General features: G+C 38.4%; 1 protein-coding gene and 3 long non-coding RNA genes across 5 annotated transcripts in view; all 4 read left to right on the top strand.

The window, feature by feature from the left end:
- The first annotated feature begins 25,417 nt into the window (after window positions 1–25,417).
- LOC128011119 (uncharacterized) lies at window positions 25,418–53,492 on the top strand. Its single transcript, XR_008182470.1, has 3 exons — window positions 25,418–25,570; window positions 52,983–53,069; window positions 53,202–53,492. It is a non-coding gene; the product is annotated as an uncharacterized LOC128011119 (long non-coding RNA).
- Window positions 53,493–55,143: 1,651 nt separating this feature from the next.
- Window positions 55,144–56,404, top strand: LOC128011147 (uncharacterized). Its single transcript, XR_008182481.1, has 3 exons — window positions 55,144–55,388; window positions 55,511–56,148; window positions 56,340–56,404. It is a non-coding gene; the product is annotated as an uncharacterized LOC128011147 (long non-coding RNA).
- An 819-nt stretch (window positions 56,405–57,223) lies between these two features.
- LOC128011146 (uncharacterized) lies at window positions 57,224–60,398 on the top strand. Of its 2 annotated transcripts, XR_008182480.1 has the most exons (6): window positions 57,224–57,390; window positions 57,468–58,031; window positions 58,106–58,217; window positions 59,459–59,610; window positions 59,732–59,794; window positions 60,313–60,398. It is a non-coding gene; the product is annotated as an uncharacterized LOC128011146 (long non-coding RNA). The 2 variants fall into 2 exon arrangements; XR_008182479.1 differs by having other exon boundaries at window positions 57,468–58,217.
- Window positions 60,399–70,743: 10,345 nt separating this feature from the next.
- LOC128011686 (uncharacterized) overlaps window positions 70,744–71,569 on the top strand; it is a 3,274-nt gene continuing 2,448 nt past the window's right edge. The window contains exon 1 of the mRNA XM_052594363.1: window positions 70,744–71,569. This exon is cut by the window's right edge and continues 2,448 nt beyond it. Within this exon, the coding sequence (XP_052450323.1) occupies window positions 70,745–71,569 (825 nt within the window). The 5' untranslated portion in view covers window position 70,744.

Raw genomic sequence — 71,569 nt, 5'->3', positions numbered from 1 at the left:
GATACAGAAAGCATTTAATACAGAGTGAATTTTCCATTCATCGTTTTATCTCTTCTTCATCCTCAGAGAGTGAATGGAGGCACTGAACTCTGGTCTGGATCTGGTCTGTTCTCCTCAACAGAGAGAGGAACATCCACAGAGTCACCGTCCATTTCTGTGTAACCACTGGCTGTACATTTAAGAAAAGATGATAATTACAACTTAAATCTCGTGTTAATGAATTAATACCACGTTCTCCAAAGAAGAAAAAGAAAACTTACCCCCACAGGGAAAAACAGAAGTCATAATCTTCCAAACAGCAGACAGACAGAAGACACAAGATAAAGACACGCGTGTGACTGCAGAACCTGTAATATTACAGTTGTGTTAGAACTCTGCGTGTGCCGCCCTCTAGTGTGTGTTCCACATACTGTACACAGTTTTCAAATGAAAGCTTATAATAACGTGTTACAAAAACAACTAAAGTATTTCTCTATCTATTGAATTGACAGAACCGTGTTATTAATAATGATGTTATTAAAATGATCCTAAATAACTGTGATTGGTTTTTCGTGTATGAGTAGCGTTGATTCATTTAAACAGTCATAAAATCAGAATTCCGCGAAACAAGAGCAAATATCTGAACTCTATCACTTAACAACCACGAACATCTGATTATTAATAGCCTTTTATTATTATTCCTATAAGCATATACAAAACTGAAAACAGGCTAGACAACATAACACAAGTTAAGAACAAGTTAGCCTAAAAGTTTTAATAAAAATAAAAAAAGAAGCAAGAAATAAATAATTTAATGACTCACTTGTTGTATTTGAGTTTTGCATGTTAGAAGTGATTGGAGAAATTAAATCCCGTGCCTCGATTATATTAAGTCTGTGAGCAGACAGTAGTAAAGTAGACAGACAGTAGCTAGCAACTGGAAATTGCCACTGTTTGGCACTGTACAGACCCTGGATAAGGATCCTTATCCAGCACTGTTTGGCACTGTACAGACCCTGGATAAGGATCCTTATCCAGCACTGTTTGGCACTGTACAGACCCTGGATAAGGATCCTTATCCAGCATCTGTACAGTGCCAAACAGTGGCGTGATTTGCATCGTACAAAAATTCTGAAAGCTAAGGTTAAGTAGCTACTCTGCCCACATAGGCCTACCGCATCTGTTAGCTACTCAACCACACACAGATGAAAGCTCAGTAAGTGTTAAATAAACCCCCTAAGGCAGGACTAAGCTATAAAATATAGCTAGATTTTATTTTCTTGTACTTTAGGGTATTTTATATTCTTAACAGTGTTTGAAAGGTAACGCATTGCACCCACACATTTTCTGCAATGATTTCTGTAAAACAAAGATTACAAACACATTTATTGTTTGTTTGTTTGTTTGTCTGTCTATCCACTGTACTCCTGTGCATTCATATATTAAAGTCCCCGTGAGAAGAACACATAGGATCACGGGTTTCTATGTCGGTTAAGATGCAGGTATCTTTAAAAAATAAAATATCGAATCTTCTTAGTAAACACTTAGTAAACGCCACTCTTGTCTTTTAAGTCAAAAGGCACTAGATATGTGTATGTGACATTACTAATTAAATGGAAATTAATATAGTTAAATTTATGAAATAAATTAGAAATATATTAGTTTTATTACAAACTAAATTGAATGATGCTTCTCTTTTCAGTCTTGTTTGTTGGGCTTGAGAGAAAGACAACATATATTTGAACATTATTATTATTTATTATGAGAGTAATTGACACCGACTAAAACTTTAATGTTTCACCAAATTCAGCTCAGATCTTCAGACTCGGGTTACCAAGCTTTTGGGAAACTCAGGCCAGAATTGCTGTTGTTGCCTTTCCTAACTATCTTATAAACAGCGTTACAGTAATATTTAGTTGCAGATACAATAAACAACATATATTAATTGTATTGTTCTACTTTTTTATTTCAAATTAACAGTTTATGAAAGTTTTAATAAAATAGTTTATTGACTCACTTGTTGTTTTGGAGCTTTGCATGTTGGGTGAGATTCCAGCCCTGGACTTGGAGGAATAGTCTACTTCTCCTAGAGCACCCGATTCGAACGTTTGGTGAAGAAATTGAGATTGAGGCAGAGATAAGTCAGAATCAAGAAGACAGTGAAGATTATGAGCATGAGGCAGATGTAGAACCAGTACTTAAAAATAATAACCCACCCCAAATATCACAAAAAAGAGTGCTATTCAGTGGCGTCGTGACACCCGCTTTAACAACATGGGAAACTCACCACTAACCCTGAGCCACTAATACCATATGGCTACTTCAAGCAGTGCGTTCCAAGTCAGATGTTTGAGCTGATGAGCACAATGACCTATATATACACTTCTGGCGTTTTTCCACCTCAGAATGGACAAACTCGCTATTGTTGAAGATATAAAGTCTGAAATACGATATATAAAGTTGCATTTGTGAGAAAAAAAAGTCTCAAAAAGAATTGTGTGACAAAATAGGTGACGTTAAATGTAAAATATTTTTAACCTTTTCGCACGTGAAAGTTTGTCATGCATAAGTGGAAAAGACTGCAAAAATGCTAAACAAACGTTAAATAAAAATAGTTCCTTTAGTTATTTTTTTAACAAATAAGCTTTATCTATATTAGTAGCTACTTATTGTAGGAGAGAAGATCGGGTGGAGATGACTGTGAAGAGGGTTTCTGGTGTACTGAGAAACCTCAGGGTGCAGAACCGCAACCCTGGTTATTGTTTTACCAACCCACATATCTGCAGAGCACCATATGCATAGCGGAAAAGATGATTTATGGTAACCCTTTTAACACTAACCAAACTGCACAGAGTGTGGGTAACACTTTGCTTCTTTTTCGCTCAACGTTCACCTCGAGCGCGCACAGGGGAACAGTATTGACTGACAATTGGACAACTTTCAACTCATTTGACCAATAAACATGTCCCCTGTACATTGGCACTGCCCTCTTTCTAGGTATCAGATAAAGTATATTCTATTTGAGTATGAATCATTTTTCTAGTAATATAGGCTTTTGTTTATTCTGAGCTCTGTGAGAAGTAGACTATTCCTTCAAGTCCAGGGAAGAGATTTCAATTCTGGAATCACATCGAACATGCAAAGCTCCAATACAACAAGTGAGTCAATAAACTATTCTTTATTTTATTAAAACTTTCATAAACTATTAATTTGTAAAAAAAAATAATAATAATAAAGTAGAAAAATAAGTGAAGTTTAAAGTATGTGTGTGCAAAATATGTTTTTTTTTTTTTTTTTTTTGTATCTAAATATTTCAGTTGACTTAAACACGTGAAGTGTTAACAAGAAAGTTACTGGGGTATAAAATATATATCTGTTTGTCGTAGCGGGTTTCTATGAGGCGCCGTGTAGGATTTAAATCAAACTTCGCTTATCAATACATACATAAAACACGTGCATATACACCTATAAATTACTCGCATATACATGCATACTACTGAATGTTCAAAAATACATATATAAAATACACGTGAACACTAATATGAAATCGATACCAATACATATAATGTTAGCAATGTATGCATACACACTTGTGAATAACTTGCGTATACATATAAACTTGACACGTGCATACACCTACAGACACTCACATATACATATTAACTTGATCCATGCATATACACCTATTAAACACTCGCACATACATATAAACTCGCTGCATACAAACACAACTGCACATACTCGCACATACATATAAACTTGATCAGTGCATATACACCTATTAAACACTCGCACATACATATAAACTCGCTGCATACAAACACAACTGCACATACTCGCACATACATATAAACTTGATCAGTGTATATACACCTATTAAACACTCGCACATACATATAAACTCGCTGCATACAAACACAACTGCACATACTCGCACATACATATAAACTTGATCAGTGCATATACACCTATTAAACACTCGCACATACATATAAACTCGCTGCATACAAACACAACTGCACATACTCGCACATACATATAAACTTGATCAGTGCATATACACCTATTAAACACTCGCACATACATATAAACTCGATGAGCGCATACACATCCATAAAACACTCGTGCATACAAAAACAATAACATTTACTAACGTATACAGTTCAGATGAGAAAAACATGTGTACATGTATATATGCGAGTGATTTCATATGTGGATGTGCGTGAATTTTCAGTATAAACGGAAGGCATTTCAGTGTAAACGGAAGTAACCAAATTTGCAATTATGGACAGGGATCTGTGTCATTCCTAATCGTTTGCTCAGTCATTCAAAAAAAAAAGTTTTTAATAACAAAACGAAATCGGAATGTTATATGTATATATACACACACATGAACTGTAAGATTCTTGATCAAATTTTTTTTTTCCCAAAACTGATACATTTAGTAGATAAAATGTACTCTATAGTTAAAAAAAGGTTGTAAAATGTCTTTATACACTTTGTTTTTGTCTTTAATCATATACTGCATTGTGGTGCACTTTGAGATGAATTGTCCACAGACCATGCTCTTTTTTTTTTTTTACAATACCCTTTATTCACGAAACATGTTTTATTAGGACGCGCTTGATTTGATTACCTTTGATTATCTTGATTTCAAAATTGTGGATTTCAGGAACAGAATGTAGTAAAACTTTAAAACTGGTTAATAATACAAAATTTGTATCAAACAAGTTTTTTTTTTTTTTTTTTGCATATGATGTTTAACTATTACACTGATAAAGTACACATCCACCATCCCCTGCATCAGATAATAAAAAAACTTAATTCTGAGAAGGTTGGGTTTACCCATATCTTCATGTATGTGTGCAGTAGTGGCTCATATATAACTTGAGAATGAGTCTCCCCCATTAGAAGAGCTTCTGCAAACTAGGAACAAAATAACAGGCAGAAGTGCAAATCAAACTCTGCTGATTTGTAACATATACATTAATTACAAACAAACATTCTCCACATGAACTGTAGGCTCTCATGCACTTCCATGTGAAACCTTTTTTAAGGAGAAAAAAAAAGTTAAATAGTTGTTACTGCATATGAGTCTTTATATATAGTCCTTTATTCTCAATGACACCAAATATCTCAGACACTGAACATTTCATAACACCGGCGAGTTCAAGGACCATAATATCACACTCGTCAGCAGTAAGTTAATTGGCAGTTTCGATCTAGAAAAAGGTGAGAATTTCACAATTTCACTTCTATGCAATCTTCACGAAATAGTCCCAGTCCCACTTGAGCTTAGCCATTTTCAGAAATAAAACCCTTTCGCACATGAGTTTAAAATATTCTAGCTGAGCCCCAGCGTGAGTTTCTTTAGGCGACCGTTATTTTAGAATGTACCGCCTTAATGTTTCCATGGCGACGCGTCATGCTTGTCATGTGACACAACACAGCCACGATAGATCTGTATGACACATGGATCGCTTTTATTTTGTTTTGTTCAAAATATTTGCAAACATACTCACTATATTATGAAGTTATGATATTCCGATTCTGTGCAAATAGCTTAAACACTTAATTCTGAAAATAGCTAAGTTCACTAGTGGGACTTAGTTGGGAACACATTTTATATTTTTTAACTAGAGGCAAAACTGTCTCTCTCTCTCTCCCTCTGTGTATGTGTGTGTGTAACGTTAACTTGCATAGCGTTTGGAAGTTATTTCGTGAAGATTGCATAGAAGTGAAATTCTCACCTTTTTCTAGATCGAAACTGCCAGTTACTTTACCACTGACAAGTGTGATATCACGGTCCGTGAACTTCGCCGGCGGATGATCGCATCGTTTGCGTGTTATTGATGCTTTGTATGCCACCAGGGCTCGAAGGCCGAAACAAAGTGCGCGATTCAGATTGTGTTTCTGACTGCAGGCAGAGACTGCAGGTGAGCAGGCAACACAAACTGATGGTAAATGATCTTATAATAGTGGGCGAAAAAAGAACATTGCGCAAAATGCTTCAGGTGTAGCACAATCCCGGTCCATGATTGCAAATGCGGTATTTAGACAGGTTACTTCCGTACACGCTTAAACGACTTCCTTTTAAACTGAAACGCCTTCCGTTTACACTGAAATGCCTTCCGTTTATACTGAAAATTCACGCACATCCACATATGAAATCACTCGCATATATACATGTACACATGTTTTTCTCATCTGAACTGTATACGTTAGTAAATGTTATTGTTTTTGTATGCACGAGTGTTTTATGGATGTGTATGCGCTCATCGAGTTTATATGTATGTGCGAGTGTTTAATAGGTGTATATGCACTGATCAAGTTTATATGTATGTGCGAGTATGTGCAGTTGTGTTTGTATGCAGCGAGTTTATATGTATGTGCGAGTGTTTAATAGGTGTATATGCATGGATCAAGTTAATATGTATATGTGAGTGTCTGTAGGTGTATGCACGTGTCAAGTTTATATGTATACGCAAGTTATTCACAAGTGTGTATGCATACATTGCTAACATTATATGTATTGGTATCGATTTCATATTAGTGTTCACGTGTTTTTTATATATGTATTTTTTAACATTCAGTAGTATGCATGTATATGCGAGTAATTTATAGGTGTATATGCACGTGTTTTATGTATGTATTGATAAGCGAAGTTTGATTTAAATCCTACACGGCGCCTCATAGGTTTCTGTTTTATAATAATCAGTTGAGTATAGCCTACATCCGGGTTCCTCAACAATATGCGGCACGCGCTAATCTCAAATAAAGTGGCATGAAAATTCAAACACAGCATCAGAGAGCGACATTAACTCACATCGTGTCTACACCGGACGCGATGCAACAAAATACAACAGAACTTATTATAATCAGTAGCCTAATAGACTCGATATAGAAATCCCTGACAGAAAACTGCGGACTCGATATATTTGTGACAAAGTTCAAAAGATTTGCATCGCTTTGTCGTGTTCAGTGAGGAGTGGACATTGAAAACAGATGATTCAGATGTGATTGGACTGAACAATTTTGAGTGAGTGAAAGCTATATCTTTCTTATGGATGTTGGTTCGCAGTGAGTTCACAGTTTCAACGAGTTTGCTTTAGCATCATTTATTTTCGTGAGGTAAAATATCTTGCTTTTAGATCACGCAAAATAATATTCAAACTCACATCAGACACTGATAAAGCACATAATCATTACCTCAAATTTTCACTGTCATATTTTGTATGTTCATATGTTCATTAAAGAAAGTTTTCTGTGAGGGTCAGTGTTAGAGGACAGAATACACGAGTGTGCATCCCTCTCAGTGAACTCTTCAGATTGACTGACTCTGTCTGAACTTAAATTAAAATCTAAAGTGAAACTGGAGCTGGTCAGATGGCTCTATACTGCTAGCATGAGGAACTGTAATGTACAGGAACTGTAATGTACTTCTGTCCAGGTTCTGCAGTCACAGGTGTGTGTCCATCAGTGTCCATCTGTCTGTCTGCTGTCTGCAGGATGATGACTGACCTCTTCCTCTGTGGGGGTATGTCTTCCGCTTTCTTTCTTTTTTTCTTGAAATAACGTGGTACAATTGTTTAAAATTTTTCCTGAATAAATATAATACACCGTGTTCAAGCTGTCATTTTTATCTTTTCTTAAATTTACAGCCAGTGGTTTCACAGAAGTGGATATTCCTCTCTCTGTTGAGGAGACCAGACCAGATCCAGACCAGAGTTCAGTGCGTCCATTCACTCTCTGAGGATGAAGAAGAGGATGAAGAGCAACTTGATGAGTAAAGAGAAAAAACGATGAACTGGAAATTCAGTTTTCTTGACTTTGTATGAAATGGTTTCCATCTCTGATGCTAAAAATAATAATAATAATAATAATAAAAAATTAATACTCTGTCAACATTTCCATGCCTTTAAAGTTTTGCTCTTCATGGGTCTCCTGAAATCATTCACTTTTCATTAATTTAACCATTAAATAAATCAGGTTAATTATTAGATCTTTAAAATAAATAAAATGAAAACGTTTTAAATATAAAGTTTTTTTATTTGTTTACCTGCATGTCACGTGACCAATAAACAATCTCTGAACTTCGTATTTGTTAAATTATAGAAATATTAACTTAAAATCTCAGGTGGACTTCAAATAAATATTATAGCTAGTGTAGACACACATAAATATAATTTTTTTTACATTTCAAAAGTTGTAGTAGGTGTTTAGTGGATACTAAGGGATGTTTCCCATATCTCCCTTTATATGTACATAATTCAATTATAAATGACTTTTATTTTGTCTGGGCAGTGATAAATAACAGAAATGAAATCCTTAAATTAAATAACAATTTACACCAATTTATTCTGTGCAGAAGTTTACTCCTCACTGTGTGGCTTTTAATGTAGTGCTGTATTCATAGAGATGGAGATTTTGGAAGTGAGTCAGTCTGGACACAATCCTCTTGAAATGATGTCATCACGAGTGGTGAAAAAAGCTGATTTTCATTACACCTGAACCATACGACAAACAACCATAAAACAAATAAAAACATAAAACATAAAACCCAGTTTTTCATGACACCAAGGAATCAAATGGAAAGGTGATTAACATTGCTACAACAACACATTTTAGGCTCATAATGATGTAGCTATTTTATTCTGCAATAGTTTCCTTCATTGTCCAACTGAAACTAGTTTTTCTCTTCAATCAATTGAAAAGATGTTAACTGGATGGCAGTCACTCCAGGTGACACAGATGACAATCTGATAACACTACAGCTCACTGACAGTAAAAGTGATCAAAACCCTGTTTCACTGATCATCATCAGCCTCAAATACTGTGCCAGAAGATCAGAACAAAGCTCTGTGAACACTTGCATTTATTCAACACTAGAAGTGTGTCCCAAAGATCTACACACACTTGTGGACTTCTTCATGCTCACTTGGGCCAAATACAGGAAATACGTCATGTAAGTAGACAAGGGCTCAAGTGCAAGACTGTAAGTGCAAGTGTGTGTATTTGGACAGGCCCAGAGTCTTTCAGTTTGTTCATTTGTTCATTTGGGTTCTTCTCTATCATTTGTTTAATACCTGTTTGAAATAATCACATCTGATTTAATTTACAAAGGTCACCTTCAAAGCTAAAAAACAAGAGTTCCCACACACTTGACAAACTGATTTTCCCTTTTCATGATATAAGTGGTTATTGTTTAGAACTAATATTTTTGAACTATTTTAGAAAACTTTTTTATTTATTTGTATTGATGTATTCCAAGCTATCATCTAGTGAGGAGAGAACATCAGTTCTTGCTCATAAATTGAAGACAAATCATGTGATATTTTCATTCAATTACTGCCCATATAACCTTCCAAAACACTCACTATATTCTGTGTTTATTGTGTGGATGTTAATTTCTCAAAGTTATTCCAATCCATTGACTCCATTCACTGAGATCAGTTCTAACTCTATTCTAACTCTAATCATTACACCACTAGATGGAGACAAATGACTGTCTTTGACACACACACACACACACACACACACACACACACTGTGTGGAGAGATGTAACCGTTCAAGTTTCTCATGGTTTGGGGTCACAGTACTGTTCAGGGGTGCATTTCCATGGAAGCCTCCGTCGACCTACCCGTCCCATGTATATAAAGATAATAAATTCTTAATTTACAAGGATTAGTTTTAACATTGGCATAGGTATTTGTACACCATTGAGGGCATCCCTTTAAAGGGACAATAAGTAACTTTTTAGGTATTTTATTATCTAAAATCAATATTTTTATTCATAAATATGCCCTCAATGGTGTACAAATACCTATGCCAATGTTTAAACTAATCCTTGTAAATGAAGAATTTATTATCTTTATATACATGGGACGGGTAGGTCGACGGAGGCTTCCATGTAGTTCCGCCATCTTGCAAAACTATAATAGCAGAGAGGGACAAAAAGTACTACGCCAACGCATTTCCACAACGCGTTTTCGGTCAGAGCCAGAAACGCAGGTGCAGAGCAGTGAGAGGCGCTTGAAACTGCACCGGCAAGTTTAAAAGTCTGGATTGCATTCTTATTATGGACCATACATATGCCGCGCCACAGGAGAAGAAAACATCGTCGCCAAAACAGTCAAAAATAGAACGTAAAAGGAAACGTGACCGTAGATTACAGAAAACAAGAGTTAATGTCGGTGAAGCTTTTTCTAGGTGGAAAGAGCTAATGCTGGATAAAGATTTCAAAAGAGACGCTGAAGTGGCCAGTTTTCTTCTCGACAGGTAAGTCAGTGTTACAATCTATATTATAATATTTTTTTTATATCTAACAATGCACATAATTCAGAAAATATAACGAATAAAGAAGACATAACTACTAATTACAATATTTCATGTTTTCCACAGTCAGTAATTCATACTGTAACATTCGTTTGTTAGTTGTCATGTTGCTGTTTGTTTGAAATAACACACCTGTTCACCTGAAGGAAAACTCGACGAAGTGCTATTAGAAGACATCCTGTCAAAGCTTTTTGGTACATATCGCCTACAGTACATGCAATGCGCATTTGAAAAAGCAAGGCGCTGGAGAGCAAAATTAGTTTGAATGCAAAATACAATTTCACCACTAGATGGGAGTAATTCCTACTCACTGTCCCTTTAAATATATGGTCAAAACGGACAAAAAAACACATTTAGTGCATGTGGGCCCTAGCACATTTATTGTATGTATAAAAAAAGAGAAAAGAAATAAAAAAAAGGTAATGGGGGTCTGCTCTTCTGGGCCCTAAATCAGCCTGGGCCCTTAGAATCGTCCTAACCTTCCACCGCTTTACGGCAAGTAGTCTGCAGATCGAGGCGGGGACCTGGGGCGGGGTTGCACGTGCAGCCCCGCCCCACACCTACTTTGATTGGTTCGATCGATCGTCTTTCAAAGACATACATGATAGGAAATGTGTGCGTACTTGGTGTAGGACGGAGAATGCTGTTTAAAAAGCTAAACACGCTGTACAGTTTTACAAAGCCTTTACTATAATGCAGTTTTTTATTATTAACTTGACTCACCATGTCTGATTTATTGAATCAAAAGATGTTAGCTGCTGCAAGTTTAATTTTCTTGCCGAGATTAATTCACAAATTAATATTCGACACATTGTAAAAGCACGCTTAACGTTAAAGTACGTGGCTTTATGCATTAAAACATTGTTTTTAAAAGACCAAACTCAGTAAACAAATTATTAATAAAGCATTCTATTCACAGATATGAGCACAGAATACGAACACAAATCTTTTAATTTCCACCATAACCTGCTTGTCTGTAAATAAAATGTGTTATTAAAAATGTTTAATGAGTTTGGTCTTTTTAAAACACGTTTTAATGCATTACCTCACGTTACGCGTTTTCCTTTTAGTCGCTTAACACGTAATTAAACACATTGCATTTGTAGTACTCCTGTAAGCAGTGTTGAGTACTCGAGACTCGGACTCGGTCTTGGACTCGGTCTCGAGACCGTATTTTAATGGTCTCGGTCTTGTCATGGACTCGTGTGCATTTTGACTCGGTATTGACTCGGACTCGAACATATTAGGAATCAGACTTATGCCCGAGTCCACTCGAGTCCCAATCAAAATATTTCATGATTATTACTGTATGTTAATGTTTTTTTAAATTGATGTATGTTTGAGACATCCAATGACTGGTGATTTTCTTTTGACGTGAGACGTTAGGCCAGCGACACACTGGATGTGTGGCGCAAGCGTCTCAGCTGCGTGGCATGTCTGTTTTTAATTCGGCTCCCATGTTAACAGGTTAGAGCTTGCAAACTGCCTGCGTGAGACGCGCGGAAAACCCGTGCATGCTAGAAATAGAACCGACGCCTATTTTTCACGCGACACGCGTGCATGTTGGAAGCGTTTCCAGGCAAAATATACTAGGAAAATATGTTTATATGTCATTTTGTACACAAATACATATTAATTCATGACATTTTGATATTTGAAAGTCTATAGGTTGGCATAAATTCAGATATAAATGTAATTAAAAAAATAAATTAATAAGGAACGATTTTCAAATATTGCACCTGTCAAACATACTCTATACTGTTGACGGTGTCCTATCAGTAGGTGTGTTAAAAAAAAAAAGAAAAAAAAAAAAAAGTTGATGTTGTCATGAAGACAAGAGCCTGGTCTGTCGGCGGCCTCCCTCTATGTCTCCTACAGCAGCAGCAGTGCGCCAAGCGCCGCGTGCAATCACGCTTCTGGTGTGTAAAGACACAGAAAACGCGAAGCAGCCACCACGCTTCTAGCACGCAGCAGAGACGCCACGCAGCCAGTGTGTCACCGGCCTTATTTACCCTCCTGCCATCCGCCTGTATTGATCCCGCCTTCCAGGAAGCCACATCGCTACATTATTTCTCTCAACTGTGTTATTTTTACAAAGTAGGACAAAATGGTCACAGAAAAAAAACAAATATCGTTTAATTAAATTATATAATGAATACAGACACAGACTGACTGTCTCAACACTAAACATCTCCCCCCAAAAACATGTCTGACAGAAGGCATTGAACTTATATGGCATTTGATCCAGCTTTCTTCCCCTGGCACATACACACTTTTGCATGAAATTTTTCTGGACAGTCAGTCGGCTCTTGTGTGTATGCCCTCCGTAACTAAAAAAAACTTGGACTAGTGTGTATTTTACCCTGCATTAAAACGCACCATCCAGGGAAATTAGCATTAGATTAGAAAGTGATAAAATGGTAACTGTTGTCAGTCCCCGCTTCCTCTGCACCAGTAGAGTGTTTTTAGTCGGGGTGGATTGATCATGAGACCACATCGTGCTTGGTTGGGTAGCAGGATGGTCTCCTCACTTATTTTTTTGAAAAGTAATTATGCCCATCTGTAATCTTCACAACATCTAAAGTGCACATAATCCAAGACATTGTAAGGATATTAGCAGTCATTTAGTTAAGCTTCAAGGTTAAAAGTTATGTAAAAGCTGTTACAGTTGAACATTTACAGGTATAGTGGTACAGTAATGTTACTTGTACTAGAAAGGTTATATGGATGTGTATAGTGGTACAACGATGTTATGTGAAAATGAGCACTTAATATTGACAAGTTACAATTCATGATACTAATAAAATTACCTTTACACCACATACTATGTGGCCCTTTTACCCTTTATTGTTTCCACCAAACATTTACATACTCTTGAAGATTTCTTTAGGTCTTGTCAAAGATCCAATCTCTCTGGTCTCGGTTTTGACTCGGACTCGACCCTTTCTGAACTCGGTCTTGTCTCGGACTCGACCCTCTCTGGACTCGATCTGGACTCGGACTCGAATGAGCTGGTCTCGACTACAACACTGCCTGTAAGTAACAAGACAATGAAGAGAAGAACGCATTTGTCATGGCTTCTCGTCTTTGCATTTACTACGAATCTCAATAAAAGCAATGCATATTACAACTGCTCAAGACACTTCATTGTCAATACACATATGACTTTTCCAAAGTAATGCCTGAATATAAACATTACAACTTTAACATTTTGTATATTCAGCATTTACAATTGCCAACGTGACACTCTAATTGATCATTTATATATTACACTTCCACTAAACTTTACAATTTATCTAAAATAATAACATGAGAATGATAATGTAAAACATATTCAGAATCTAATCCATATTCTCAGTAAAGAACATACACTCTGTTTGTTATCTGATGCATTACATTGAATGACGAGACATATGAAATTAGCTCATTTACATTCACTCAACTGTAATGCTTAACACAGTTTACAGACATCACTGCCGAATAAATGACCACGTAGGTAAATTAAGAGATCATTTATAACATGAAACAATATTATCTCTTATATATTCAAATATTATTTATACTTTACACAGTTATAACGGACTTTCGCGCTAATCGCGGGGCACTTATGCTAACCATGTCCTCAACATGGACGAACTCATGACTCACTATTCATATAACTAAACAGCTGCGTTAAACACACACACACACAACTCGTTCGTATTATTAACAATTTTTATGCTTAAATCGAAAATGTGTTTTGCATTATACTTTGCAGTTACCTGTAAGTAACAAGACAATGAAGAGAAGAACGCATTTGTGATGGCTTCTCGTCTTTGCATTTACTAATGCCACAGGCGCGCGGGCTGCTAGAAGATGCGTTCGATGACGTCATCACACTGGTAGGCTATGCCAAGCGAAAATAATCAATTTATAAATGCACAAACACTCTTTCTTTTTAAACATAAAGTACAATAAAACATTTAAACCATATTTAAAACAATTTGAAAATTACCATCACACTAAAAAAAAAGTACAAACACAAACTGCCTGTACTCCAGGCACGTGCAGGGGGGGGGGGGGGGGGGGGGGGTTGTTGGGTGCTTGAGCACCTGCCCCTTTGCCCTTTGGTGCCCAAAGTGCCCTTTTGTCAAAGCAAAATTTCCTCTAATTTCTTTTTTGCCATAACGTTTCCTTTTGCTCATGCCTGCTCATGCCCAATCTAAATATTAGTAAAATTTTGAATAATAATTTAGCCGTCAATAAGATGACCAACATGACCTTTGACCTGACGACGACGACCTCCTCATCCAACCGGGACTGTTCGTCACGCTGCACGCGCATTTTTTAATTGTCAGAGGATATTATTTTCAACACTGGGGAAGCTGGTAAGTGGTGTTTCATTCTCAGCGAAGTAATTTTGATATTTATTTACTTATTATTATTTTACAAGAACGACGTGATGTGAGAACATGCAGATATGTTGATTATATTGCGGTGTGTATCCTGTAGTGTAGAGTAACCTTAGCGTGCTGTTTGAGGGAGAAACGTTTCACAGGCATAGAGGACAGAGGCGTCATGCCCATTCAAAGATTTCTGAGCCAAGTTGATTTTAAATGCAGCTTCCAAACGACCAAAAAAAAACCCAGCAGAATAATATTTTTTATATATTTGATATAATCACACTGTTGTGATTAGATCGTTCAGCATCGGCTGCTAAATTCAAATCTGTGTTCGCTGGCTGGCGCTGAGCCAGAGACGTTCGTACAACGCTTCATGATGATAACCAATCAACGGTTCTGTTGTGCGAATGCAATGGCCAATCGGAGACGTGCAGAAGAGTCATCATGAAACGCGGTGTTTTTGTTCACTTGCTCGCTGACTGAATTATTTAGCGAATTCTTTCTTCAGAGAGAGAGAGAGAGAGAGAGAGAGAAAACTAAAAAATATCCTGATGTGCATAATGTAATGTAAAGTGCTTCAGTGATTTTAATGGTAGTTTTTGAGAGTGCCTGAACTCTGGCTAGACTGAATGAAAATGTTATTTGATAATGTAAATGTTCTTTACTCTCTGCAAAATGAAAGAGTTAAAATAAGTAACTTACAATATTGTTATTAAAATTTACATTAAATGCAAATTCAGTCGTATTAAAAATATTTTATGGCATGATATGGCACTTATGTAAAAAGTCGGGGTTTTATGTGTAGTTAATAGATTACACTACCTTTCCATTTATTGATCAAATAACAATCTATAAAGGTGCAAAACGCGTTTACTTATACGTTAGAGAATCGAGATATTTCCTGATATATTAAGCATGTTTGGAATTGTTTTGAATAAAAAGGAAAAATAAATAAAAAATAAGCCTATATAAGTTATACAGTGCTTTCATAGCATGACTCAGTTGTTTATTGTTTTGTATCAATATTTAAGGTGGACTTATTGATTAGGTGCAAGAATAGTAGTGATGGTTAAAATAATAGATTGATAATGAAATAGTAGATTGTGCCTTGTTCCTAGATGGACAGAGACTGGAAAGTATTAGATCAGATGAGGAGATGGAGATAGAGGAAGAAAAAGAGGCAAATGTAGACGCATAAGTGACAGAAAGAGCAGGTAAGCAAGCCAGGAGACAGAGGCTGGTGAGAAAGAGGAAAATGTAGAGTGTTTTCTGTAGTTTTTACTATAACAGCTGTTCTTAATTATTCGGTAGAACAGAGAAGAAAAAGCCTTCAGGTTGGGACAATTTAAGACATTTCAGTTTCTAATCCCAGAGCTATTATTAGGTGGAAATAATTTTTATTTTTTTTACTTTTAAACTTAAAATTGTCTCTTCTAATCTTTTTCTTTTTAAAAACTGCATCACAGCATTTGCTGCCGTATCAATACATAATCATCCATATCAATACGCAAATCAGCAAGGAGTGCTGTTTGAACCTTGTTCCATGTGCCCCTTTTATACTTTGAGCACCTGCCCCTCCAAAGGTCTCTGCACGGCCCTGCTGTACTCTATTCTTATTCTGGACTCATCTGCCTGTCAGTGAATAGAATGCTTTATTATTAATTTGTTTACTGAGTTTGGTCTTTTAAAAACACTGTTTTAATGCATTAAGCCACATTAAACGTAGAATGTACCGAATCATTCCAGCTGAAAGAATCGGCTCAATGGTCACAAAATGGATATCAGAGAAGATACCAATTTAATATAAATAGATGATACTTGTGTTTATTTATCACAAATATCTTATTACTGGTGCTTCTTTCTGTTTCAGAATGAATGCAAGTGTGACGTGGCCATAGTTTGTGACGTCCACTTGTGGGACGTAGATCTGCGGCCTGCATCAAGTGGAGACGCTGCCCCTCCAGTCCTGTCCGTATTTCCAACCCAATCTCACGGCAATTCGTACATATTTTATGAGGTGGCTTATTCATACGAATTCTTACGACCACACTACAAATTCATAAGGTTTTTGCCAAATCATACATTAGGGCTGGGCGATATATCTAACGATAGCCTATGATCATGCGCATCAAGTCAGTAAATCTGGTTCCGTGATGACAGCTAAATCGCCATCACCTGCTTTTGAATGGAGCAGCATTTAATAGACAGAGCCGTAGATTGCTGACAAGCTACGCAATATCGCGTTCATTATATCGAAGGCGACTCATCTGGGATAATGAACACGATATGTCATAGCTAGTCAGCGATCTACGGCTCTGTCTATTAAATGCCAATCCAATTATAAGCAGGTGATGGCGATTTTAGTGGTAATCATGGAAGCAGCTTTACTGACTTGATGCGGATGATCATATCATTAGATATATATCGCCCAGCCCTGTTTTACGAGTTGCAACTTGCACACACCTAACCCACCCCTAAACCAAACCGTCACTGGGGTTTAGACAAATCGTATTAATTCCTAATAGTGAGGTCGTACAAATTCGTACGAATAAGCCAACTCGTAAAATAAGTACGAATTTCTGTCGGCGAGCATGCACCTATGTACATTAAACTATTATAGTGAGTCATTAAACTATTTCATATATATAATTAATAAAACTTTCATGAAAATGGTAATTTGCAGGAAAAAAAACTAAAAACGTGGAGCGAAGTTTAAAGTATCGTTTGTGCAAAAGAGGGACACTGGGCATGTTAATGTATGAAGGTCCGCTGCTGGCCAAATGGGTGCCCTAAGCAGAATGGTATTGTTGTATCCCCTTTCCAAATTATTATGGTAGTAAAAAAAACTACTATAGGGGTTAAAACAGAACTTCAATAAAATATAAAAGTAATTACATTGTAATTGTTATTATTTACAAATTACAATTGTACCTAGACAGTTGCTTAGTTCGAGTGAGCATGATGACCATAAGTGTGTGTCGAACTTTTCATGACCTGATGGCAGTGTTTCCCAATCCTGGTCCTGGAGAACCCCAGCACTGCATGGTTTTGGTGTCTCTCTTATCTGACACACACACATTTGAGGTCTTGGAGTCTTCACTGATGAACTGATGAGTTGAATCAGGTGTGTTTGATCAGGCAGACATCTCAAATGTGCAGTGTTGGGCTTCTCCTGGACCAGGATTGGGAGCCACTGCCTTATGGGACACACTTATGTGTTTACAGAGATTTTTAGTATCTAATTATTATCAATATTTCACATACTGTACATTGGACAGATTCCCATGACCTCTTGTGCGATCTCGGCAAAAAGTCTGACGATTTATTCCAAAACATGATGCATGATGGGATACACTAAGCTTTGTATAGCGCTCCGGAGCATTATTGGAGAGGTTTAGTGTGTGTTAAGGACGCTGTGCTTTGGCATGATTAAGAATGGGGACAGTCTCGTTCACACACTGTCACGTACACACACTCTCAAGTGGCCAAGACTGCAAGTGTGGGTATCTGGACAGGGTCAAAGTCTTAAAAATAAACCCTAAACACAGTTGCACATCACAGTCTTAATAATTCAGTTTAACACTTGTAAGATATTGTCTAATCTGACACTAATAAAATAATTCATATGACTACAGCTTGCAATTAATTACTTGATTTCAATAATGGATGCATTTAACATTTAATTATACAGCATCTTTACAGAGGCTGCTTTTATGGTCTAAACAAAACCCAATGTATAAGTTGCACATGTAAGGTGTAAGCGTGATTTGAACTCGAATAACATTCCGTAGTCCAGAAACTTTCTTTAGGTAAAGTTTAATAACAAAATTATCTGGAAAAATGTCACACGGTCAAAAAACTGTTTCAGTTCAATATTGCATCAAAAAACACTAACAGTCCTGGCCGGAAATGACATCATTGTCAGTATGAAATATAATACACATATTAAATTATTTACTTTTATAATTATTTTACAATTCTTAACACACAATTATTTATTTATTCCACATCTATATAAAAACAAAAAATATGGCTCATACACTAATGATACAAAAACGCCATATTAAATACTTTAATAATTTACTATCATCTCCTCAATTGCATAACAAATGTAGCCTTTCAATTTTATTTAGTTTTTCTGGTTTTCTATTCAAAATCCACAAACTTGTTAACTGTATCATAAACTAGCACTTGCAGAAAATTCACAATGTCGAATATGTGTAAAGGAGTTTGTTTTGTCGTGATAATGCGAGCTGCGGACGCTGTCGTAGATTAGCAGCACGTAATTCATCCATTTCTCTAGAAATACCTGAAAGTGAGTGGTCAGTAAACTGGAAGAATAGCAGTGTAAACTTTACAGTCAATGAGATTTTGAAAGGCCGTGCACGAGGAAGAGGAGACGAGCAGAAATACAGCACGCAACAGCGACTCCAGCAGGCAACCGATGCAACTGCACTCTTGCTCCAAGTCACAACATTAACATGAATTAAAGGTACCACTACGTATTTCATTCATAGACAGTAAAAGAAATGGACACAGCGACCCCATTGGAACTCAACTGAGACAAGTGAAGCCCATTTTTTGCGTTTTTTAGCACTTCCGTTTCTGACGCGCAGACTCAAACTAAGCTTGATGACGTCAGCAACCTGTCTGACAGATGTAAATCTTCTAGTAGCTGTGCGTGCAAACTGCCATCGTTAATCTTGCAGAGACGGCGAGCTTGAGCAGGGAGTTCTTTGTCCTGAGTGAGCAGGAGTAAGTATTCTGATTAATTATTTTGTATAGTATTTTAAAATGTAACGCCAGTACGCCATATTAAGTTAATTGCCTGCGAGCTTCTCCTCCTGTCTGTACGGTAATGCGACAGAGAGTCCAGTGGTTATGACGCAATCGTTAGCCTATTTTTACAAAAACTTTTTCTACGGGGCCATAATGTAACATAGAAGGTAATGGAGCCCTTTATACATTGTTGTGTATCTTTAGAAATAAATAATGGACAAATGGAGTCTTTAAACGCCTCAGATGTAAAGTTATTCGCTGTCAAAGTGACGCCAAAATGAATGGGAGTCAATGGGAATGCTAACGCAAGTGAAGTTCTGCTAAAACATGGCGGCCCCCACCCGACTTCAACTTCCGGTCGACTTCCTTGCCCCCTGATTTCACTACGTACGAGTTTTACTGCCTCTAGTGTTCATTTATTTTAGAAACTGCAGTGATACGTACTTATTGGTACGTATTTCGTGTCTCACTAAAATGTGCACCCAGGTACATTCATGCCATGAGATCGGGTAGACCACTTGTTTGTTTGGCCTGCGCGGTGAAACAGCCATTGGGTTTAAGACTACAATGAACATACCCGAGATACATTCAGCCCTGCATCATGTGAACATTTAAAAGGGTTTTCACATTAAGCTAGGTTTTGGCTGGCTATTTTATTTTCTTGGACCCTTATGTGTTAAATGTGAATTTAAATGCATTTGTGATGTGAAAAGTGAATTTGTCCAGACATATTTCATTTCTGACCTTCCTTTTCCAAGTAAATCTGGAAAACTTTTTGTAAAGCCTTTGTGGTTACTGACTCTTTTGATATAGTTAAATAAGAACGAGATAAATTTTGGGTTAAATGTGAAAGTGTTTATAGGAGAAAAGTAATTCCAAGGCATTTAATTTCCTGTTAAAGTGTAAATATTATTGCTTAAATAGTGATTTAAAGGGGAAAAATACAGGGACGCTGCTGGCCAAATGGGTGCCCTAAGCAGGACTGTATTGTTGTGCCCCTTTTCCTCAAACATGATGATGGAAAAAAAGCACCTAGGCTACTACAGGGGTGAAAATAGAATTTAAATCAAATAAAAAAGTAAATGAATTGTATTATTTACAAATTACAATTGTAGCTCTCAACATTTACCTATGGCTATAACTTAATTATTACTCTAATTTATTTTATAGTCTCAAGCAGTCAGAAATCATGCAAAAGGAAACTAAGCAGTTTTACTATGACAAAACCATGGTTTATTTTTGTAAGGGTTGTGATATGCAACTTTTTTGTTGTAGAAATTATAAAGGCTGTGTCATCTATAGCAAAAAGGTGTCCAAAAATGAAAGATTAAATAATTGTGATGAGTGGGGCGGGCTGAGAGCCGTGGGAGCGGTGCGAGGCCAGTGGAGTGATTAGGAAATGAGCGACACCTGCCACACTCACCGATCTCGAGTCCAACGGAGGAGATGGAAGGATATAAAAGAGGAGCGACGACAGTGAAAGACAAGAGACGACCAGGCCTGGGCTTTATTTTCTGTTTGTTTTTGTTTTTTTGTTTTTTTGATTGTCCGCTGGTTCCCGCCTCCTTCTTCCCGTGAATATGAAGTTTGTACATTATTACATGAATATAAGATTTAAATGTTTGGTCAGTAGCCTAAACAAGGATTTGATCGTCCTGTAAGTGTAACAGCAACAATCACATGGCATTTGTAATAACATGTACATAAATTGTTTATTTTGTATTTCCCTACATTATGTATTTTAACAGTGTTATTATTAACCAATCATTATTGCCTCATTATTTTTTATATAATGCATTTTAAGTCATTTCAAAGGCTATTGATGGCTTAGGTCTGTTTTTTATAGCAACAACAACAACAAAATATTAAAGTATATTAATACTTTGTAAATTATTTTTTGAAGTAACAAAACCATGGTTAATTTGCAGTTATCATGGCTACCAGAATGATGATTTGTGGTGTTATTGTTAAAACCATGGGTAATTTTCGTAAGGGAACCTGAAAAACAAAAAAACTTTCACATGAATGTGCCTGAAAGTGATAAACGGGCCTCGTTTTTACCTAAATTATTTATAATTGATTTTAATATATATTAAAAATGTATAATGTGTGCATTATAGCTGACACCTAAATGAACATATTACAATAGTTTTATGACTGCAAGTCTTCCTCCTCAAATGCTATTGAGCTTCAAATTTGCGTTTGAGCCCATGTGAAAAAGTCAAGAGGGTCTGGCTGCAGACTTGCACTCTCAGACACTTGCACTTCCGCTAGTGACATCACTTGCAGTCTTTATTTTTTATTTTATTGATTTTTTATTTTTTTACTTTTTGTTTGAATTTTCCAACATTTTCCAACAGTAGCCAGGTGGCGAAGACAAGAAAAAATAAACTAAATTACAATGTCACTTTCAATCGCTACTTGCACTCTCCGCTACCTGTGACGTCACTTGCAATCAACACAAATCGTGCGTGTTGCCAATGGAGACAAGATGCTGTGGAGGTGATTAAACGCAACGCGCAAAGTTTCGTGTTAAGCATTTTCCCATATAGAATAAACTGTCTACAACCCGTTTATATCACTCTCTTTGTCCTTTAAGCTACATTATGTGTTTTATTTATAATGATTTTCTACAGGAGGAAAACGTTTAATGTACAATTTCACGCACTGCGTTCTGTACTCGTCTGCTTGCCTGTACGGAGCTGATCCTTTTAAAATAACTCAATGCATTTCATAATGCACGTTCATATTTGCTGGTCTGTATATATGTTTAGTCAACAACAAGACATAGGCTAGGCCTACTGAATTGTCTTTATCATCTTAGTCTGTTATAGGGTGACCACCTGCTAATAAGCCCAGGGGGGAAGGGGTATGTTTCTGAGGGACAATGTGGGACACCCCATGGGCAGACTCACTGATAGTGGTTTACCCATTTCTAGCATATGATTTCTTACATGATATCTTAATAATGCCCTATTCCCCTAAACATGTGTAATTGCTTATGTATGCTTATGACAGAATTGACAGATGCACTCCCACTTACGATTTACTTTAGCTATTTTATTTATTTTTCATTACAATTTATTCACTTTAAATAAATTATAATATAAATTTATAGGATTAAAATGAATTGTAGTTGCTCAACACCACAAGAACAGTTAAAAAAAAGTCTAACATCACAACTCAAGGGAAGGGAATTCACTCATTCAACAATCCCTATATAGTGTATGGCAGTTGAGTTCACTATATCAGGAAGGAGTGAACAAATAAATAAGTGAACGGACTCGGACAGTGACATATAGCCTACACTGCGCGTGAGACTTGGAGCTGTTGCAAAAACATTGCCATGTGGAGCCTACTTTTATAGCCTATTACATGTACTTAATTTTAGAAAATAATACTAATAGCAATAATACTCAAAATTACTTTATATTGCAGTTATACACACCTCCCGCGTCAGCTTTGTGGTTTCATCGATGGTATATAATAATAAAAAAAATGTAATGCTTTTATGTTATTTTAATAGCATTTAATGATTATGAATCATAATCATTAAATCCTATTAAAATAACGTACTGAGAACAAAAATAAACACACATAAACACGTTCATAATTATGTAGGCTATTTATTACTTTTAGTATCTTGACACTTGCTCAAGCAGCGTTTTGAGCTCAGATGGTTGTTGAGCGTCCTCAGGCGACTGTTAATTTTACATCAGAATACACTACCTGTTTTTAACGGAAAAAATTTAAGTTATCCACCAAATTATCATCATTTCTTGTAAGTTAACAACGATGCCACCTCAGTAAATTAGTCAAATATTAAACTGTTTTATTGCCTATTTTAATATAATGTAGGAAAAACGTTAACAGAAATAATAAAGATCGCAGTAGCGTGCTGAACTGTCAAGTAGGGGAGAGCAGGGGCGAAAGTACCATTTTTCAGAAAAACTTCATTTTAAATGATAATGTTGTATACAGAGCTATATTTCTGCTGTGGCCAGTAACTCAGAAGTGTGGTCTAACAATACCAGGTGGTATTTTGTAGAAATGTAGAAAGACTTCAGTATAATTTCACTTTGAACATAAGTTGCACATTGCTACTTTCGTTTGGGACGAAAGTAACACACAGGTGGGTCAAAAGTAACACAACAATATAAGATAGTTTTTTTTTTTTTTTCTGTTACTCTTATTTTTCTTAAGTATACCTGATTGTGACCTTGTTAATAAGTAACTGCAAACATATTTTGTCCTATATCTTTGCAAAAAAATTATTAAATTTCATTTTCATATTTTCATTTTCAGTTTAAGTTTAAGTTTCATCAGATGTCTTAAACCCTGACTTTTTTTATTTTTTTTTATTTTTTTTTTATTGTAAATTTCAATGTATTTTTATATAATAATAAAAAAATTCTACAGAATGCACATATAGAAATTTAATCAAATTAGCATAATAAAAAAACTCTAAACATAATGTAACAGTAGGCCTATTTATGTTTCCATCCAGTTGTTTTTATGCATGAATTGAAAATGTGCATTAAAACATCTGGAAACACTGCAAATTCACAGGTGGAGGTGTAAAGGCTAAGATACGGCTAAAACCTAAATATAAATGTGACGTAGCAGCTGCCCAGAGAGAGATGTTCCTCCATGTCCAGATACACCCTCTCAAACACATCTGGACAAAACCAGACCTCTGTCTGTCTTTCTGACCCTCACTAAGACATATTCTTTTGGTATAATATGACAAACATTTGTAAGAAATGATGCAAGACACAGAAATTCACAATATAGCTTGCACTGGAACAAAATAAATACTTTTTGTCACTGTAGCGGGACAAAAGTAACAACTGTTACTTTCGTCCCGACAGGAACTCCTGACATTTAAACTCGATTTAATTTAAAAAAAAATGTAAAATGCAAACTTTAGGATGTGTTAAAGCACTAAATAACCTGTAGCTTGATCATTACTTTGACACATGAAACAAGAAAAACAACACGACTAATAAAAAAATATTACCACTTCAACAATTTACTTTTTGTACTTGAAAACAGTTTTACGGACCTAACTTCCGGAAACGATGAGGAAATCACATATTTCTCAGCTCCGTCAAGGATTGCATGCTGAACATGCTGTCAAAGCTGGGAATGCAAATGCAGAAAGAGGCTCGAAGAAAATCGCTTTGTTACTTTCGCCCAGGTTCTCCCCTAATGTTCGTTAGGCTGCCTGGGGCTCGAGGATATAGAGCGATCAACTTTTTTTGAGCAAGCATTGATTATGCGTGACACAGTCTCAATTTGCGGGACGCATGAATTGGGCTTCAAACGCTGTGCGCGCACGCGCTACGCGGGACGGGTGGTCAACCTAGTCCATTTTGAGGCTAACTCTCTCTGCGATGAGTCAGAGAAACATTTATAAAACCTATGGAGTGTGCAGAACTACAGAAAAAGAGAAGTATCTTACACCAATATCAGATCTTAAAATACTTGAATCAGAGAGACGTCTTTTGCCCAGGGTGGTCTTGTTTCCTTTGACTCATTCATGTGACCTATGATTAAAACTTCGAAAATGCTCTCAGTTCCCCTGTCTTTGAGTTTAGGCACATCAATATTGCGAAATTTTTGTCATGCAGAATAGCAGAAATGACTGCATTGTAAGAGGTAGGTTTAGGGTTGAGTAGGTGGAGACAGCAATAAAACAGCTACAACACTATCATAGCGTTCAAAACAGAGAAAACAGATTTCTTCTTATCGCTAGTCTTAATTAGTATTTAACTTTTTTTCTTTTATTGCCAACGATGCTGCCTTTCAACTAATTTTACTAAGAAACATGTTCCCTATACATTGGCACAGCCTGCTAAACATCAGAGGAAGTATGCTATAATCTATTTGAGAATGTTTCTTCCTGTCTCTTGCTTATTCTGTGCTCTGAGGCTATTCCTCCAAGTCCAGGGAACAGAGTTCAGTTCTCGAATCAGAGCAAGAGAGGAGACGCTAAAGCTAAGAATATAGGTGTGTGGGACTTATCTGGGCGGGCATCTTCACTCTTGTGTCAGTTCTCGAATCTCATAGAACATGCAAAGCTCCAATTCAAGTGAGTCAATAAACTATTGTGTATTATATTAAAACTTTCCTAAACTTTTAATTTGCAAAAAAAAAAAAAAAAAAAAAAAGTAGAGTAGAGTGAAGTATAAAGTGTGTGTGCAAAATATAAGTGTCTACGTGAAGTGTTATAAAGAAAGTAACTGGGGTATAAAACTAATATCAGCAATTCTGATCGGTTTATGTTGTGTAGTGGGTTTCTGTTTTATAATAATCAGTGTTGAGTGAGTTTAGAGATTTACCTTTGATTAGCGGAATTTCGTTTTTTTCTGGTTTCAATTGATTAACGCTATACCTAGAGCCAAAGGGGGCCCCCAAGATTATATGCTTGAATTATTATTATTATTATTATTTATTTTTTGTGATATATTATGGCAGTGGACAATGGTAATTATACAAAAAAGATTATTAAATAATTAAATCTACGTAGCATCTTTCCATAACAGATGTAGCATGTTAAATTAGTTTTTCCATTTGTTTGTTTTTTATTCAGAATATCCACAAACTTGTTGACTGTATCATAAACTAGCATATAACCTACAGACCATTATGATTGTCGAATATGTGTAAAATACAATTTTGTTGTTGTTTAAACAACCTGCTAGTGATCTATAATGCGTAATCTGTAGGTCTATTTAAATCTAAAATGCTCTTTGTGTGAAACCCCCAAACAGTTTGGAAGCGTTTTATTCAGGAGAGGACCAAGAATTCAGGAAGTAGATTTCTTGAGGCAAATCTTCTCAAAATCACTCTGACTCAGGGCCGGAGTGGGACTCATTTTCAGCCCTGGAATTTCATACCTTAGAGTGGCCCACTTGGTTATTTTGATTTTTTTTGTACTGGTCTTTTCAGTTCCGCGTTTGCACTTTCTGTTATACTTTATTTATTATTATCTTTTACACACATATCCCCAACGATGAGTTGTTGCTTTTTTTGAGCATGGTGCCGCTTTCAGGGAAGTCACAAGCCAATTAACAATTGTGATTCCTTATCTTATTCTTTAAGAAAATAATGTTTATTCTTTTATTATTGTTTATTCTTTAAGAAAATAATAGACAGAATAAGGCAAGTTCCAAATATTTGTACAGTATACCATAATTTAGGCCGAAGTCTGCCTGCAGTTAAAAAGTTTTCGAAATAAAAATAATTGTTTTGCTTAACCTATTTATGTACAACTATTCTAAAAATAATTTTAATGTCATACAAAAAATGTCTTCAGCCTGAGTAAATTGTACCATCATAGAATTGTGACACGTGTAATTTAGGTGAAAATACTGTGAAATTAAAACTGGAATTACATTTGAAAGCGTCAGTCAATCAAGCTTTTTTTTTCTTAAAGTTTTGAACTAAAATATTATTGCAACTTTAGCCTTTGGATGAATGAAAATGCTATCTTTTTTCAATTAAAGAAAACTTAGAGATTGTGGCGCGCTTGATTGGATTTGTACTTCAATAATTACGTCCAAGTTTAAGAATAGCCTCCGCTAGAATGATTTAATTTTATTTATTTATTAAATAAAACACACACACACACACACACACACACACATAAATCCCATATTATCTGGGGCCAAACAGTCATCAGGGGTTAAATAGGGGTGTTAAACAACACACATTTATTGTTGGTTTTATGGTGTAAGTAAAGAAAATCAACGCCTAGTAAACGATCTGAATGCAGGACGTGGAGGTAAATAATCTAGTTACATTATGTTGATTATGTTATGTTGATTTTCCCGCTCATGCCATCAGTCATTTCCGGTATTCACATATTAAAGATGTTAATAATATTTGTCAGATACAACTTGTTATACCATTCTACTCGCTTTAAATAAGATAGAGCAGACAAATATATTTAGAAGTGCAGTAAGATAACATGTAACATGTAAATGAATATGTTTAATTGAAATGTTGCATTGAATGTGTCTGTGTGAACTCCACCTGCGCCATTGTGTTAGTTTCACTGAAGAATGAAGACTAATATAATGTATAACTTTATACAGGCGCAGGTTAGTGTTGTTATATACAGTCTAAGAAATAATTCTGTAAAATAACAGAAAAAGTACTGGCAGCTCATTACCCGGACTTTGTCCCGTAATAAAAAAACGGAAATTTTCTGTCAATTCAGTGTGTCCACTAAATAAAACAGAAATCTTCTGTCATTTAATGGTGTATCTATAGTAAAAAAAAAAAAAAACAGGACACTTTATGTAATTTAAAGGGAGGGGGGATGCTCATTTTCACTCAATCTCCTGTTAATCTTGAGATACTGATTCTTCATAAGTACTGCATTCTTCATAACTCCAAAAAGTCTTTAGTTTTATTATATTCATAAGAGAAAGATAGTAAAGATACCAATACCGATTTTTTTTTTCTCGGAAAAACATGAGCCGCTGGAGGCGTGACGTGTGGGCGGAGCTAAAGAATCACAAGCGAGAGTAGGCTTTTGCTTTGAGAGCGTTTGGAAGCTGTGACATTACCGTGAGGACAAAACCATCATCCAAAACAAACCATGGCTAACAGTCAGATTCAGCCGTTTATTTATGATCCAGAATCAGATCCAGAGGCTGAAACTGAAGGAGAGCAGCAGCAGCAACGACTACAGCAGGACGTCTCTATGTGGTATGTATTGAAACTGTATATATTTGCTTAGCGGTTTTGGAAAATGACTAAGTTCCACTTTAGGTCGTCTTTTTTTTTTTTTTAAGCTGTACATGTGGAAAGTGCAGTTTGATGACAACATCGCATGTTGTTTACTTGATGTGCTTACGCGCCGATAGCTAAGTTAACAACACAGAGATATTTGAAGCAGTTTTACTCACCGCATGCGGATCCAACACACGATCGTGACCCTTTTTCGTTGGGATTGCATTATCCTTAAGAAATAAACAATACGCAAATACCATGTCAAACTGGGCCTTGTTTGTAAAACAAGCATCTTCGAAATGCAGGGAACAAACAAAAACACTTGCACAACTCCTTTGATGCTCTGTAAAAATAAACTCAGTCCACTGGTCCTTAATGTTTTTTTGGTAATCTGTGCAGGGTTGTCTTGCCCTGGCAACCAAAAACACACTCCTTTTGTGACATTTGGCGACGCTCTCGCACTGATCAGTGAAGTCTGTTGTGCTCTCAGTGCTCTGCTATACGGGAGCGTGCGCTCTTCCGGCAGAAGTGCCTCAGGACCCATATAAGGAAATTCCGCTCCATCTAACGTCACACAGAACCATACTCGAAAAAAACTTTCCGAAACTTGTGACAAACCGGAAGAGGTATTTTTGGAACAGAAATACTCCTTCAATCATACAACTTAATTTTTGAAACTTTGTCCATGTTTAGCATGGGAATCCAACTCTTTAACAGTGTAAAAAACTCAGTATGCATGAAATAGCATTTCACCCCCCCCCCTTTAATGATAACTTTGTCATTTAATGGTGAATCTATAGTAAAAAAAACAACAAAAAAAACCTTTTACTTTTCTGTTCGTTAACAGTGTACCTTTAATCATAATAACTCTTGGTTGTAAACATTCCAAACAGAAAGACCCATTTCCCTGGAAGTGAGGGGTTGGCCTTCTGAAGCTCTTGGTGTCATCTTGGGTGATGTAATGCAATACTGAGGGCTTGTTAGGACAGTTTGGTCATAGACACAGTGATATTTTGTTCTCTAAGCTGAAATAAATGCTCTTACATAAAATGGTAAATATTAATTCATTTATTATTATTTCTTTATATCCAATATTTTGTCAAACCACTGTTGTATTAAACAAAAGGAGTGTAGATAAAACAACAACATTGGGACATCGCTCAAAAAATATTTTTTTTTGAATCATTGTTTTAGATTAAGCAAGATAAAAAGGATACATGCATTCTACAGCTACTGTGCGAAAAATAATCAATATGCTGCCAAATAACATTAGCAAAATGCATCTTGCTGAGGTACTTTAAATAGAACATGTAAGACATTTATGTTCCAAGAAATGAACTTGGAACATAAATGACATTTCACTTCCTCCTTATCAAAGACTTCAGTTAAATTAAGCCTAGTCTTTCACTGCATCGCACATTCAGCAATCCTAGCAAACAACCAACTGACCAAATAAGGAATGAAGCAAGCAAGGGTGTAAGGACAGCCTGCATGATAGAAGGAAAATCTGCGATGTGCCAAAACATTGATATATTAAGATGACGATATGACTTGCCATACATAAACTAACACTAAGGTGTGCATATTAGCTCCGTGGTTGTTTTTAAATTCAGAATAGGACTAGAATTTCATATTTTAATTATAACGTATAAAGTTTACAATAGCCAAGTCACTATACAAACGCGATATCTGACATCACGATACTGGCCAACATTTGCAAAAGGATGAAGAACTCGGACATCAGTCCTTCCTCCTCCTCGCTCTCTGCTATTATTTCCTGCCAGCAGGTAACATTACCTGGTAGAGAGGAACAGTCGGTTTGTCTCAGCCAGCAGCTGAGTTTACAGAGTTGTGCCAAATGTACAAGATTTCAACAGAATAAGAGTGAGTAACAAAGGAGTTTGTGTAATGACCTTTAAATCTTCCAAGGATTCTGGAAATCACTCAGGTCCGACAGGAATCAAAGCAGTTTTGGTGGAATGTTGTACTGTTTTGTGCCCTTTTTTCTGCTTTAAACCCACATTGTTGTTTTTTAAATCTGCATTAGCTTCTTTTCAGGCAGCAGCAAAAATAGCCAGAGCAAAGCACCTCTTTGATTTTATCAGTAAACACTCAAACAGACCTAAAATTTTATTTAGTACAATAAACTCTATCATCAACCCCTCAAATTCCCCAGTTGTTGATGTATCTACTGATACCTGTGAGGAGTTTAAGTTTTTTTACTAATAAAATTGAGAACTTTAGATCAGTGTTTACTCCCACCTCATCTGCTACTCCACCTGGTTGCTCAGGGGTACTGGCTACTTTTAACCAATTTCAGCCCATCTCTCTCATTGAATTGAGGAATTTATCACATATGAAACCTACTACTTCATCTTTTGATTCTATCCCCTCTTCTATTATAAAGGATGTTTTTGATGTAGTCGGTCCCTCCATTCTGGTCATCTTAAATCGATGTCTTGCATCCGGCACTGTCCCTACATGTTTTAAGCATGCGGTTGTCCAGCCCCTGCTCAAAAAACATGATCTCGATGTCAGAGATGTAGGAAGTACTAGAGACCCATACTTGAGTAAAAGTACAAGTGCTCTATCAAAAAAGTGACTTGAGTAGAAGTAGAAGTGCTCTTTAAGCACCACACTTAAGTAGAAGTACTAAAGTATTCAACATTTTTTGTACTTAAGTATTGCAAGTAGTCTATTTTAAAATTTACTACTCAAGTACTGAAAGTAAAAGTAGAAGTATTGTGTTATGTAGCTATTAAAGAAAGTAGTCAAAAGTTTGAACATATTGTTTTTACTATTTCAAATGATTAACCTAAAGGACAATCACAATTCCTTTGACTGTAACTTCTTGTAAACAAAAAACGGTTACTAGGGTTAGTTAGCCCAATTTGCAAAATGATGTCATTAATAACTTACCCTCATGTTCTTTCAAACCCGTAAGACATCAGAGGGTCATTTAGAATTTTTTGAAGCATCGAAAATAAATTTTGGTCCAAAAATAGCAAAAACTATGACTTTCAGCATTGTCTTCTCTTCTGTGTCTGTTGTAAGACAGTTAAAAACAAAGCAGTTTGTGATATCCGGTTCGCGAACAAATCATTCGATGTAAACCGGATCTTTTTGAAACCGTTCACCAAATCGAACTGAATCGTTTTAAACGGTTCGCGTCTCCAATACGCATTAATCTACAGATGAATTAAGCTGTTAACTTGTTTAATGTGTCTGACACTCCCTCTGAGTTAAAACAAACCAATATCCCGGAGTAATTCATTGACTCAAACAGTACACTGACTGAACTGATGTGAAGAGATGTGAGAGCCCTCAGCTTTTAAGTGTAAGAATTCAAATGTTTAACCCTAATTAAAGTTATATTTTATTTCGTTACACACATTGCACATGAACGTCAGAACCAGCCGCCTCACAAACGACCTGCGTTTGGTTCTATGACGACACCGCCCTGCTTCTTCACTCCACAACTTGGTAGAAGAACACATTGTAATATGTACTGTGAAAAAAAACGATGAGAAAAAAAGATGGGAATAGTAAATAAAATTTTATTGGACATAAAGAATGAATGAAACGTTAACAGTTGTGGTGTGCATAACTAGGCAACTAGTTGTCGTTCACGTTGCATGACATCATCGAAGTATGTCCCAGAACATGCATGCTCTTTTGCTACATACTCAAAAGTATGTACTTTTTCCTCACAAAAAAAGTACATACTTTTAGGTCGTAGTATAAGTAGGCGAATTGGGACTCAGCTATAGCGTCTGAACCGAACTGATTCTTTTGGTGATTGATTCTGAACTGATTCTGTGTTAATGTTATGAGCCCAGGAGCAGTCAACGCCAATGAGAATCGAGCGCAAAAGAATCGGTGAACTGTTTTCTTCAACTGGTTTATTGAATCGAACTGTCAGAAAGAACTAACGTTACTGGTCATCCGAAAACCGATGCAACCGGTTCTTGACTCGTGAACGAGTCATTATCTGGATCGGCTCGGTGTTCATCTCTCTCTTCACAACAGTTCAGTCAGCATGCGCAGTCTTCTTAATCGCTTGATTCGCTCAATGATGTGCCAGCTTCATCAAACCTGCCATCTACAGTTCTGGCAGTGGTTTGTAATGGAATGATTCATAACATTATTATAATTGTAACGAGTAACGATGCAGCACATAAAAAAATATCGGAGTAAAAGTATTAAACTCAGAAAATATGTACTGAAGTAAAAGTGGAAGTAGGAGAAAAAAATAATACTCTAGTAAAGTACAGATACCGCCTTTTAGTACTTAAGTACAGTAGTGAAGTAGTTCTACTTCGTTACTATACATCTCTGCTCGATGTTAAACTCCTAAATAACTACCGTCCCATTTCTAAGCTTCCTTTTATCTCTAAAATTTTGGAAAAAGCCGTTCTGTCACAGCTGCTCCCAGCTGCTTGACCACTCACAATATACTAGAGCCTTTTCAGTCAGGTTTTAGATCATTTCATAGTACTGAAACCGCTCCGCTCAAAGTAACCAATGATCTTCTCCTTACACTAGATTCAGGTGATAGTGCCATCCTGATATTATTGGATCTTAGTGCCGCCTTCGACACTATCGATCACAACATCCTCCTTACTCGCCTTGATCAGCAGGTGGACATTAGGGAGACTGCATTACTTTGGTTTCGTTCCTATCTCAATGATAGGACTTTCTCAGTATCTACTGGCAAGTTCTCCTCATCCTCTGCTTCTGTTTTATATGGGGTCCCTCAGGGGTCCATCTTGGGTCCTATGCTTTTTAGCCTGTATATGCTCCCACTGGGTGACATCATAAGGAAGCATAACATCTCTTTTCAGCTCTATGCAGATGATTCACAGTTGTACTTGCCTCTAAAATCTAGGGATTCCATACAATCTCTTCTGGCCTGTCTCCAAGACATTAAAACGTGGATTGTTAATAACTTTCTCCACTTAAACAGTGACAAGACAGAGGTGATTGTTTTTGTTTTGTTAAAAACTCATTTTTATTCCTTGGCTTTCCTTGTTCCCTAACCTGGTACCTCTGTTTGTTTTCTGTATTTCTGTGTTGTGTGACATGATATTGAAGGCTTATTTTTATTTTTATTAATGTTTTATATAATTATTATTATTCAATCTATGCGTTTATATTTTTGTCTTTTTAGCCATTCATTGTACAGCACTTTGGTCAGTTTTGTGCTGTTTGTAAATGTGCTTTATAAATTAAAATTACTTACATTCTGCAGGCTCCTGTGGCAACACAAAAGATGTATAATGTCACTTTGGCATGGCATTTCAAATATAAGTATACTATAAAATGGACAAAGAACTTTGTCAAACATAGGCCTACCTCTGGATAAAATCTAGAGTCTGAGAGCAACCAGAGAACAGCTGATGATGTGGATTACTGTGACTTCATCCACTGATATTTAGTTTCTTCTTTCATCTGCAAAACATGTAAATTACGACAATACATTTTTTTTTTTTATCAAAAAAAAAAAAAAAATAGATAGCACTTTCAAATATTTAAGAGCAGACATGAATATCCTTACCCACAACACTGTAAAAACTAAAGGTTCCTGGAGGCACCTTTTGGGGTTCTTCACTTCGCCACGCCGGCGGAACCCTCTAAAGAGCTTCTAGGCACCGCTCTAAATGGGGGTGGTTCTCTGAGGAACTTTCAATGGTTCCTGGAGGAACCCTTTTATTAGGATGGCCAGGAACCACCTGGGGTGCTTCAAGGCACCATTTCCCTAATTTCAGTTCTTTCACCCCTTATTTATTTTTCCTGCTATTGACATTTTTAATGATTTAAAAAAAAAAAACTGAAAAAATAAAACAAATGCATATAAAACATAGTTTATTGATAAGCAACAATATCCATAATCACCTTAAATAGTCAATATTGCACATCACAATCCCATTCATGGACACATCAGTGTTAATATTGCTATAAACAAATAACAACAAAAAAACATTTACACCTGGGTAAAATTATAAACAAATAGATGTGACTATCTTAGAACTTTAAAAAAACATTTCATGTACCTAAAACAATGATACAATTTAAATTAATAAATTCAATTCAATTTTAGACACAATGTAATTAATAGTAACATTAAAAAAAAAACAAAAAAAAAAACAGTTTAATGTGTCAATGTAGGAATTAGTATACAAATAATAAATCTGTGTATTTATTTCGGAGCCTTTACTCACCTTGCGCAGCGGTTGTTTCTTTCTTTGAGGAAAGGAGCCGTTACTTCTTTGTATTTGAAATCGCTCTTCCATGCGCAGGCACGTGCACGCGAGCAAACAGCAGGAGCGCCAGGACGCCAAGCCTCATGCATTTTCTTCTTCTTGACAACGGCTGAACAGTTATTTCTGAATAATTTTAACTTATTTCATTAGGGAAAAAAATCTAAATATTACTATTGTACCGATTGTTATAATTAGAGATTTTTTTTTTTTTTTATTTAATGCGTTTAGTCATATTTACTTAAAATTTTTAATATTTGCTTTAAAGTTTCAAGGTGAACTATCCTCCTTCAAATGATTTAACATTTAGCCTATTTCAATAAAAGTATTTTTAGTTATTGCAGTAGCTATTTAAGTCTGGAGGAAATTCATAAATAACAATAACAAACATGGTGTAGCCACTGGATGCCTTTCTGTTTGAATATATTCCCTATTGCTGAGAAGGGTTTTCAGAAATAATTGTAACATTTTAGTTGGATATTCTGTCTGTTTAGAAGATTTTGTATGTCCTTTTGTTATTTAATTTATTTATGTTTTGACAGAACAAGTGTGAAGATTTGTTCAACCATTTAGGTTTTTTTTTTTTTTTTTTCACATGCAAGTGCCACAAAACTAATTGTTCCATCACATTCCTAAAAAGTAAATAATAATAAGACATTTAATTTTTGTCACTTCTCTGGGTTCTTCCAGATGCTGGCTTTTACAAGTGAGATCTTCCAGGAACCACTTAAATGTTAACAGACCTTGCAGTAACCCTTTTTTAAAATGTGAGTTCCTCCAGGAACCTCCAGAGAACTTTGAGGTCTCAGTGTAATGAAAGGGTGACTCCAGAACCTCAGAACTGGGAACAAAGTGCTTCAAGGATCCCATGAGTTCCTGCACGAACTGCAAAGACTATAATGGTTCTTCCAGGAACCCTATTATGAGAAAAAGAGCTTTGAGGCACTTAAAATAAATTTTAAGGTTCCTGGAGTACACAAAAGGATACCTGAGGCACCTTTAGTTTTTACAGTGATGATGCATGGGTTGCTTGGCCGTTCTGCTAAGGCATCCTAAAAGAGAGGTGAAGACACAGACATATCTGAATCACAAAATGTTGTTTTTCTGTGGAATTTCCCTGCAATAATCAGGACTCTGTATTGGCAGTGGTAACATTGTTATCAGTTTGTCATTACCTTCCCTATAAAATGACTAAACCAAATTCCAATAAAATGATGAGTTTTCTTATGCTGTGTGCTTACTACTTCATTTAGCAGCAGCACCTTTGGCCCCTCCACAAAGTAGCTACTCCATTAGGCCCTGGAGGAGCTTTATTTGATCTGTAGTATCTCCTCTGAATCCCATTTATCTTTCTGCAAAATCATCAACAAATATGTATTTTTGAGTCTTAGACCTTTCCAACAATATATAGTTTGCATGATTAGATTAGGATTTAGTAGTAAAATATTAAAGTAAACTTACAGTTAAACAGTTAAAAGACACACAGAAAAGACAGACCTGCCTACAGCAAGCAACAGTTAATTTAACCTTATGTAACCCTCCCCAGGCCTTACAAGTAATGGGGAAGGTGTAAAAGAAGGGCAACAACCACAGTGTGTTTCCTTGCAAGCACAAACAGATTTATTAAACACAAATGGTAATAAGAAGTGGCAAAGAAACGAAAAGAACACAAAGGTTTAACCCACTATAGACCATAGGGTTCCCCAATCCCACACAATGGCAGTTCCACTATTAAAGAGTACACTCAAATCACGATCTTACAACCCAACATTAACCCACCAATATTTTAGATAAAAGTAAACAGCAATCATGCATCATCTGCAAAACAAAGAAAATACAATTCATGATTGCCCCTTTAAAGTATTAGAATTAAAAACAGAATTAAAAACACCTAACAATAAAAAAGCAAACTTCACGTACTCCAATATTCAATTAAAATAAGTACCTGTGTTAATGAATGAATCTACTCAATTTCTGAGGCATCCACCAGTATATATCCTTTAAGCATACTATAAAACAAACAAACAAACACACATTAAAATGGACTGCACTAACCATAACCATGAGTCACAACCCTTACTTCCACAATTTACTTTAATAATGTTCACAAGGCAACGACTAGTTTCATTATCACCAAGTGTTGAAACATACCACACAGTTTCTCCTACTCAGCACATGGTCCCACAAAGAGAAAGGCCAGAAGATTTGATTTCCCCTTTATAGTACTTGGACTCATGGGATCTGTAGTCCAAAACATTTGTAGTCCCAAGCATGCCTAATATGGAGCCACGACTAATGCTACCTCCACCCCATTACAGTACACCCCCCTTATTTTAAATCGACGTCCCGATGATCAAATTTCTATGACCATGGTCGAAAAAACACGGTGTTTGTAACACTGGAGAGCTCTGTTCTCAGGAGAAAGATATAACCATTTGAATGGACTTCTCTACACACGGCTGACTGAGGAAGATTATGTGGATTTGTATGCTGCCCTGCTGTGGACCGGGTTGTCCGCCTTACTAGGTCCACCTGTCGCTGCACTGGCTGTTCCTGTTGTCGACATGGCTGTAAAGTCAGCTCTTCAGGATTACCTTCTTCTGCTGGAAGTGGTATGCATAACTCATTCTCTGCAGGCACACCAGGTTCACTTGATAACATTACTATCATATCCCTTCTCTGCTCCTCAGGATCCTCACTTAAAGGGAATAGTCCTGGACTTTCGGTTCGACCTTCTGATGGGACATAAACTGGTCGCAACTCACTACGGTGTATTTGTCTCACTTTTCCACCATCTATTATTCCACCTGGAATAATAGAATATACAGACCCTTGCCCCTCGGGACATCGAACAATTTGATAAGTGGTTGGGTCCCAAGCATCCTGGATTTTCTTTCTGCCTTGATGATCATGTGCTTTTTTTATACCAACTGGCCTTCCCTTAATGTCATGTGTGACACCTTAGCATCATTTACACGGGCACGCTGAGCTGCAGCCTTCTGAAGACGGGTTCGGGCATTATTGAAAATACTTACCAAATTATCTCGGTGGTCAACTATCCAGTCCACATTTGTTGGGCCATAGTCCTCCAGTCCTAACATAAAATCTACCGGTAAGTGTGGTTCTTGTCCAAACATCAGGACATAAGTAAGGACAGTAACCTGTAGACTGGTGTTCTGTGGTATTGTATGCAAACACCAACTGTGACAAGTAAGATGGCCAGTCTCTTTTTTTTTCAGCAGGGAGTGTACGCAGCAGGTCATGCATCGTTCTATTGAACCGCTCACACTGACCATTCCCCTGAGGATGATATGGTGTAGTATGAGTCTTTGCAATACCATAGATTTCACAGAGTTCTTTTATCAGGTGGCTCTCAAAGCACCTTCCCTGATCTGAATGTAACTGTCGTGGGACACCGAACAAATAAAACCATCGTTCCACTAATACACGGGCCACTGTTTTAGCAGTCTGATCTTTAGTAGGGATTGCTTGGGTACATTTTGAAAACACATCTGTCATGATTAATACATTTTCCATTCCACTAGTTGATGGTTCCAATAATGTAAAATCGATTGCTACAATATCAAGGGGTCGGTCAGCCATCAAATGCCCCATGAATGTATGCACCTTCGGTCTAACCACTTTCGAGAGGGTACAGCGCTGACATTTCCTACACCAGTCCTCAACATACCTATACATTCCTGGCCAATAACAACGTGCTCTTACTAGCCATTGCAGTTCGCTCCATCCCCTGATGGCCATGGTCATCATGAAGGCAGGTAAGAACCTCCTCTCTAAGGGCAGATGGTAACACTACCTGTCGGATTTCCTTATGACCCTCTTGTGGCCAAAATCGTCTATACAAAACACCATCTATTTTCTCCAACTTCTCCCATTGACGGACTAGCTCCAAAAGCTCTGGCTGTTCGAGAGAGCGTTCTTGTAATGTTGGTTGCTGCCTGCGGTCCCAGTATACCATGAACCTTCCTATGGCAGGGTCAGTTTCCTGCAACACACCCACATTTTCCTTCAATGGTCTGGGAAAGACAGATACATTATTAACCCTGCAGACCTGACCCTGATCTGTAACAGACTGCCGTATTTGTTCCGGCACAACTGCAAACGAAGCCAGCTCCACCAAAGGGGTGGAACTTTGTCTAGACAAGGAATCAACATTGCCATTATTGCGTCCAGGCTTGTATTTGATATCTAAATCAAACTCTGCAAGCTGATTTACCCACCTTTGTTCCAGTGCCCCCAGCTTTGCTGTCTGCAAATGACTAAGAGGGTTGTTATCCGTATATACTGTACACTTATTGCCCAGCAGATACTCTCTGAATTTTTCAGCTACAGCCCATTTTAGAGCCACAAATTCCAACTTCATTGAGCTTAGAGCTGTAATCGGGCCTTAAAAGTTAGGCCCGACAGGACCCGAGCCCGACAGGTTTCGGCCCGAGCCCGACAAGTACATTTTGATTGACAGCTTTTTTAAAGCCCGAACCCGTTTACAGTCACTTTTATTTATATAGTGCTTTAAACAAAATACATTGCGCCAAAGCACTGAACAACATTCATTTGGAAAACAGTGTCTCAATAATGCAAAATGATAGTTAAAGGCAGTTCATCATTGAATTCAGTTATGTCATCTCTGTTCAGTTGAAATAGTGTCTGTTTTAATTTGCAATCAAGTCAATGATATCGCTGTAGATGAAGTGACCCCAACTAAGCAAACCAGATGGCGACAGCGGCAAGGAACCGAAACTCCATCGGTGACAGAATGGAGAAAAAAACCTTGGGAGAAACCAGGCTCAGTTGGGGGGCCAGTTCTCCTCTGACCAGACGAAACCAGTAGTTCAATTCCAGGCTGCAGCAAAGTCAGATTGTGCAGAAGAATCATCTGTTTCCTGTGGCCTTGTCCTGGTGCTCCTCTGAGACAAGGTCTTTACAGGGGATCTGTATCTGGGCTCTAGTTGTCCTGGTCTCCGCTGTCTTTCAGGGCAGTAGAGGTCCTTTCTAGGTGCTGATCCACCATCTGGTCTGGATACGTACTGGATCCGGGTGACTGCAGTGACCCTCTGATCTGGACACAGACTGGATCTGGTGGCCACGGTGACCTCGGAACAAGAGAGAAACAGACAAATATTAGCGTAGATGCCATTCTTCTAATGATGTAGAAAGTACGGTGTTATGTGAAGTGTTCCGGTTCCAGTTTACCTAATTAATGCAGCCTAAAAATCCTTTAACGGATTTGGATATTAAAAGCATATTAGTATGTTATGTGTATGCCAGGTTAAAGAGATGGGTCTTTAATCTAGATTTAAACTGCAAGAGTGTGTCTGCCTCCCGAACAATGTTAGGTAGGTTATTCCAGAGTTTAGGCGCCAAATAGGAAAAGGATCTGCCGCAGTTGATTTTGATATTCTAGGTATTATCAAATTGCCTGAGTTTTGAGAACGTAGCGGACGTAGAGGAGTATAATGTAAAAGGAGCTCATTCAAATACTGAGGTGCTAAACCATTCAGGGCTTTATAAGTAATAAGCAATATTTTAAAATCTATACGATGTTTGATAGGGAGCCAGTGCAGTGTGGACAGGACCGGGCTAATATGGTCATACTTCCTGGTTCTAGTAAGAACTCTTGCTGCTGCATTTTGGACTAGCTGTAGTTTGTTTACCAAGCATGCAGAACAACCACCCAATAAAGCATTATAATAGTCTAACCTTGAAGTCATAAATGCATGGATTAACATTTCTGCATTTGACATTGAGAGCATAGGCCGTAATTTAGATATATTTTTGAGATGGAAAAATGCAGTTTTACAAATGCTAGAAACGTGGCTTTCTAAGGAAAGATTGCGATCAAGTAGCACACCTAGGTTCTTAACTGATGACGAAGAATTGACAGAGCAACCATCAAGTCTTAGACAGTGTTCTAGGTTATTACAAGTAGAGTTTTTAGGCCCTATGATTAACACCTCTGTTTTTTCTGAATTTAGCAGTAAGAAATTACTCGTCATCCAATTTTTTTATATCGACTATGCATTCCATTAGTTTTTCAAATTGGTGTGTTTCACCGGGCTGCGAGGAAATATAGAGCTGCGTATCATCAGCATAACAGTGAAAGCTAACACCATGTTTCCTGATGATATCTCCCAAGGGTAACATATAAAGCGTGAAGAGTAGCGGCCCTAGAACTGAGCCTTGAGGTACTCCATACTGCACTTGTGATCGATATGATACATCTTCATTCACTGCTACGAACTGATGGCGGTCATATAAGTACGATTTAAACTATGCTAATGCACTTCCACTGATGCCAACAAAGTGTTCAAGTCTATGCAAAAGAATGTTGTGGTCAATTGTGTCAAACGCAGCACTAAGATCCAATAAAACTAATAGAGAGATACACCCACGATCAGATGATAAGAGCAGATCATTTGTAACTCTAAGGAGAGCAGTTTCACTACTATGATACGGTCTAAATCCTGACTGGAAATCCTCACATATACCATTTTTCTCTAAGAAGGAATATAATTGTGAGGATACCACCTTTTCTAGTATCTTGGACAGAAAAGGGAGATTCGAGATTGGTCTATAATTAACTAGTTCTCTGGGGTCAAGTTGTGGCTTTTTTATGAGAGGCTTAATAACAGCCAGTTTGAAGGTTTTGGGGACATATCCTAATGACAATGAGGAATTAATAATAGTCAGAAGAGGACCTATGACTTCTGGAAGCACCTCTTTTAAGAGCTTAGATGGTATAGGGTCTAACATACATGTTGTAAGTTTAGATGATTTAACAAGTTTATACAATTCTTCCTCTCCTATAGTAGAGAATGAGTGGAACTGTTCCTCAGGGTCTATAGTGCACTGTCTGATGTGATACTGTAGCTGACGGCTGAATGGTTGCAATTTTATCTCTAATAGTATCGATTTTAGAAGTAAAGTAGTTCATAAAGTCATTACTGCTGTGGTGTTGGGAAATGTCAACACTTGTTGAGGCTTTATTTTTCGTTAATTTAGCCACTGTATTGAATAAATACCTGGGGTTATGTTTGTTTTCTTCTAAAAGAGAAGAAAAGTATTCAGATCTAGCAGTTTTTAATGCTTTTCTGTAGGATATGCTACTTTCCCGCCAAGCAATACGAAATACCTCTAGTTTTGTTTTCCTCCAGCTGCGCTCCATTTTTCGGGCTGCTCTCTTTAGGGTGCGAGTATGCTCATTATACCATGGTGTCAAACTGTTTTCCTTAACCTTACTTAAGCGTAAAGGAGCAACTGTATTTAAAGTGCTAGAAAAGAGAGAGTCCATAGTTTCTGTTTCATCATCAAGTTGTTCTGAGGTTTTGGATATGCTAAGAAATTCGGATACATCAGGAAGATAACTTAAAAAGCAGTCTTTTGTGGTAGAAGTGATGGTTCTTCGATACTTGTAACAAGTAGAATTTACAATTTTGGCTATATGAAGTTTACACAGAACTAAATAATGATCTGAGATATCATCACTTGGCTGAATAATTTCAACACTATCAACATCAATTCCATGTGACAGTATTAAATCTAGAGTATGATTTCGACAATGAGTAGGTCCTGAAACGTGTTGTCTAACACCAATAGAGTTCAGAATGTCTATAAATGCTGATCCCAATGCATCTTTTTCATTATCGACATGGATATTAAAATCACCAACTATTAAGACTTTATCTGCAGCCAGAACTAACTCGGATGTAAAATCACCAAACTCTTTAATAAAGTCTGTATGGTGCCCTGGTGGCCTGTATACAGTAGCCAGTACAAACATAACAGGGGATTCATCATTAACATTGGTTTCTCTGGATAATGTTATATGAAGCACCATTACTTCAAACGAGTTATACTTGAAGCCTGCCCTCTGAGAAATCCTGAAAACGTTATTATAAATTGAAGCAACTCCTCCCCCTTTGCCTTTTAGACGCGGCTCGTGTTTATAACAATAATCTTGGGGGGTGGACTCATTTAAAATAATGTAATCATCAGGTTTTAGCCAGGTTTCTGTCAAGCAGAGCACATCTATATTATGATCAGTTATCATATTATTTACAAAAAGTGTTTTCGTAGAAATGGATCTGATATTCAATAAGCCAATCTTTATCATTTGTTTATCCATATTGCATATTGTTTACAGCCCGACATTATTCAAATGTGCGCACGCACACAGCTCTTTTGCCTTTTGTCAACAATGAGTAATTTATTCATGTTTTAACATAATTTACTCATAACTAACGTAGACTAGACCACTTGGAAGTTGGAATAAAGAAATAAAATAAGTCCTCTGTAACATCGTAACATCTCAGCATTCTAAACATATGGGCTCATTTAACCTATAAATAGACCAACGCACCAATAAAAACGAGTCATTAAAAAAAAAATTAAATTAAGATAAATTTTAAATTAAGATGGGTATTTGGCAATAACGAAATTAAGATAAAGGCTCCGCTGGATTTGCTTTATTTTATAAAAGAATAATGCCAACATTAGCGTAAATACTCTGTCAACATTATGACTTTAAGACTCAATGAATATTTAGTTATCATTTGAAAAACCTTTGCTCACAGAGATTAGGCTAGGTCTACATGTTTTTGTGGAGGAAAATTATTTAATCCACTGTAGATGTCTTCAGCGCGTTCCTGCGCTCACTGATGGTGCGTCATTATTCACTCATTATTCTCATTATAGACATGGTCAAAACTTTTCCACACCTCGCTCAGAGTTTGCTTTAGTTGCTGGTTCCTGCTGGTGCAACCAAAACGTAATCACCAGAGGTAAATCTCCATTACACCTGCTCAGCATTCATTTTCGCATCTTTCTCGCGCTAATCGAAACACATCACATGACCGCCCGTTTACCTCGCAAACCGGAGCGCAATCCCGAGCCCGCATAAGATTATATAAATTAAGACCGAACCCGACCAAACCTGTCGGGTCCCGACGGGTCCCGTCGGGTTCGGGCAAAGATCTTCAGCTCTAATTGAGCTATAGTTTCACATATTACGTTCTGCTGGCCTCAACCCTCGACTTGCATAAGCAACTGGTCTACACTTGCCCTTGTACTCCTGTGACAAAACGGCACCCAAGCCTTGAAAACTTGCATCTATCTCCAAGATGAATGACTTGCTAACGTCAGCATAAGCAAGCAGAGGGGCACTGGTCAAAGCTACCTCAAGGGTCTGAAACGCATCTTCACAAGCTTTAACCCACCTATCCCCCAAATTAACTTTTGGCCGCTTGGTTTTCTGGCCCCGAATGACTTCAGCTACTAGAGCATTCAAAGGCTCTGCAATACGCGAGAACCCTTTCACAAATCGTCGATAATAACTAGCAAAACCTAGAAAGGACCTAAGTTCTTGAAGAGTCTGTGGCTGTTTCCAATTTACCACTGCAGCTATCTTTTCTGGATCAGTGCTCACTCCTGCAGCCGAAACGACATGTCCCAAATAACATACTTTTGGGCAAAAGAAACAACACTTACTGAGCTTAACTTTAAGATTTTGTTTCCTTAAACGACTCAGTACCAGTTCTAGTCGCTGCAGATGCTGTTCTACTGTTGTTGAAAAAATGATCACGTCATCAAGAGTAGGGACTGAAAACTTTGGCCACCAAAAATTCGTTCCATGAGCCGTTGAAAAGTGCTTGGCCCATTGCAAAGCCCAAAAGGCATCCGAAGAAATTCAAAGAGCCCAAAAGGAGTACAAAAGGCAGTCTTGGAACGATCAGCTTCAGCCACCGGGACTTGATTGTATCCACTTGCTAAATCCAATGTAGAAAACCATCTTGCCCCAGTCAAAGCATCTAAGGACTCCTCAATCCTGGGAAGTGGATAAGCATCCTTCCGAGTTCTTGCATTTAACTGACGATAATCTACACACATTCTCAAGGAACCATCCTTTTTCCTTTACCAGCACAATGGGAGATGAGTATGGGCTACAACTCTCTCGAATGACCTGACTCTCCAACAGCTGCTTAATGTGGGCTTTGACAGCCTCCCACTGACTAGGTGGAATTCGACGATGATGCTGATGCACTGGGACATTATCCAACAATGGGATATGGTGCTCTATCAAAGTAGTGCAGCCCAAGTCACCATCATCCTTAGCAAAAACATCCTGATATTTATGCAAAAGATGTTTGACCACTTCCCTTTCTGCCTCTGAAAGCCCCGGTAATTCGACCCTTCCTAGCTCACTGTGGTTTGAAACAGAAGCGGACATCTGGCACTGAATAACAATTTCACTGACACTGCCTTGCAAATTTTCCTTAAATGAAATTTCTTGGTCAGATTGATTAACCATCTCAACTTTAATCAAACTAGCCAACTTTGCTCTTGCAGGTAAATATACAGTTTCTGTGCTGACATTAACCACAGGTACACAAATTGTAGTTTGGGAGGATTGTAACAATGCAGGGGAGATCAAATTTCCTGCAGGAAATCCCCCGCTCCCATCACCACCAAGGGGTTCAAATAAAGTGGCTACATTTGGAAAAGTTTTAGGGCAGTAAGCTGTAACTAACCTCACTGTTCCGGCAGGAATCTGCACTGGATGCTTAGCTTGCACTCGTACCTGGCCAATATCACCAGGACTAAAGGGATCACTGGTTCTCTGGCACTGCAACAATGCATCCTTCCAACCAGTTTATTACAACGTAAACACCTTCGAGAACCATTTGGCCTTGTCAAAGGGACAGAGGGTTCATTACTTGAGGGTTTAAGATCAAGACACTTCGTAATCTCATCAATCTGAGCTTGTTGGTGCTTTAACAACTCCTTAATTTCTATTAATTCAGTAGATTCATTAGGCCTAGGTGATTCAGTTACTCTACCCTGAGCAGCATTAGACCATAACTGAGCAGCAGGGGGAATAGCCTCTCCTTTGCCTTCCTCATTCCATCTGATAGCCTCACTTCGAACATCAATTAAGGTACAGTGTGGAGTTTGTCTTACAAAATGTTTAAGTTCACGTTTAAGTGCTACATCTTTAACCTGCTCCACAAACTGATCACGGAGAACTTGGTCAGCATTCGGGACACCACCTGGACTACTTACGAGAATAGAATCCATCAAAGATATAAGTGCATGAGAGAATTCAATTAGGGATTCACCCTCTCTTTGTTTTCGATCATAAAACCCTTTCTGCAACTGCACAAATGTTTGTTTTGCTCCATACATACTTCTTAAGACCTTAAATATGAGTTCGGGAGTTTGACGTTCAGCTGCTGCTCAGAGTTTAATCTCCATTCTGGCTTCCCCTCCTAAATGATCTATAAGGAATGCTACCCTTTCTCGCACAGTCCAACTGTCATCCCCAATGCAGGCTTCAGCCTCCTCAATCCAGTCCTCTATGCTCGAAGTAGAGTCCAAGTCCCCACAGAACCGTCGACACTTCCGCTCCCGAGGAACATACATTACTCCAGTGAAAGGCACAGGCGGGGGAGCATTAATGCTGGATACAGGCTGGTTAAGCGAGTCACGGCTGGATGCAGAACGTTGTTGCATTAATTGTTCATTTGCAGCCTGTAGACTACGTATCTGTTCCCGCAACTCTGTCAGCTCCTGTTCCATAGTTACAGTGTTTTCTTCTTGCACGACTGCCGTTTACTTATACAAATACCTTTTGGTAACACTTTAGAATAAGGTTCCATTAGTTAATGTTAGTTAACTACTTTCGTTAACATGAACTAAGCAAGAACAATCCTTCTACAGCATTTATAAGTCTTAGTTCATGTTAATTTCAACATTTACTAATGCATTATTTAAATCAAAAGTTGTGCTTGTTAACATTAGTTAATGCACTGTGAATTACCATGAACTAACAATGAATAACTGTATTTTCATTAACTAACATTAACGAAGATTAATAAATACATTAATAAATGTATTATTCATTGTTTGTTCATGTTAATTAATACATTAACTAACATTAACTAATGGAACCTTATTCTAAAGTGTTACCTACCTTTTAAATACCTACACAAAATGGTGGGTATCAGTGAAAAATAAAAATAATAATGATAACAATAATAATAATAATAATAATAATACAACAACAACAAAAAAACAAGGTCCACAGTAACACACTGTAGTGGTGCCCAACATCAAACAGACCCTGCAGACTATGCCATTTGTAACCCTCCCCAGGCCTTACAAGTAATGGGGAAGGTGTAAAAGAAGGGCAACAACCACAGTGTGTTTCCTTGCAAGCACAAACAGATTTATTAAACAAATGGTAATAGGAATGGCAAAGAAACGAAAAGAACACAAAGGTTTAACCCACTATAGACCATAGGGATCCCCAATCCCATACAATGGCAGTTCCACTATTAAAGAGTACACTCAAATCACAGCACAAAACCAATAACACTACAAGTGTAATAGAAAACCAACACGCACTTGACTCAAACCACTACAAATTGTGCCCAATCACCTTAAGAGAGTCAACCATGCATACAAGAATGGGAACCCCTTTGTCTTTGGTTGATTAAAACAAAACGAAGACAAATAAACAAAACAAAATCACAGTCCCACAATAAATTCAAATCACTTCATCATAGTGTAACGGTTGAAAGTCATATCTTACAACCCAACATTAACCCACCAATATTTTAGATAAAAGTAAACGGCAATCATGCATCATCTGCAAAACAAAGAAAATACAATTCATGATTGCCCCTTTAAAGTATTAGAATTAAAAACAGAATTAAAAACACCTAACAATAAAAAAAGCAAACTTCACGTACTCCAATATTCAATTAAAATAAGTACCTGTGTTAATGAATGAATCTACTCAATTTCTGAGGCATCCACCAGTATATATCCTTTAAGCATACTATAAAACAAACAAACAAACACACATTAAAATGGACTGCACTAACCATAACCATGAGTCACAACCCTTACTTCCACAATTTACTTTAATAATGTTCACAAGGCAACGACTAGTTTCATTATCACCAAGTGTTGAAACATACCACACAGTTTCTCCTACTCAGCACATGGTCCCACAAAGAGAAAGGCCAGAAGATTTGATTTCCCCCTTTATAGTACTTGGACTCATGGGATCTGTAGTCCAACACATTTGTAGTCCCAAGCATGCCTAATATGGAGCCATGACTAATGCTACCTCCACCCCATTACACTTACTAACGAACGTGAATGATGGATTAAGATAGCGTTTTCCGCTCACTCAAAATGGCCCATAATTACATTAAAAGAGAGCCTTCATTTAACGTTCAGCCCCCGAAAAGACACCACTGATGTCGCACATCAACGCGTTAACGTTACTGTCTCAACCACGACCGAACATTTTAACAGTTAACGTTTGCAGTTTACAATATCTATATTTACTAACGTTAACTTCTATGACATTTCAAAATTACCTTTTACACACAAAGTGGAGCCAGAGATGAAGATTTTGCACGTTCACAGTCAGTTTGTTAACACAAGAGGAGACACGTTTTTTTTTTTTTTCAAGCAGTCAAAATCTCCCACTCCAAATAAAAATACGGACAATAGTTCCGTAAATACCTAATATAACAACTCATACAAACCTGGTCAGTTTTAAATATTCTAAGAAAAAACATCTCTTTAATCTCCCTAACCAAGTGCTGGTTAATAACAGCAGCTCACGATCTATAAAGGTCCCATTGTACGCGCTTTTTTTGAAGCTTTGATTGTGTTTACAGTGTGCAATATATAACATGTGTTCATGTTTCACGTGTAAAAAACACAGTATTTTTCACACAATTCACCTATCTGTATACCTCTGTTTTCACTGTCATAAAAACAGGCTGATGACTTCCTTGTTCTGTAAAGTCCCTTCAGAAATTCGTAACGAGTTCTGATTGGGCCAGCGGTTCCTGTGTTGTGATTCGACACCATGAGCTTAGAGCAGGCTGCCCTCCTGCAAACGTGATTGGACTAGTTTTGGAGTAGTTTTGAGAAGCAAGTGAGCAGGAGATGTATTTATAGTCACAGGAGCGTTTTTACTAATGAGATGCACATGAAAATCGCATTCGTTTTTTTGCACAGCCCTGACATCTAGTTAACAAAGCTAAACAGCGTTGCCCTTTGTGTAATAAGTTACAGAAACTGTTAAACGCACCAACTTAAATAATAAAATACACTTACCGGTTGTGGTCCATAAACAACACCTTCTCCAGACAAAGAGGGAACTGCTCCATCTTTCAAGAATAATCTTTGTGCGAATCCGGCATTAAACTGATTGAGATTGAGCAAGCTTTCCTCAGCACATAGTTTTACATGTGGATTATAATTTTCGGGAGCCGAGTTAAACATAAATTGTAACCATTAATCTCCAAGTACAGCGTCCCTGGGAAGCCCAAACAAAGATGATTGGACTCGGAGATGAAAATAACAGCGTTTCAACAACATGGCAAACACAAACAGCACAACAAGGCCACGCCCCCTTTTTGTGAATTCATGTGGGCGGAGGTTAGTCAAAAAACTGTTCTAGTGACGTCATTAATGCAGGAACTAGAGGGCTGTAGTCCAAACGGGTTGTTTGATGTAGGCGAATTCTGTTAAATAAAATATCTCGCTTGGCATTGAACTTTGAGCTTTAGAATTTTACAGATATTATATATACTCTAACAACAACATTACACACTAACTAAAGGTTAAAACATGGAATCACGAAGAAGGGGACCTTTAAGTTAGCTAACGTTAAAGTTAGCAATAACCAACGGAAATTCAAAATTGTATACACACGATGAACTCAGACAATATGTAGCGGCTATCTTACGTTGTTAAAAGGCCGCTGAGAGGCTGAAGCAGGAACTCAATGCATTTGCGACGCATATAATAAAGTTTCAGTGAGGCAAACAGCTGTTATTCACATTTATTGCACAGACAGATATTTCTTCACTATAAAAGTTTGTAGATGGGTATGCTTGCATGAATTAATGTTGAATGAATGGTCAACAAAAAATACATCGTCCTGACTCACCCCCTCTCCCTCTACCATACTAAGTGAACAGGTGACTAATATTAGTATTCCCAGGTAATCCCGTGACCCTCCACCATGATCACATGACAGTTAACCTTTTCATTTCCCTTTCATTCCAGCCCCTAATTATTATGAGGTAATAATTACATCTCCATAAATTAGACATGAAAACAATCATAAAATGTCCATTTCTTCTTTCAAAAGAGAAAAAAATCCAGAAAAAGTCAGGCAGAAAAATTGTTCATATTTTGAAAAAACAAAAAAATTCAAGCAAAATTATCCATCTTCTGCTTCTTGTAAAAGACAGATCTTAGTTATCGGCCTTTCCAGACAGCTGCTTTTAGTTTTCACTTGCACATGACGCACAAATCCTCTTCTTTCTGAAAAGGTTTGAATTATGCGTCCAATAAGCCAGGAGTTCCGAGGTGCTGTATTGTCCACTATCTCCTGGTTTAAAGTTGAGCTTGACTCCCGACCACTTCCGACGCTCTTGAAGTTGTGGTAAATACTCCAGAACCCATCTCTTCCAGAACAAGTTTGACATGTACTGGACTTTTCTCCAACGTTTACGAGCATATACATCTTCTCTTTTGAATTCACCCGGTGGTAACAATGGTACAGTTCTCAAAATCAACAGGTGGTTTGGTGTTAATGCTTCAAGGTCATTTGGATCAGTGGATGCTTTGGTGATTGGACGACCATTAATAATCGATTCAACTTCGCAAAGAACGGTTTGAAAACCCTCTTCATCCAAATTTTGCACCTTGAGAATGGAATTCAAAACTTTGCGCACAGATCGAATTAACCTTTCCCATGCCCCTCCATGATGTGATCCAGTGGGAGGGTTAAATGACCATTTGATACCTTTCTGAAGGAGGACATCATTAATGTGACATTGATTCCATTCCTTTAGGGCAACTCTTAGTTCTCGCTCCGCTCCAACAAAGTTTCTTCCATTATCAGATCTTAGTTCTTTGACTTGCCCCCGTCTTGCAATGAAACGTCGAAGTGCGTTTATGAATGAATCCGTGTCCAAGGAGGGTGCCACTTCAATATGTATAGCCCGTATGGCTAAGCAGGTAAAAATTACTCCATATCTTTTCACCACACTTCTTCTACTTTTTACCTCGAAAGGTCCAAAATAATCCACCCCAACACGAGTAAATGGTGGCTCATTTGGAGTGACTCTGTCTAATGGTAAGTCAGACATCTGTTGGCAACCAGGAAGTGAATTCAGTCTCCGACATGTCACACATTTGGACAGTACCTTTCTTATTGCTGTACTTGCACCTGTTATCCAATATTTTTGTCGTAATTAAGATAACATATGATTACGACCACAATGTCCAAATTCCTCATGTATGTGTCTCAAGAGAATATCAGAGACGTGAGAATTCTTTGCTAGAATGACTGGATGCTTGGATTCTTCAGGCATTGACGCCCTACTTAATCTACCACCAACCCTCAAAACGTCGTCAAGCATAGGACAAAGTCCATAAATGTGGCTGTCTTGCTTTACACTTTCCCCTCTTTTTAGACAAGCAAGCTCCTCAGGAAACATCTTTTCTTGTGAGAATCTGAGGATCTCCAACTCGGCAATCTCCAGTTCTTCAGGTGAGAGATGAGATTTTTCGAGTTGACCTTTGAAAATTTCCATTTCCTTTTCCAAAGAATTTCCTTGTCGTCCAGTATAATGAGCTGAAGCAAGTCTCAATTGTCTCCTTTTCTGACTAAGAGATAGGAGTAGTTTCTTAAAATGTAAAATCAAAGCCATTGCCCTTTTCAAACGGAACCAAGAAGAGAAGTGATTAATAAAACGTGCAATCTTATCCTCTTCATTAAACTGCACAGAGTTAACCTCAAGACCTTTCTTGACCTCTGGGTCATCCACTTCAAGCTTTTCAAGGTCATTCAGATTGGCAGGCCATTGACTTTCAGAAAGAAGAAGAAAGGCAGGACCTGATGTCCATGTCCTGTTTTTGAGAAAAGCTTCGGCAGTCGATCCTCTGGAAGCAACATCAGCTGGATTGCTTGCTGTATCTACGTATCTCCACTGTGAAGCTTGTGAAGCCTTTAGAATTTCTGTTACCCGATTGGCTACAAAGATCTTGAATCGTGAAGTTTCATTTTTGATATATTTGAGAACAGAAGCACTGTCTGTCCAGAAAACTGAATCTTGAAGCTGCAGATGTAATTCCTTCTTCCATAGAACATCCATACGACTGGCCATTGTAGCAGCAATGAGCTCCATACCTGGGATGGTAACAGACTTCATTGGAGCTACTCTTGACTTTCCCATGATAAAAGCACAATGTATTAAAGAATCCATATTGCGTGTTAGCAAGTATGTCACAGTTCCATAGCCATCCTTACTTGCATCCGATAAAATGATGCAACTGTGCAGAAGCGATCTCACCAAAGTTTGAAGGTTTTAGACATCTTGTAAGCTCAAAGCTTTCCAAAAGATGAAGTTCTTGAAGCCAGCTTTTCCATTTTTGAACAACTAATTCAGGCAAGATATCATCCCATCCCAAGTTTCATTTGCAGAGGTCTTGCAATATTCTCTTTGCAGACAATACAACAGGACTCACAATTCCCAAAGGATCATAGACAGAGCTAATCATGGACAGTATTCCTCTTCGTGTCATAGGTCTGTCTTTGATTACAATCTTGAACTTGAATGTGTCAGACTGAATGCACCACTGCATACCCAGCACTCTCTCAACCAATGGAGATTCTTGATCAATATTCAAGTCGGTCACCGTCTTTGCTCTTTGATCCTCAGGTATCACAGCCATGACTTCACGTCTGTTGCTCATCCACTTTGTTAGCCTAAATCCACCTTTGGCACATATGGATACAAGTTCCTGGCACAATGTCATCGCTTTTTCAACAGTAGCAACTGAAACAAGGCAATCATCAACATAAAAGGAATGTAGAATTTTATCCACTGTTTCCATGACAAAATCTTCCTTATGATCTTCAGCACATTTCCTTAGAGCAAAATTAGCACAGCTAGGAGATGATGTTGCTCCAAATAAATGCACTAACATCCTAAAATCAGTAGGGTCTTGGCTTAAATCCCCCTCAGGCCACCAAAGAAACCTTAACAAGTCAGCATCCTTGGGTGGTACCTTTACTTGATGGAACATTGACTCGATATCTGCCATAATCACCACAGGTTCTTTTCTAAATCTTGTCACCACTCCAATGAGTGAGCTGGTAAGATCTGGTCCTTGCAAGTGTTGAGCATTAAGTGATGTTCCTTGAAAACTCGCTCCACAATCAAACACCACACCGATTTTCTTCTTTGTGGGATGGTAGACACCATGATGCGGAATATACCAAATTTGTGTGCATCCCTCTCAGTGAACTCTTCAGATTGACTGACTCTGTCTGAACTTAAATTAAAATCTAAAGTGAAACTGGAGCTGGTCAGATGGCTCTATACTGCTAGCATGAGGAACTGTAATGTACAGGAACTGTAATGTACTTCTGTCCAGGTTCTGCAGTCACAGGTGTGTGTCCATCAGTGTCCATCTGTCTGTCTGCTGTCTGCAGGATGATGACTGACCTCTTCCTCTGTGGGGGTATGTCTTCTGCTGTCTTTCTTTTCTTTTTTCTTGAAAGATTGTGGTATTAATTTGTTAATAAATTTGTCCCTAAATAAATATAATACATTGTGTTTAAGCTGTCGTTTTTATCTTCTCTTATATTTACAGCTAATGGTTACACAGAAATGGATGGTGAATCTGTGGATGTTCCTCTCTCTGTTGAGGAGACCAGACCAGATCCAGTCCAGAGTTCAGTGCGTCCATTCACTCTCTGAGGATGATGAGGATGATGAAGAAGAGCAGCAGCTTGATGAGTCAAGAGTCCAGTTTCTCTGGACTTATGAAATGCTTTCCATCTCTGATTACAAAAATCCCCATGCCTTTAAAAGTTTTGCTCTTTACGGGTTTCCTGAAATCATTCACTTTTCATTAATCAAATTGTTAAAAAATTCTGTTTAATTATAAGATCATAAACATTTAAATAAAAATAAAATGAAAATGTTTTAAAATAAAGTATTTTATTTGTTTACCTGCATGTCACGTGACCATTAAGCAACATCAGAAACTCAGTGTTGTTAAATTATAGAAATATGAACATGAAATCTCAGGGGGACTTCAAATAAATATTATAACTAGTGTACTATATAGATACACCTAAATATTATTTTTTTATTTTCATTTCAAGAGTTGTAGTAGGTGTTTAGTGACTACTAAGGGATTTTTCCGATATCTCCCTTTTTATGCATACATGCATTATTCAATTACAAAATACTTTTATTTTGTCTGGGCAGTGATAAATAACAAAAATGAAATCCTTAAATTAAATAACAATTTACACCAATTATTCTGTGCAGAAGTTTACTCCTCACTGCGTGGCTTTTACTGTAGTGCTGTATTCATAGAGATGGAGATTTTGGAAGTGAGTCTGGACACCATCCTCTAGTCCAGCAGGAAACAGAGGTTCATCCACTTGGCACTTTTTTGTAACATGTTTTTTTTGGGGGGACTTTGACTCACTTTTTCCATGGTGCTAAGGAATCAAATGGAAAGGTCATTGACACAGTAAAACACATTTTAGGCTCATAATGATGTAACTTCTGCTATTTAATTCAGCAATAGTTTCCTTCATTATCCAACTGAAACTAGTTTTTCTCTTCAATCAATTGAAAAGATGTTAACTGGATGGCAGTCACTCCAGGTGACACAGATGACAATCTGATAACACTACAGCTCACTGACAGTAAAAGTGATCAAAACCCTGTTTCACTGATCATCATCAGCCTCAAATACTGTGCCAGAAGATCAGAACAAAGCTCTGTGAACACTTGCATTTATTCAACACTAGAAGTGTGTCCCAAAGATCTACACACACTTGTGGACTTCTTCATGCTCACTTGGGCCAAATACAGGAAATACGTCATGTAAGTAGACAAGGGCTCAAGTGCAAGACTGTAAGTGCAAGTGTGTGTATTTGGACAGGCCCAGAGTCTTTCAGTTTGTTCATTTGTTCACTTGGGTTCTTCTCAATCATTTGTTTAATACCTGTAATGGTGGCTGCCCCAAAAAGAATGGTACTTCATAAATGTATATTTAATTTAAATTGTTCGGGCGCCAGACAAGCAAAACTTGTCAAGAAAATAAAATATTTATTTATTTATAATGCGTAACTAATTTCGGTTTCCCTGTAAATAGCTCAAGCCACTGTTACACAACAACAGAAAATATGTTTTAAGGGTAAAAAAAAAAAAAAAAAAGTTTCCAAAAAAAACTACATGAAGTTAAATTTTCACACCATTTGTATTTTTTTCCGTTACTTCACATAACAAATGACAGAAGAAAAGTGTAAACAGAAAGTAACAATATTGCGGTTCAAGTTCAATTCAAGATTTCATAAACAATCACAAAATCACGAGAGTCCTTGATTCACAAAGTGTCTTAAAGTTCGTTTTCCTCTTTAAAGTTCTTTTCTTTTTACATGTTCAATTTTAATCAAAGGGAAAAAAAAAAACAAGAGAGAAGAAAAAAAAACACAAAGAAAACTAAATAATCCCAACGAGTGTTTGTGTATGGGTGTATGCGTGTGCAATGAGAGTATGTGTGTGTGTGTGTGTGTGTGGTGGCTGTGGGAAGTCCGTGTAGCGGCCGCTAATCCCGGGCCGGGGACAGAGTATGTGAGGTTAACAAATGATGGACAACATCACTAGTACCTGAGGCAGGCGAACGAACCAGTCTGGATTGTGTATCCCCAGGCAGGCGACCGAACCATGTAGTAGAGCTCAATTTCTCCGACACTTCGGCGATCGCACCCAGTCAGCGCATGCACAGATTCCAGCACAAAACAGCAACGACCTTCAGGTAGCGTGCGTCCCATTCCAATACAACCTACACGTGTGTTTTGTTTTTACTTCCCTCTATCTCACTTCCGTTTCTAAACTCGCTTTTATATTAAATTTCCTTCATTGATTTCCGCCCATTAGAAAAAGTGAAAAGCTGGCATGGATTTCTTCCAAATCGCCACACTCTCCCTCCCTGGAGAAAACAACCTATGGTTGTTGAAATATTAATCATATTTAAAATCCAATGAATTCCTCATCATCAGACGATTCATTGAATATTTGGCAGAGTCTTTTCTTCTCCTGGCTTTCCAGCTCTTCAGCCGTGGGAAAGCATGGTTTCAGGTTGCACACATGCACTATGCGAACATCTTCGCCAGTGGACTCTAGCGCTACTCGATAATTCAATGGACCCATCTGCTTTATGACACGGTAGGGGCCTTTCCATTTCTGAGCCAATTTTGCAGTGAAGTGATGTTGTGCACTAGACTGGGGAAAAGTCCTCATCCACACACGATCCTTTTCCTTGTATGTAACCTCTCGTCTTTTTTTATTATAATTCCGAAGCTGTCTCTTTTGTGCTTTTTTGCAGCATTCCATGGCCTTGGTCTGAAGCTCAGTTAGATGGTGGACTGTATCGTAAGATAGACAATCTGGAGTTATATTCTTGCCATGTAACAACTTGTCCATGGGACTTTGCAGTTTCCTTCCCAAATGAAGCTCTGCAGGGGTCATCCCAATCGTTTCCTGGACAGCTGAATTAATAGCGAAACGGAGTTCAGGTAAGTATTGGTCCCATTTCCTGTGATTATTGTCCACATAGGCAGAAATCATGCATTTGAGCGTACGATTTACCCTCTCTTGTCATATTTGTTTGTGGATGGTATGACGTCGTCAATTTAGGTTTGATACTCCACTTTTGACAGAGTTCTCTGAACAATGATGACACAAATTGTGTTCCTCTATCCGACAGAATGAAGTCCGGTACCCCCCAACGGGTTAGAATTTCCTTCCGAAGAAGTAATGCAACAGTCTGAGTTTTAGCGTTGCGCATGGGAAAACATTCCACCCACCGGGAGTAATAGTCTACAACGACTAAGAGGTACTCATTTTGCTGTGTGCTGCGTGGCATTTGGCCCATAATGTCCACTCCAAGCATCTCGTTGGAATGGGTGGTGGTGACTTGTTGTAGTTTGCCCACAGGTTTCTGATTTTCTCCCTTAAGAGTCTGGCATTTGACACATTTTTTAACATTGTGTTTTATGTCAGTCCACATTCCAGGCCAGAATGCAACATCATGGATACGCTTGTAGGTCTTATAAATACCTACATGACCGCTCCAGGGATTTGCGTGGTAGTGGTGTAGAATGGACGACACAAGGCTGTTAGGAATGTACACTCTGTAATGAACTTGATTGTTTGGCAGGTGAGTTTTGTGATAGAGTTTATCTTCCACTACCTCATACTGATATTTTAGAGGGGAATCATTTTCTGCAAGTGCTTGAAGTGTTTTGATGATGTGAGGGTCTTTGTGCTGTTCCTCCCAGATTGTGGCTGGAGACATCGGAAACTCAGCATTCTCCTGCTGGTCTTGGTTGGTGTACAGGTTACAGCTGGTACGAATCCGAGACAGAGCATCAGGTGCCATATTTAGTTTTCCTTTGCGATATTCAATGATAAAATCAAATCTCTGAAGTCGCAAGGCCTACCTGATAAGGCGACTCTTGGTTTTTGTGGAAGAAATTACCCATTGTAAGGCTGAGTGGTCTGTGATGACGGTGAACAATTTGTGCTCTAGGTAGTGCTGCCATTTTTCCAGGGCCCAAATTACAGCCAAACACTCTTTTTTGGTGGCTGTATAATTGGTCTCCGCTTTGTTCAGGGTTCTGCTGGCATAAGCAATAACTTGTTCTAAACCCTTTTCCTTGCGCTGGGTCAGCACAGCACCCAAACCAGTGTCACTGGCATCAGTGTAAACAGTAAAAGGCAATTGAAGGTCCGGATGGCCAAGAATGGGAGGAGAGGTTAGACAGCATTTCAAATGTTCAAAGGCTTGCTGACATGGTGGTGACCAGAGGAATGAACATCCTTTTTTTTTCAGTGCATTGATGGGTTCAGCGATCCTGGAGAAGTTTGGTACAAACCGGTGGTACCACCCGGCTAACCCCAGGAAGCGCTGGACCTCCTTGATGTTGGTGGGCACAGGGTATTCCCGTATAGCCTCCACTTTACTTGGGTCTGCAGCTATGCCTTGGACGTTGACAATGTGTCCCAGAAAGGTTATTTCTTTAAGACAGAACTTGCTTTTTTTTTAATTAATGGTGAGGCCAGCCATTTGCAGTTTATGGAGGACAGCCTGGAGGTCGGAGAAGTGCTGGGCTACAGATGGTGAGTAAATAATTATGTCGTCAATGTAGACAAAGCAGATGTTTCCACGCAATTCTCCTAGAACAGTCTCCATTAGTCTTTGGAAGGTTGCTGGGGCATTTTTTAACCCAAACGGCATAACATTAAACTGAAACAATCCTGATGGAGTTGTGAAAGCAGTTTTTGGTTTACTTTCTTGATCCATGTTCACCTGCCAGTAGCCACTGTTAAGGTCAATCGTGGAAAAGATGGCGGCTCCAGATAGTGACTCTAAGATCTCAGTGATGTTGGGTAAAGGGTAAGCATCATTCTCTGTAATGGCATTAACTTTCCTGTAGTCCACACAAAACCTGAGGCTTCCGTCTTTTTTAGGGACCAAGACGACAGGTGAGGCCCATCCAGAATGTGATGGTTCTACGATGCCGGCAGTCAACATCTCTTCCAGTTGCTCTGTAATGACAGCTTGTTTGGCAGGTGTTGTACGGTACGGTCTTTGTTTTATAGGCACTTGGTGGGTAGTATATATGTGATGCTGTGTAACTTCGGTACGTCCCAGGCGAAGGGTACAAACTTGAGGGTTTGACTCGAGGATCTGCAGTAACTGTTGCTTTCCTTCCGGAGGTAAGTGGGCATGCTGTACAGCAGTGTCAATTAGTGTCTTGTCATCCAGATAGGCTGGTTGAACCATGTTAAGTTGAGGAGGAGGAACAGAAGATAGTAGAGAGAGACTGTTGGAGTTTTTACTTCCAATCTTTCCCCTTGGATGTTGGGAGCTGATAACTGGTGCACTGGCATTTGTTGGCTGGAAAGGATAATAGTCTTTAGGATTGGACTGAAATGAATACTTTTGATCTGCAACATTGATCTGCAGCCCACTGGAAAAGATAAGGTCCAGTCCTAACACGACTGCATAGGCCAGGGCTTTGGCTGATAGAACCACAGCAGATATGGTGAATATTTTTTTATGTAGGGTAATTGGCAGGTTTACCCAACCTAAAGGAATTTCTGCTTCCCCATTGGCGAGGTAGAGTGGACCCTGGGTCCATGGATTGAGTTTTTGTGAAGAGAGTTCCTTCCAGAGATTCTCATGTAGAAGGGTGTAGCTAGCCCCAGTATCAACAATGGCTTTTCCCTTCCAGGTACCAATACAGAGTGGTATCACTAACTGTTGTGGAACAATTTCAGTAGGTGGTGTTTTCTTACCAGTTGTGGGTGACTTCTGAGGAAATTTGGCAGACACAGAGCGATTGCCAGGTGGACCAGTACCTTTAGAAGCTGGAAATGTTGTCTGCTTGCTATTAGAGGAAAGGTGTTTGCTGGTGGACTGAGGTGACTGGGACTGAGAAGAGACAAAGTGAGGACAGTGGCCAGGGGAGTGATGGCCTTTACATCGCCAGCATTGAACTAAAGGCTTCTCTGCCGGGTGGTTGGCAATAGGTCTTTGAGGCATGGATAAGGGTTGCTTAGAACTCACACGTTTTTCATATTGCAGTTGTTGTTCGTAGTCTTTTTCCAGCTGTTGGCCCAATTTCACAAGTTCATCGACTGTGTTCACCCGACTGCGAATCTGGCTTGCAAGATAGGGGTTCATATTTTTTAAAATCATTTTCACCAATTCACTGTCCGTCAAGGAGGGCTTCCACCTTTTGCAGAGAGCTCTGTATGTAAATGCAAAGTCTCTAATGCTCTCTCTTTCTCCCTGTGTTCGTGTCCTTACCCGTTCAGCCAACTCATCTTCATAATCCTCTGAGAGGAAAGCAGAGAGGAAAGCAGCTTCAAATTCTTCCCACGTGGTTATTGAGGATCGTGCAACTTCCCACCAGTCCCGGGCAGTACCGTAAAGGACAGTGCGGAAAGTGGCCAGAATGTCAGCATCAGTAAGAGGATGTAACGCTAAGAAATCCTGACATCGAGTTAGATAGAGCAAGGGGTCCATGTCATCTGACTGTCTCCCAAAAGTAGGAAATGTAATCTTAAGATGATCCCTCTTTACAACAGGAGCAGGAAGCAAAGGAGCGGTCACTGGTGATACAGCTGAAACTGGAGCGTTAAGAGGCAAAGGTGAGTAATCTCTTGTCTGCAGGTCAGTCATTTGTTTCTCTTGCTTTTCGAGTCTTCTATCAAGTTCAGTTTTTAAGCTCTTTACAGTTGCACACAATGTGTTTGTGATTTGGGTACACTGGGTGAGCTCTGTAGATAACTGATCATGATTTCTTTGATGGGTTACCAGGTAGGATTTGAGGTCTTGCTGAAACTCCACTTGAAGTTGGTCGATCATAAACCGCACTTCAGACACATATGTAGTCTCAGCTCTGTGAAGTTCATCAGAAATCATAACTTTAAGTGATTTAGTGAGTTGATCAGCCTCTTCCTTCACATGCTTCTTACTTTCAGAAATGTGGGTGAGCACTTCTTGTTGATTGTGCTTGAGTTTATCAGCAAGGTTAGAAATCAGGCTGTCTTGGCGTGCAGACGTTCTATGGCAAGTTCACCAATGGTTTTCTCATGGGTTTGCATATGTTGTGTCAACGTTTCCCAGTTTTCTTTAACTTGAGTGAGTTGATGCATTCCTTTTCCAGGAGTTGATAGGATACCAGGCAAGTCCTGCTGTGCCGCCGAAGATTGAGATGAAGGGTCAAGTAATGTACATATCTGCATAGAGTCGTCATTCGGTTCCTCCTCCCAGATGAAGGGTTGAACAGGAGTACTGCCAGCTAGTGGTGAAGTTGCAAACCGCACCTGGGTTCCTGGTACATCAGTGGTGCTGGCTTGGGTAGGAGTGACATGGAGAGGAACACGAGAGAGTCCAGGTGGAGAAAGTAGAGGACGAGGTGCTGGAGGCCAGACTGGGGTAGCAACATCGGGTGCCGGTGGTTCAATCTCCACAAAAGTGGATGGAGAGAGAGGAGTGGTAGCCATGTTTGATTGTCAATGTATGTGTAGTCAGTGTAAAAATGTAGTGAAATGTACGTTGAGTGAAAAAAAACAAACAAACAACAATGTACAAATGTTTGAAAAAAAAAAATTGGAACAGAATACTCTAACAGTTCAGTGTGAAATGTCTGTCCAGTTGTCCAATTCACACTACAATTCCCTTAATTTCACAAACAATAATAAGATTTCAATAACACAAATGATTATTTCCCCAGCTTTCACATTAATTAGGTCAATCAGTATAGCAGCAAGACAACTAAGGGGTAACAATTATATATTTAACAACGTGTAAGTTCATGAACAAAAAAAAAAATCTTCCCACAAAACCCTTCAATAAAGAAAACTGTTTCAGTTCAGTATACATTTCACGAACACAAAAATATGCAGTTTTAAGTGACAATAACCAACACTCAAGTAATCCTTTAGGGAAACTATAATTCAAAGTTCCAGTGACCCGGTTAAGTGGTCACGATATAAATGTTTAAGTTTCAAGTCGTCCAGGTTTATCAAAGCGTTTAATTTTCAAGTCCCTGTTCGGGCGCCATTTATGTAACGGTGGCTGCCCCAAAAAGAATGGTACTTCATAAATGTATATTTAATTTAAATTGTTCGGGCGCCAGACAAGCAAAACTTGTCAAGAAAATAAAATATTTATTTATTTATAATGCGTAACTGTAAGAATTACAGAAACTTCAGACACTTTGATCTTCTGAGATATACTAAGGACACACAGTGCATTAACATACAGACATCTGTTCTCACATCTCACTGAGAGAAAATGCAGGAAACGCCTCTCTCACATATGCAACAGTTCCTACTCATTCCATTCCTTCCCTTCACATAGCTCACTCAGAATGGTCAATAGTAGAATATAATGGTATATATTAATGCAAGTGATATTTACAGTCATGTTTGGTGTCATTTGAATTGTCTCAGTGCAACTGGTACAATGGTGCCTGTCTTACAAAAGTAGATTAAAAGATAATTCATTTCCTAAGAATTAAGAGATATTTTGCCTACTGTAATGGGAGGGAGTGCCCCTTCCCAGGGTCCTCCATGTAAATTACCTTCTGTTCCCATTGAGGTGTAAACTAGGTCTGGGACCTGACTTAAGGCAAATTCCAATTGTTAGTTTCTGTCTTCATCTCGGGGGATGTTTGTGTTGGTCTGAGGTATTTAAATGATTGCAGCAAAAGGATCAGGGCCTTCTGTAGCTGGAATGAGCCCATAGCATGAAGTGTGTCCACACACTTCATACTATGTATTTTTCTAAGAGTCAGGTATGCATCTTTTACTATTAGATTCATCTTTGAGAATTTGGTGTCTAGTATTGATTTGATATCTATGAATTGGCTATGTAATTGGCATAATCCTTACCTGTCTGATAATAAATTGTTACATTTGATTTACTCTGACTGACTCTGAAACTATTTTCTCAAGGAGATTAAGTGAAGGCTATGTTTCCGCAAATCTGCGTCCAGGGTTAAGTGCATACTAAAACTCAGACTAGATGGAGCATGGGGCGCATCAGGTGAGGTTTTAGATTTCTGGCTAAACCGCTTGACTTTAGTTAAGTTGTACTCAGTTGCATTAACTATGGGGGGCTAGTAAAAGTACTGGTCATAACCGCTGGTTATTGTCTCAGCTTTAATTAAGTTGTACGAAGTTATATGACTGTCGGGGGGGCTAGACAGATAGTGCTAGCAGAACCGCTGATTATTGTTTTGAGCTTTAACTAAGTTGTACATGGGTAGCTGAGGGGGACTAAATGGATTAGACATAAACCTCTGACTACTGTTGAGACTGGCGAGTTTGTGATCGTGGGGCACACGTAGAAGAACGGCCGTCGTGGGGCACCCTGAGCGACATAGATTCCTAATGAACGAGTAAAATAAAGTAAAGAGTTAAATTAGAATAATCAAATCTCAGAAGAATAACAATAATAATTAGAGACCAACAAACAACCAATTTGCCTTTCAACGTAAATTCGAGGTCATACTAAAATGGAGTCAGATTAGATAAGAGAATGGAGTCAGATTAAATAATAAAATGGAGTCAGATTTGAGCTTAACCTAAACTGAATAACTTTACGCGCTGAAAGACAGAACACGCAGGAAACCTTCATCCAGCACCGGATACCTTCCTTGGGCCGAGTGCCTGGACCTTACAAATTCGTAACTAATTTCGGTTTCCCCGTAAATAGCTCAAGCCACTGTTACACAACAACAGAAAATATGTTTTAAGGAAAAAAAAAAAAAAAAAAAAAAAAAAGGTTTCCAAAAAAAAACTACATGAAGTTAAATTTTCACACCATTTGTATTTTTTCCGTTACTTCACATAACAAATGACAGAAGAAAAGTGTAAACAGAAAGTAACAATATTGCGGTTCAAGTTCAATTCAAGATTTCATAAACAATCACAAAATCACGAGAGTCCTTGATTCACAAAGTGTCTTAAAGTTCGTTTTCCTCTTTAAAGTTCTTTTCTTTTTACATGTTCAATTTTAATCAAAGGGAAAAAAAAACAAGAGAGAAGAAAAAAAAAACACAACAAAGAAAACTAAATAATCCCAACGAGTGTTTGTGTATGGGTGTATGCGTGTGCAATGAGAGTATGTGTGTGTGTGTGTGTGTGTGTGTGTGTGTGTGTGTGGTGGCTGTGGGAAGTCCGTGTAGCGGCCGCTAATCCCGGGCCGGGGACAGAGTACGTGAGGTTAACAAATGATGGACAACATCACTAGTACCTGAGGCAGGCGAACGAACCAGTCTGGATTGTGTATCCCCAGGCAGGCGACCGAACCATGTAGTAGAGCTCAATTTCTCCGACACTTCGGCGATCGCACCCAGTCAGCGCATGCACAGATTCCAGCACAAAACAGCAACGACCTTCAGGTAGCGTGCGTCCCATTCCAATACAACCTACACGTGTGTTTTGTTTTTACTTCCCTCTATCTCACTTCCGTTTCTAAACTCCCTTTTATATTAAATTTCCTTCATTGATTTCCGCCCATTAGAAAAAGTGAAAAGCTGGCATGGATTTCTTCCAAATCGCCACAACCTGTTTGAAATAATCACATCTGATTTAATTTACAAAGGTCACCTTCAAAGCTAAAAAACAAGAGTTCCCACACATTTGACAAACTGATTTTCCCTTTTCATGATATAAGTGGTTATTGTTTAGAACTAATATTTTAGAACTATTTTAGAAAACTATTTTTTTTTATTGATGTATTCCAAGCTATCATCTAGTGAGGAGAGAACATCAGTTCTTGCTCATAAATTGAAGACAAATCATGTGATATTTTCATTCAATTACTGCCCACTTTAGTAACCTTCCAAAACACCCAATATATTCTGTGTTTATTGTGTGGATGTTAATTTCTGAAAGTTATTCCAATCCATTGACTCCATTCACTGAGATCAGTTCTAACTCTATTCTAACTCTAATCATTACACCACTAGATGGAGACAAATGACTGTCTTTGATACACACACACACACACACACACACACACACACACACACACACACACACACACACACACACACACACACATTGTGTGGAGAGATGTAACAGTTCAAGTTTCTCATGGTTTGGGGTCACAGTACTGTTCAGTATGGTTCAGTATGGTTCAGTATTGAACTGAGGCATTGTGGGAAGTATTCTTAATGTGGTTTTAGAAATATCTAGAGTACTAGAATACTCTGCTTAATTAATAAATAAACATTTTATCTAACATACCTATGTTAGCACATCCACACACTCTAGAAGAAAAAATCTCTATATAAAACAATAATGGCTTTCATCAGGCACTTCATATTTGGAACCCATTAATAATTCCATATAGAGCCAATTTTAAGGGTTGAATAGTTTTTTTTATGATTCTTTGTAGCCAGAAAAAAGGTTCTATAAAGAGCATTTGAGAGGTTCCCATCACGGAATCATTTTAAGGATTTAAATCCTGTTTTATATTAATTACATTTTATGACTTAAACAGCTTATATACTTGATCACTATAAAAACTGAAATAATAAACCATAATACACCTCTCCATCTGTGAAACCAGCCTCAGATAGTAGTCTATATTAATGATTTTTTTAATTCATAAGCATAATAATTTAACATGGAGATAAGTATGGTGTTATAGCACAATTCTTAACCTCAACCAAGACCTCACTAATTCTCAAAGCCTTGCTATGTTTCCGGCGATGGGTTTTCTTCTCACCTCAGTCTCAACCTCTCTCTTGGATTAGTCTTTAACTTCCTTCCTTTATTGCCTCCGCAGCTTCCTTTACCCTAACCTTCTTTTAACAAGAAGAAACATGTTCCCTATACAATGGCACCGCCTGCTAAATAAGCTGCTGGCAAAATCATGACTGTGCAGATGTGTTATTAAAAGATGATCGGTGTTGAGAAGTCTTGTTCAGGAGAATGGCCTGAGGGAAAAGCTGATCTTGGGTCTGTTTTTGTGCTCAGTGCTCTGTAACCCTGACCTGAGGACAACAGTTCGGACTGAAAGTGTGCTGGATGTTAGGCTACAGAGTGATTTTAGCAGCGCTTATACTTTGGAGATCTACATTTCCTGGAGGTTGGTGCAGGAGAGAATCTGTAGTCTCCTGATGTCTGTTTACTAAAAAGTTGAAATATTTTTATTTGTTTACCTGCATATGTGACTATTAACCAACATGAACAAATAAACCTGAATAGATTTTAAGTAAATATTTTATCTCAAATGTTGTCAGCAGACAAAAAAGTTTAGGAATACTAGAATGGTTTGTTACCGGTGAAATGCTCGTTTTCACTCAATATCCTGTTAATCTTGAGTACCTATAGAGTAGTACTGCATCCTTCATAACTCCAAAAAGTCTTTCGTTTTATTATATTCATAAGAGAAAGATAGTCTGTACCGATTTTTCCCAGAAAAACACGAGCGTCTGTAGGCGTGACGTGTGGGCGGAGCTAAAGAATCACTAGCGCCAGTAGGCTTTTGCATTGAGAGCTTTTGGAAGCTGTGACATTACCGTGAGGACAAAACCATCATCCAAAACAAACCATGGCTAACAGTCAGATTCAGCCGTATATTTATGATCCAGAATCAGATCCCGAGGCTGAAACTGAACGAGAGCAGCAGCAGCAACGACTCGCTCCGAGCGGGGCTCGAACCCGGGTCTCCGATGGGAGGCGGACGGACCAACAAGAAGGCAGAGATATTTTAAGCAATTTTACTCATCGCCTGCGGTTCCAACACACGATCGTGACCCTTTTTCGTTGGGATTGCATCATCCTTAAGAAATAAACAATACGCAAATCCGTCGTCAAATTGGGCCTTGTTTGTAAAACAAGCATCTTCGAAATGCAGGGGAACAAACAAAAACACTTGCACAACTCCGTTGATGCTCTGTAAAAATAAACTCCATCCACTGGTCCCTTAATGCTGTTTTTTCTTTGGTAATCTGTGCAGGGTTGTCTTGCCCTGGCAACCAAAAACACACTTCTTTTGTGACATTTCGCTCTCGCTCTGATCAGTGATTGTCTGTGCTCAGCCTCTCAGTGCTCTGCTATACGGGAGCGTGCGCTCTTCCGGCAGAAGTGCCTCAGGACCCATATAAGGAAATTCCGCTCCATCTAACGTCACACAGAGCCATACTCGAAAAAAACTTTACGAAACTTGTGACAAACCGGAAGGAGTATTTTTGGAACAGAAATACTCCTTCAAACGTACAACATTTTTGAAACTTTGTCCATGTTTAGCATGGGAATCCAACTCTTTAACAGTGTAAAAAACTCAGTATGCATGAAATAGCATTTCACCCCCCCTTTAATGGGAAGATTACTTGCTTCACCTGGACTCTTAGCCAATCACAAGTTGACTCAGGATCGCTGCACACTGGTAGCATTCTTTCCGAGACTTTTGCCAGTAGTGTACGCTAACTGCACGGACTTAAAACCCCTTTTACAACTGCTTTATCCTGTGTGCGTCTTTACAAGTAAGAATCTGTAATTTGTTGTTCCTTTACTGTCATTGCTGAGGCTAGATTGGTAGTGTTTTGTCTGTTTAATGTTGCTAATTTAAGCTCAGGTTTTTTCTGCCCGATGAGGCCTCACATTGTAATGCTTCTTCCTATGTATAAATGTATAAGTCTCTACTCGGGCATTATTCTTTTGTTACACATTGTATAATACCAGTTATGCACCCTCTGCCCATAGTTTGTAAGCTATTGCTGCGATATTCGCCTTTAATCCAGTTAATTGGTTATAGAACATGCACTGTCTGTGTATGAGCCATATTCATTTGGTATTGTATGTAGTTTTATTCCTGTGCCACTAGTGGGCTGGATGTGTTTGTGGCCCAGCTGATCTTAGGTCAGCCAGGTATGTCATTTAACCCAGAGGAAACGCAGACACAGGTGTTGCTGATTTGGGAAGCAAACAGTTTTCGACTGTGCTTTTGTGTCTTGCCTTGATAGGAAAGAAGACGGTTTGTTGTTTTGGTTATGTATTATGAGTCAAGATATTGCCGCTGTATGGTATACGGAGGAAAATAAATCTGCTAGATAATAGTAACAAACTGAATTCTCCGTTTGTATCGTGTGAGGACGCAAGGGCACACGTCTAAACTTAATCCGTTTTATTAGCAACCAGTAACGTTACTAGACTTCGTTTAGGACTTAGTCAGTACATAGGTCGAAAACTGCTTCAGCTTGGATAATCGTTACTCGTGAGAACCTGTTATATTGTGGATTAACGGTGTTCGTTTGGAAATCACGGATGTGAGGTGGGCAAATGTTTGGAGTTGCCGATTGCTGAAAGGAGCTGTACCGGAGGAGAAAAGGGTCACCGGAATACCAGCATCATCACAACGGGACATCATTCATAAAGCCGGCCAACGCTCTATTGGGGTATGTGGTGATCAGCGCTGATATTATGAATGGCCATGGTAATTTGTGTGCACACATTCGCGTATAAACCAATGCATTGGTAGCAAGCTCGCAACCATCTAAAAATAACTGCGCATCTAGACGAGTTGTTGTGCAACACAAAACTATTTGCGGGCTTATTGAATAATAAGCCAACTTTTGCGTGGTCATTATGGCCGAAAAGGAAAAAGGTCAACTTGGACTTGAGACTGAACTTTGTGTGGATGTAGGGGTAAAATCTGTAACTGAAAAACGTGTGGTTAAATTAACACCCAAAGCTTTGTTGGAAAAAATAAGCGCTTTAGAAAAGGAAAGAAAGTCTAAATTTAGTAAACTGTCGAACGCAAAAACATCTATTGCTAAACTGATGGAAGATAAAGAGCATGTAAGTGAGGTTGAAAATGAATTTAACATGTTCAATAAGTTGTGTGACGAGATAAATCATGTACATACATCTTTATTGGGTTTATTGCCTACTGATGAAGCAAACAAACATGAAATATGGTACCAAGCTAAAATGTTGAATTTTAATGATTTTTTTGTGGGTACAAAACAATGGTTGTATGACACTAAAGCTTGTTCAATTACTAAAGTGGATGATGATCATGATGATTTGCTGGGTCAAATTGAAATTCAAACTGTTGATGCCAATGTTGTAAATGGAAATGAGGTTGATGGCAGCAATGGAAGGAGTGCTGCTGGTGGAAGGAATGAAGAAGAGGATGATCAGATTCAACCTCAAGACAGCATTTCAAATGTGCAGTCAAGGCACCATGGCTCAAGTAGCAGATCCTCCAGTAGCAGATCTTCCACTTCTTCAGCCAGACGCATGGCAAAGGCGGAACAGGCCGCACTCTTGGCTCGAGCTGCTGCCTTAAAGGATAAGCATGCATTGGAGGAGCAGGAGCTCATCTTGAGGAGAAAAAAGGAGCAGCTTGAGCTGGACATTGAGATAGCTGCCACTTCTGCTAAGCTAGAAGTGCTACAGGGTGGTAGCAGCGTCCATTCAAGGCGATCTGCTGGAATGGCTTCCTATATTGGAGAGGGGGCTAGATCTGAGCTCCTGCCCACCTCTCTAAATCCACAGGCCTCAATATTTGTTCCTCTGCAATCACAGCAACATGCATCTCTACCACTACAAAGCAATGCTTCACCATCAGCCACGCCAATTATCTTGCAAAAGCCAACTGTCATTCAAGGCTCTCAACCTTCTCGGTTACAATCAAAGACAGCTTTCAGTCAAAGCTTTCAGCCCACTCTAGACCAACAAGTATTTCAACCCCTGCAAGACCAATATCAGACAGCAGGTCTCCTCAATTTGCTGCAACAACAGAATGACATAACAGCTCTCCTTGTTAAAATGCAAACGTTACATTTGCTGCCGAGCCGAGAAATTCCAATTTATGATGGAGATCCTCTAAGGTTCAACACATTTATAAAAGCATTTGAACATTGCGTGGAAGCAAACACCAGCTGTAAAGGAGACTGTTTATACTATCTTGAGCAATTTACTAGGGGACAACCAAGGGATATTGTGCGCAGCTGCCTTCATATGACTGCAGATAAAGGATTTGCTGTTGCTAAAAAATTGCTAAAGGAGCACTTTGGAAATGAGTTTAAGATAACCGAGGCCTACATGGAGAAGGTCATAGGATGGCCAAGTATCAAAGCTGAGGACCCCAAAGCGCTCAAAGCTTATGGACTTTTCCTGCGTGAGTGTTCCAATGCTATGGATGATCTTCAGTACTTGGAAGAGCTTAACATGCCAGCAAACATTAAGAGTCTGAGTCAGAAGCTTCCGTATAAACTCAGAGACAAGTGGAGAGCAAAGGCATGTGAGATACTGGAGAAAACTGGTCGAAGAGCACGGTTTTCAGACATTGTGGAGTACATTGAGCGCCAGGTCAGAATCACTTCAGATCCCGTCTTTGGTGACATACAGGACACTTCACCTTTTATCAAAGGAGCTATAAAAGTAAGTAAGTCACAGGTGAAACCTCAGCTGGGAAGAAACAGCTTTGCAACACAGGTGGTAATTGAAGATGGATACAGCAAACCAGATAGTAACAAGAAGGAAAAGGCTCAGAACAAAGTGACATCTTTTACCAAGACTGATTCTATTTCCTGTCTGTATTGTGCTGCTGGTAATCATGTTTTGGAACAATGTTTTAAACTAGGAAGAAAGACACACAGGGAGAAACTGGACTACCTAAAGGAGAAAGGTTTGTGTTTTAGTTGTTTGTGTACAGGACACTTGAGTAAGAATTGCGACAGGCGCATCATTTGCAACAAGTGCAACCGAACGCACCCCAGTGTTTTGCACATAGGAGAGAAGGAAAGGTTTATTCAAAAGGTTCAGAAAGATGGTGAGCAGAAAGTTACTGAGCAGTCAAATACTTCTGACAGCTATACAGCATCCTCTGCTTGTTGTCTTACAGGGGTTGGCCACTGCAATGGAATTCTTCCCATTTTGCCTGTTAAGGTAAAGTGCTTAAAGGGAAACAAGGTTATTGAAACCTATGCTTTTCTGGACCCAGGGAGTACAGGAACTTTCTGCACCAGGAAGCTCATTGACAAGTTAAACATGGAAGGACGCAAATGCAAGATTCATATTCGCACCTTGGGCCATAATAACGCAGTAGAAAGTTCCATTGTTGATGGCTTGGAAATTTCTGGATTTTTTGGTGAGTGCTTCTATCCACTTCCCAAAGTGTGTACCCAGAAAGAGATGCCTGTCTCCACAGCAAACATAATCAGTGAAAGGGAGCTGAGAAAATGGCCTTATTTAGAGGATGTAAAAATTCCCCATATAAATGCTGATGTTGACCTGTTAATTGGCACAAACGCCTCCAAGTTGATGGAGCCTTGGGAGGTGATTAACAGTTGTGAAGGGGAAGGACCCTACGCGATCAGAACCCTATTGGGATGGGTGATAAATGGTCCGTTACGGGGATGTAGCGACTGTGTAAGTGACCACCCTTCAGTTTGTGCCAACAGAATTGCCATTGACAGAATCGAAGAACTGTTAACTAACCAGTACATCTATGATTTCAATGAGCAAGCTTCTGCAGAACAGGAAGAAATGTCAAGGGAAGAAAAGAAGTTTGTGAAGATAATGGAAAGCTCTGCTCAACTTCAAAACGGACACTACACATTTCAAATGCCTTTCAAAGGGAAAGATGTTTCGATGCCAAACAACCTTGGTGTTGCCATGCAACGTGTTCGTGGTCTAAAAAGAAGACTTCAGAAAGACGCAGGCTTTCATGAAGAGTACAACAACTTTCTTGCTGATGTCATTAGCAATGGCTATGCTGAAGAAGTGCCGAAGCATCAGTTGGAAACGCCAACAGGGAAGGTGTGGTATATCCCGCACCACGGCGTGTACCATCCACGGAAAGGAAAGTTACGAGTGGTGTTTGACTGTGGAGCAGAGTACAAAGGGATCTCGCTCAACAGTCAGCTCTTGCAAGGACCAAACCTCACCAGCTCATTGGTTGGAGTTCTTATGAGGTTTAGACAGGAACAGGTGGCCATAATGGCGGATATAAAAGCTATGTTCCACCAGGTTAAGGTGGCAGAGAAACACAGGGACTACTTAAGATTTTTATGGTGGCCACAAGGTAACCTGGAGCAAGGTCTTGTAGAGCATCGCATGACTGTCCATTTATTTGGAGCTGTTTCATCACCCAGTGTTGCCTGCCTTGCTCTTAGAAAAACTGCTGAAGACAATCAGGTCAACTTTCCAACAGAAGTGATTGAAACGGTCAACCGAAACTTCTATATGGATGATTTACTGAAGAGTTTACCCTCTGAAGAAGATGCAGTCACCATGGTTAAAAACCTTATAACCATTTGCGGCAGAGGAGGGTTTACCCTCACTCAATGGATTAGTAATAGTCGAAAAGTACTGCAAAGCCTTCCAGCGGATCTCAAGTCCAAGAACCTGTATGAGCTTGATCTGGACAGGGATAAGCTGCCGTTGGAC

Source organism: Carassius gibelio, chromosome B23 (genome assembly GCF_023724105.1).
Source record: "Carassius gibelio isolate Cgi1373 ecotype wild population from Czech Republic chromosome B23, carGib1.2-hapl.c, whole genome shotgun sequence".
NCBI lineage: Eukaryota > Metazoa > Chordata > Actinopteri > Cypriniformes > Cyprinidae > Carassius > Carassius gibelio.
The sequence above is the reverse complement of the archived record's forward strand: the minus strand, read 5'-3'. Positions and strand labels throughout refer to the sequence as shown.